The sequence below is a fragment of the Anas platyrhynchos genome, chromosome 1, assembly GCF_047663525.1.
Source record: "Anas platyrhynchos isolate ZD024472 breed Pekin duck chromosome 1, IASCAAS_PekinDuck_T2T, whole genome shotgun sequence".
In the NCBI taxonomy this organism is placed as follows: Eukaryota; Metazoa; Chordata; class Aves; order Anseriformes; family Anatidae; genus Anas; species Anas platyrhynchos.
This window is the reverse complement of record NC_092587.1, coordinates 58,405,137-58,461,573: the sequence shown is the minus strand read 5'-3', so window position 1 is coordinate 58,461,573 and position 56,437 is coordinate 58,405,137. Positions and strand designations below refer to the sequence as shown.

Below are 56,437 nucleotides of genomic sequence, written 5' to 3'. Positions count from 1 at the left end.
AAGATAACCCCCCTCTTCTGGATAACTTCAAAGCAGGGCCCTCCCCCTCTGTTTGAAGGTGTCTGCAAGCCATTCACCCCCGGAGATGGGCTCCTTTGAGGAGAGGCAATTAGCCTGAGTACCATTTATATTTCCTAGTCTGGACTGCCCTACACCGTTTCTCAGATAGCGCTTCCTCCCCATTCTCTCTTATCTCAATGGGGACCCATCTGCATTGGCCATGCCCCCAGAGAATCAAACAGGCTCTTGCCCCACTTCCTAGTCCAATCCAAGTGGTGTCCCCTTTGCACTGACACAATTGTGGGATTGCCAGAAAGATCTATCTGAATCAAAATCAAATCTCATTGCCTACTTCTGAGCTCTTCCTGCCCACAGGCTGACCTGTCCTTCTCTAGCCCCACATAGGCTGAGTGCAGTCTGCCCATTAAGCTGGCATCTTAGCTGGCTTCCCAAGTTATAGCGTGCCCCTGTGAAAGTCATCTTGTAGGCCCAAAAGGAAGGCCAGCCACTGTTTTGTCCTCCCTTCACAAATGGAGCCATTTTCTGTGTGATCCTTAGCTGGTCCTGGATGGGTCTCACACCTCAGTAATGAATTTCTCCTAGCTCCTCCCTGGCCTGGGAAGTTAAATATGACCTGGAGACCATGGCCACACTGCATTTCTCCTTAGCCCATGAGGCCAGGGAAGACCTCAATCCTCCTAGCTATTCCTTGGCCAAGACAGACAAACCCAGGGCAAATTTCAGAGCACCATGCCAGGAAGGCAGGTCTCAGCGTCCTCAGGAACACCCGTCCACCCAGACCTAGGGAACCCTGGGCTCTGCAGGGTGGATGAGTGCCAGCCTGGGAAGCAGGGTCCTCACAGCTGTGCATGGCCCAAGACCAGGTGCCACAGGGCCTGACACTGCCCATGGAACGGGCAAGGCTGAGATCCTGAACCCAGCCAGGCTTCAGGATCTGGCAACTTCGTCTGCCATGGGCTGCCCCCAACCCTACACCCCTGGCCCTGCTTATGTCCCAAAGAGGCATGTCAGAGAGGTCTGTGCAGAGCCCACAGAAGCACCAGGCTTAACTGCATCTGTAAACCAAATAGGATAGGGAAGGTGGGGGGAAGAAAATAGGCTTCGAGGGGGGGGAAATGCTGTTTCCACACCCATGTTACCATAGTAGAGGTGGCAAGGCTGGGCATGAAGGAGCTGATACAAGTCTGACTGTCTGAATCCAGACTGGGCCTTCCCCATGGAAAGTGGGTTCATGCATCCCCACATTCAGGTCACAGGCATGGCACAAACGACAAGTGGCACAAGCTCTATTTTTCCAGCCTGTTCTCTCCTGAGTCTTTGCACTGCAGGTGAAAGCCCTAGGTCTTGAGATGTATGGCTATGGCACTGGTCACAAGCATTAAGAGGGCTGAACCATCAGGCTCTTATGGTTGTCTTAACAACCTAGTGTCAGAGTCCCATTATCTCCATACTTGTACAACATGAAGCAGAATGGTCCTGTGTATATAAATTGAGGTTTCTCAGTAGACCCAGACTGGCGTCATAAGTCACCTTAGACAGTTAGAGCACAATAAACAAAGCTTGCAGTGCAGCTTTGTAGCCCATTGCAGATCCAGCACAGAGAGATGTGGGTCCCAAGTGGTAACATGTCCTTCCCCAGCCAGTGAATGCTCTACTGCCACCTTGGATCCACACTCGGGACAGGCCCAGAAAGGCTCCATACATGGTTTCCTGGTGTAAGTCAGCTTTCCTAGGACATCCCATTGCCAGAGTGTTGGTTTCAGCACTTTTGGGGACCTCTAGGAGTACAGGAGGAGAGGTTTCAGGTTGAATGTTGCAGTTTAAAGGGCTATGCAAGGACAGAAACACAGTGTGTTCCACAGGGACAGGCAGCTTCTCCTTGCAGAAAGTAAGTCTCTCCAACCCCAAAAGCCAGTAGGTTTATCCTCTCCTGTGCCCTGAGAGGGAAGCCATGGCTGATCACCACAGACAAGCTGTCCATTTTTGAACTGTTCCCATATCTCTACCATGTATGAACACAATGCTATTCATATGAGTTGGATGTGGCATTAACATTTATTTTTATTTTTATTTTTATTTAGGTTAATTTAAATGGTTACATTTCAACATTAAAAAAGTTTTCTCTGCCAATTGCCAGCATGGTTTGAAGAGCAGCAAAGTGACAGGCTTTAAAAGAATGAACTCCTGTGCGCTCTTCCTGTGCTTAACCCCTCTTTCAAGATTTTCTGCATCCTTTAAGGAATAAAACATCCCTACTGCAAGGCTGCTGTCAGATCTAGGCATCTTAAGATGCCCAGAGGAGACCACATCCCTATATAACTTCATGCTGATGACTTCCTGCCTCCAACACCATCACTGGCCTTGGCCAAGGTCACTGCAAAGGAAGAGGGCCTCATGAGAGGGTTCTTTGGTTACCTGAAACAAAGCTTGGAGACAAGGACATTAAGAAATGTGAGCGTGGTAAGACAGAACTGAGGAAGTTTACCTAGAAGGTAAGCTTGGGATGGGTTAGTCAGTGTAGCATACAAAGATGTACAGAGTATGCAAAGGTAAAGTAATATGTTGCTGTATATTTCTAGGTAATTACACACATCAAGGGACTTTTTTTTCAAATCTCTGCTTCCTGTTAAAGCTCCATGATCTTGTCAGGATGAGTGAAACTCAGTCACTGCAGGTTAGCCTTTTTTTTAATTGGAGCACACCTCAGATGGTCTTTCTCTCTCCCCTGTGTATTTACTTCTGATTAACTTGGGTGTTTAACTTACCTATAAGATTTATATTGTCCAGATAAATCAAAGAGCATTTTGCTACACACTTTTAATTTTCTTTAGCGTGGAAATAAGAAGTGGCCCATAAAGAAGTATCATTTTAAATGAAATTTACTTTGTATTATTTAAAGCACATTAAAACTGTTATTTTTCTTCAAGAAAATCTATTCTCAGTATATGTCCTCTACTTTTCAAATACTAAGCATTTAACTTTTTCTCATCTCTGAGTCTTTCTGAACAGCTATGTGATGATGCTTTAGCTGAGCTATTGTTCATTTACACCTACATTAATGGACTCAGAATCAGACTTGTGTCATCAATGTTCTTTAACCATTCCACCTGCACATAAAAGACAATCATGAATCCTGTGTTCTTAACATTTCCATCGATTTACCACTGCTATCATGCAGAACAGAAATCAAAAGCAGAGGAGCTTGGAAAGCTGCCTGTGGATTAGTTTGAAAGACTTCACCCTTGGGATGAAATTGTCTTTTTTGGTACAGAGTTACCTTATGGGTCCTATTATATAAAGAGAGAAAAATATGGGTTATTTTCACACTGAAAATACATGCCAAGAACTGAAAATTCTACATAGACCTTGTCATAGGAACAAAAAAAAAAAAAAAAAAAAAAAAAAAAAGAAAGATACAGAGATAAAAAAGCTTACTTCAAAGCACCTAAATGATTCCATTTTGCATAAGTATACTTCTACAGAAAAGGTTTCCAGCTGGTATCCATAGATTAATGTTATTAGCCACCATAAATATAATGGAAACAGCTGTACTTTCTGTCTTCCTAGAGGATGATGCTTAGACTGAAGCTCCACTGATTTTCAATCTATAAATACAAGAGTAGTACAATAGTAGGTACTGAACTTATGAATTTTCAAATCCCCCTTCATCTTTGGATCTTCTAACAGAAATATGACTCTTGAATCATGTTGGTATCATAATGCAGTACTGTTTCAAGGTGGAAATACTGTTCTGCATTTCTTTGGTTGATTCAGTTCCAATATACAAGTGCTGATCTCTTTTCTTCAACTGGGGAGCTACAGGAAGGTATTATACAATGTGGACCAGTCCAAGAGAGCATTTAGCTGTCTTGAATGAAAGTTATTGGAGAAAATACAGAAATAGGCTTCTGAACATCAAAGCTCTTCTATCTCTATGGCTCATCTGGGTTAAACTAGAAACACCCTTGTTTCGATTTTCTGCCTCAGTCAAGCTATACTCCAGGCAGAACAAAAGTGCTTTAACAAAAGGAGATTTAAACTCAGGCGGGGGAAGGGAGGAGACTCCAAAAAGCATAATGATTGAAGATTTGTCTTGAATTATTCTGTCTGTGAATTTGAATACATTCAGATTGGGGACACAGGCTAACCGTGTCTCCTATAGCGTTGGTGGGGACTCTAGCCACAGATACGGTGAATTAGGAATCAGAAGGCTCTGATATCTTCAGCTGCATTAAAAGACACAATTCTCCTTCATTTCCAACAGGAAGGGTATTGTTATCCACCTGGATTATGAGCCCAAAAAGTTTGGAGATACCTTGCAGCGGTGCTGAATAAAGCACCCACTCTCAGGACACATACTGTACAAGGTAACCTTCACACCTCAGCTTTCCTCAGTGAGTAGCTGAATAAGTCAGTTTAGAGAGCTCTCCCCTTTCTGTCAGCTTGTTGAATCAGCTCTAAGACAATTATGTTACACAAGGTTACAGCCATCACAGCTCTAAGATTGGGCTAATAAGGCCTTGATGACATGCTAAAACTTCTGCATTATTTTTTATTTGCACAGAGTATTGGCAAAGTGACCTAGCATCCAACAGCAAAAAGCCACACAGATGTGTCTTTTGGTAACTGTTCTCTGAAAAGGCCTTTTTGTGGGTACTGTACTGAGGCATGGACCCCATGCTCTGGATAAGCAGTCTCAGTGCCTTGCTTAGGGACTCCATTCTGCAAATCAATGACAGAACACAGCATAAAGTATTCTTGACCTACACAGACCTTTTTGGGATTAATCATTGTGCAAATACAGTATATTTGTGTGTGGCAATACATCTTTGTTAATGAAGCTGCAGCATATTTGCTGTTTTTTCTACTAGCATCTATGCTGTTTATCAATGGCAACATCACACTTCTAGAAAAAAAAATATTTCACGATAGAGGTGCTCGTGTAAATGCAGTACAGTTTCACCAAGGGAAGGTCAAACTCTACAGGGCCAAACAGCATGTGTATATTCCCTGAAACATGTAGAGATTAGGATTTCATGGAGAATATGCACAAATGTAAGGGACTGAGGGAAAGATTAATGTGAGAGAAAAAGAGTGGATTAGTCTGTGTTAGGTATTACCATCCAGTCACTGTGCCAAGTGTGGTAATGCAACCCCATGTCTGCAGCAGATTGTAGTTCTGCATGGTGGAGATCTCCTCCTTCTGCCAACCTTTGGCACAAGAGATACAGAGGGTTTCCCTAGATTCCCAGAACTAAGTTGATGTTTATGCTTTAGTCAGAAAAAAAAATGGATTAGTGTCTGAAGGCCAAAAGAGGCAAGGGTCACCTGCAAATGTCTCTTTCTCCTTTGAAGACAGGATGAAGTAGTTGGGGTTGTTCAGCCTGGAGAAGAGAAGGCTCTGGGGAGACCTCACAGCAGCCTTCCAGTGCCTAAAGGGGTCCTGCAGGAAAGCTGGGGAGGAACTCTTTGTCAGGGAGTGTAGTGAAAGGACAGGAGGTAATGGCTTTAAACTAAAAGAAGGTAGGTTTTGATTAGATATAAAGAACTTCTTAACTATGAGCATGGTGAGGCACTGGAACAGGTTGCCCAGAGAAGCTGTAGATGCTCCATCCCTGGAAGTGCTCAAGGACAGGTTGGATGAGGGTTTGAGCAACCTGGTCTAGTGGGAGATGTCCCTGCCCATGGCAGGGGGATTGGAAATAGGTGGTCTTTAAGGCTCATTCCAACCCAAACCATTCTCTGATTCTTTGTCTGATAATCTGTGATAATTAAGATATATGACAAGCATTCAAGCAGTACACAGGAAAATAGACTGAGGCTAAGTGAAGATGGGTATTTGTATATGGCAGCTTCTATACTGTAGCTGATGATTAGTATGAGTTATAGACAATCTTCATTTTATCTTCTGAAGAGCATTGCAAAGGATCCCCATCTCACCTGCAAAGGAAATAATCACAGTAATTAATCCTACAGTTATCCCATTTCTAAAACCCCTGTATATATTCACCATTTATATTCATTCCCTAAAAAAAAAAAAAAAAAAAAAAAAAACAGTTGAGCAAATAAATGCTGGATTGGACACATTTATGAGGGTCATAATGAAGTAGAGGTTTTAAAGTCAGTCCTTCTTCACCTTCATCAGCCATACAAGGTTGGCTTGCAGGAATAGGAATGCTGGCTCTTAGCAGGCTAATCAATATTAAAAATATTCCACATCAGGGAAAAAGCTAGGATGACAAAAGAAAATATGACTAAGCCAAGCTTTCCCTTTACTTCCTTGCTGAAAACAACTAGAACCTCAGGTCAGAATCCATCACCCTCTGGCCTTTCCTAGCACTTCCAGTAAAACTGGAAATTTCAGATGTAACAAACTATAGTCAAGTGGAAGTGCTGTTTGGAAGTTTAGCTAGAATTAGGAAGGAATTTTTGCACCATAAAGGAGATGTTTGATGACTGAACTTGGTCAAGCTCAAAGCACAAAAGGCAACCAGACAAAATCTGCTTTGTGGTTACTATTTCTGATTCAAGCTCTGAGGAATTCAAGCTAACAAATGTGTGGTTCCTTACTGTTGATGGTGTCAGCTAAATTCTTCAGCTGCTTTGCATTGTCCAGGACTTCGATTCTCTGGGTGTAGGGATTGTACCGAACAGAGAAAGGACGAGGGATTGTCTGAGCAAATTTCCTGAGGGAAAATACAAAAACACATGCAAACCTGAAAAGCTCCTATTTTCAGTAACTCTCTTTTTTGGTTGGTATATGCATTTGCTGGTAAGGGTAATAAGAAAATCTGTGAAAGGAAATAACTGAAATTCCTGCTGAGTGAGCTGAAACCTACAGCATTCTGTAACATGCTTGAATGTTCTTTTATCCTTACCACCTTTGTTTTTCCCAAACAGGCCTAATTATGCTATTGGCATGTCAACAGTGCTCCTGATATAGTCCAACTACATAGCTACTAGGATTTGCCAAACTTTAAAACTTCTTTTTCCTTTCAGGAATGCAAAAGATAGGAATCCTGATCCATGTTTACAATTTCTGGGAAATCAAGGACAAGTATCTATGCCATTCTGGCATATCATGGAGCAAGCAGACTCAATTTCTGGCATTGTTAGTAGAGGCACACAGGTCATTGCAAATATAGGAGATAGTCAGTGGAGTGAAGTTGCAGTCTTATTCTCAGCTGCAAAATAGTTAATTCCACAGCAAAAGCAGTAAGAATTCAGTATCTTGGGAAAATACTGATTTGCATAACCACAGAACTGTAGAAAGGAAGACTCTGAGTGGGAAGAGATGGTCAGAGCTATTGTTCCAGACTCCTTGCAGACCCCAGCAGGATACTGGCTTATATATCTGCTTCAGATTACTGAAGTTATTGCTGAAAGAGGAAGGAAAGCACGCAGGAATTGATTATGGAACCCCACTATACGGACTGTGACTCATCATGTTAAATCCCATAGGCCCAGAAGAGTGGAATATGCTGGATGCCACCTCCACTTTGCTCCTTCAGTTTAGTCCTAATTATTATCAGCTAAAACTCTTGTTTCAAACAGATTTCAGTGTGAGCAGGCCACAAGGTGTGACAGTAAAAAAAAATGTAGGTTAGCTATGATGAAAGTGTTTTTCTAAGGGGACAGATCCACTTTAGAAGACAGTCTTCCTAAATCTCAGCTGCAAGTAAGATTCGTATTAGGAAATGAATTTCTTATTAGGAGATGAATATCTCAATATGAAATTTCCAGGTCAGCCTCGGAAGAATTTTTCAGGGAGGTTTTCTGTTACACACACACACAAATGTGCACCCAGGCATAACCCGCCAATACAGGCATTGGACCAACCTGTTCACCTCTTTCAGTTTAATCAGTTCTCCAATTTGATCTTTGAAACAAATAAAGAAGCCCCAAGATCCTTTTTATAGAGCAATGCAACATCTTACGTTTTTTTAAAGGAGCTTGCTTATCAGTTCTTATCAGTTCATTTCAGTGAGAAGAAGTACACAGAGAAAATAGAAAATGTATGCAGAATATTAATAGCATAAACCAGAAGAGAAAGCTATCTTTCTCAATTATTGGCCCAGAGCAAATGGTAGGAGTAGAGGCTGTAGGTTTATGATGACTGAGGAAAAAGCAGAGGAGGTAGCTAGGAAGACCCAGAAGCTGAGGAGCCTAGGAAAGCAAAATGTTTTGGGTCTTGGTATGTGTTCATCTGTGAGAGAGAGAGAGAGAAAGAAGAGATGGCAGGTCTGAAACAAGTCCCTCTATGGCATCTCATGTGAAAGATTTGTTGAGTGTGAACAAGGCTAACCCCCAGTGGCTTGGCTAACATCCAGAAAGAATGTTGTTGTTGTTTTTAAACAAAAATAGAAATATTGCTGTGAGGTGGAACCCAAGCTGAACCACAAATGCAGTCTGAGCCAGTCCTGTTTCAAGAACGAGAACTGAACCTGGGCCATTACTTCAAAGTCTTGTTGAACTGGAACTGAATTTGTGTTTGAGTCACAGATGACTGAAACATTTACTGTGTAGCCCTGTAGGCTCGTAAACACACTGCTGGTAACAAGCTGGAGGCTCTGTATTAAGCTAACAACAGAGGTCTTGGGTTGAAGGTTATTAGGCTGTCTTGGACATTTTTTTTTTTTTAGCTGTAATAGCAATTGTCTAATGACCATGTAGCTATTACCTAATTTGTTTTAGTTTAGCTCAATTCTGAATAATTGTGTGCTATAATGCCTAATGTTAATAATTTCCATATAGGCAGGAATACCGTGTAGTTGTGCTGTATAGAGTGAACTAAGTCTGGCCCTAAAGTATAATCAAACATAAAGAACTACTGTCATGGGCTGATAACAGGCCTTAAAGGATGATGCTGTGGTCCCTGGGCTATCAGGCTATTAGCAACTCTCCAATTCCCCACTGGTCAGTTACTCATAGTAACTTAAGAGCTGAGGAAAAAAAAAAATAAAGACCTAAAATAATATTTATCATACATTTGTAAAGTCAGAAGTAAAACATATTTTCAGAACAATGCAGAAGAAGTAAGATATAAGGAATATTAGAGAACATAAAAATGGCCCTGAACACACTTTGGACTCAGGAGGAAGAAACAAAGCATCAAGAACGTCAACACCTTCCTCCTCCTCACAAAAGAGAGAAAGAAACTATTTTCATTAGTATCACAGCTCTGCCCTGAAGACCTCAACAGATGCTGATTACTTGACAACTCCACCCACCACCACCACCAGACTGAAACCATTGACTTTAGGACACAAAAGAAATTGTAAGGGTGGGCATAAATTCAGTAGAAAAGGAGAATATACTGGGAGATTATTTTTTATAACAAATTTTAACTATAGCAATGTTAAAGAGACTTATATCTGTTAATTAGCTAGCTTTGAACCTATGTGTTACTATCAGTGCAATTGGACTTATAATGTATTTTTATATGTATTTTTGTTATACTGATGAAACTCAATTAGGATAAGCAGAAATTCTTGGCTTCATATAAAAGGCATGTTCCTTTCATTCCCCATAACAAAATTTTTAGTGTAACAACTCCTAAGTCTCTTTGAGCACTGAAGAATTTATTATGAAGCCTCTCAAAACAATACCTGTCAACCCAATACCTGTTATGACAATGAGTTCCACTGTGTTTGCAGAGGTCGAGAAATTGCATCATATATATGGAATGACTGGATTACCTTAGCTTTTCTTTTGCGTCTTTAAAACTTTCAGCAACAAAGTAGACAGGCTGGAACTCAGTAACAGGGTACTTCTGCACAGCAGTCTTCTCCAGGACAAGAGGCTGAATCTCAGGTTTACTTGATAAACAGTACTATGAGCAAAAGGGTAAGAAGTTTGTTTCAGTTTAAAAGTGCTTTAATTTGCTGTGAAAGAAAGATAGAGCTACTGAATACCACCCAGTTTCTCAAAGGGAAAACTTGCTGCTGTGGAATACCAATGACACAGTGACTTACTAGGAAAGAAGCAGCTATGAGCCCTTTGTCTATAAATACACGGACACATCTATTAGGTAGAGCACTTCAGTGAACTATGACATTATATGCTACTTGTGTGCACAAAGTATGAAGGAAAATAAGGGTTTGAACATATCTGGAAGAGAAAATTGAGCAATTATAAAAACCCAGGTATGAACAATGTATCATCTTCAAAATGATTTATAGAACATACCTGTAGCTCCCCAAATGAAGACAGCAGCCCTGCACCATATGCCTTTAGTGAATCACCTTCCTTACATAGTCCAAACTCCACTGTAAACCAATAAACCTAGAAAGAAATTTAGAGAGAAGCATATGATTCCTTGATCAAATGGGCAGGGACGCATCATTGATTTGAATGCATTTAGAATTTGCTTTTCTATTTAAAATATTGCAGTGTGTCAAATATCAACTGCATTAATACAATAAACATCCTCACAGACTGAAATTCTTCTTCTGGAAGGGCCACGGTGCAAATTGAGCTTCCTGACAAATGCAGTTGTGTTTTACTGTGCTTACATTTGTCAGCAGAGCAGAGACAATGAAACTATAGCAATAAAATTTCATTTGGTCTGGCCAACTCAGTTAAGTTTGAACCTTTGATGATATAAGTTTGTTTCCTGTTTTACACAGAGGGCATCTAGCTGCAGCAGCACAGAGGGAATGAGCTGTTATTGCAATAGAAGACATCATTGTGTGGCCTACCTTGACTTTTTGGTCTGCTACTATGTGTTTGAAAGGATATGTGCCCTGCCTCAGAAAAACTACTTCATCTATCAGAAACAGCAAAGATGCTGCAGTACTCTGCCAGGTGAGCTGGCACTGGGGACACTAATCTCATAGGCTAAGGAGATCACTAGTCTCATCTAGATCGTTAGGTCACTAATCTCATCTCTCTTTCTCCTGATTTTCATTTGGAGTCGCAGAGCAGGATTCAGGTAAAGCATTAACTTATCTGCCCAGCAGGGCAGAAGAAAAGGAACACTAGCAGGTAGAACAGCTAAGGAAGCTGTCTCCCGAAATTCACTGGGGGCATGTAGTAACATGTAATCTCCTCTTGCCTAATATGTTTGTGCTGGAGGAAGTCTTGTCTGGCCCTCTGTGTTTAATCACAACTGTCACTTTGAATAAGTGGTGCCAAAATTATTTTTCTTTAATGTAACTGTTTCAGGGTGGGGTTTTCCAATTATGGACTTCACTCTGTTCCCATTCAACTCTATGGGAGTTCTATCAGTGACTTCAGTGGCAGCAGAATTAAACAACACAGGGTGCTTTGGAAAACTGGGCCCTCATTTATTAAATTACCGTAGCAAGTTTCTCGATGAAATCATCTGGAGCTCCCAGAGATGCCAGTCCAATTTCCTGTAACAATAAACCATTATTCTTCAAGCCATTTATTGCAAACATTCTTCCTGTCTTGTCTTATGTAATTTCTCACATTTTAAATGTTACCATCACTTATTACCACACACAAATGTTTACAGGACATATTCCTATCGTGCAACATCAATTTTAAACCAGAACTCTCTCCAGAAATGAACAAAAGGGTCCTGTCTAAATGTCATTTACAAGGCATAGTTCTTTGTGCTTGGTACAAAAGCCATTGAAGTCAAATAAAATTCTCCTTTTGCTTTGACAGACTTTTGATCAAGCCCACAATGCACACCCAAGAGAATGATACAGTCAAAAGAAGATAAATCAATCACATCCATACTGCTTAAATATTTATTTTTGCTTTGATGGGTCCGGATTGCAGGAGGTTTCTTGCAGCCTTGAAAGACATGTTTGTTTATTTGTGTTTTTTTCCTGAATGACAGGGCATGATTTGAAAGAGCTCATTCATACCTTGGGAGGTAATAGAAACTTTCCCAGGAGGCATGCTATAGCTGGATTCAGAAGCTACATGAGACTGTATATAACCAGGTACCTTTCTCACTTTGCTCCAGTGAGGACTGCACAATGTAAAATCAGAGCCCCCGCCCCCAGTACCCTTTCCCAAACCAAAAGCATTAGTGCAGCTATTGTCAAATATGTCAAATCCCAATAAGCCGAAGTGCAGTAGGGGCTATTTTGAAGGAATCCCTGGTCCTGGGGAAATGCAGAGCCTGCAGTCAATACTGAGTGCTAATAGCTACAGCAGGTTAATTTCTGTCTTGTGAGCAGGTTGTTACATAAAGGCTATGTCCCTTTCTTTCCCTTCTTCCGTACTTCCATCTTTCTGTCCTTGACCTCCCATCCTTCTATCCTCAATCCTTCTTTCTGTCTTTATTTCTGTCTCTCTTTGTCTTTCTCTTCCTTCTTTTCTTCCTTCCTTCCTTCCTTCCTTCCTGTCTGTCTGTCTGTTTTTTCTTGTTTTTCTGGTAAGATGCAGCCTAAATTTACTCCTTCCCTGAGGTTTGGCTTCTTTTCCAGAGACATTAACACTAGCAAAGAGAAAGCTCTTCTCCAGCCGTCTCACACATTTGCAGATGGGACAGTTCCTCACTTGACATCCTCTGTGATAGACTTCTCTGTGACTTCAACAGAAAAATAAGTAAATAAATAAATAAAAATTCTTCACTTTCCCGAACGTTTGGGCTACAAGATGGAGCAATAACTCATTTGAATCACGAGCCATTTAACTTTCCCCAGAAGGATCAACATCTACAGAGAAGGTTTTAGATGAATTCTTTACAAAGGATTTGCCTGTAAAAAACAACCCACACAAGATAAACGTTTGGCGTATGGGTACAGAAGTTCACACATGTGATTTGTGTCTAGATTTCAAGCAGTAAATAAATCCTGATTCACAGTCTTCATGACATCAGCTGTTGTCAGAAATGCAGCAATGCTCTCCCCTATGTTCCAGTTTGTTTCTTTACTACTCTTAGGAAGCTACCAACTGCAAACATACATCATTTCAATGGAATAGAAACATTAAGGTTGGAAAAGACTTCCAAGATCATCTGGTCCAACCATCCTCCTACAACCAATGTCACCCACTAAATCATGTCCCTAACCACCAAGTCCAACCTTTCCTTGAACACCCCCAGGGACAGTGACACCACCACTTCTTTGGTTAACCCGTTCCAATGCCTGACTGCTCTTCTGAGAAGAAATGTCTCCTAATTTCCAACCTAAACCTCCCCTGGTGCAACTTGAGGCCATTCCCTGTAGTCCTATCACTAGTTACCCATGAGAACAGGCCAACCCTCAGCCCCCCACACCTTACTTTCAGGTAGTTGTAGAGAGCCATAAGGTCTGCCCTGAGCCTCCTCTTCTCCAGACTAAACAACCCCGGTTCCCTCAGCCACTCCTCACAGGACTCGTGCTCCAGACCCTTCACCAACTTCGTAGCCCTTCTCTGGATATGCTCCAGGGCCTCAGTGTCCTTCTTGTACTGAGGGGCCCAAAGCTGAACACAGTACTCAAGGTGAGGCCTCACCAGAACAGAGTACAGGAGGAAGATCACTTCCCTGGTCCTACTGGCTGCACTATTCCTGATACAAGCCAGGATGCCATTGGCCTTCTTGGCCACCTGGGCACACTGCTGTCTCATGTTCAGGTGAGCATTGACCAACATCCCCAGATCCTTTTCCTTTGCACAGATTTCCAGCCACTCTGGCCCAAGTCTGTAGTGCTGCATAGGTTGTTGTGGCCAAACTGCAGGACCTGGCACTCAGCCATGTTGAACCTCATCCCATTGACCTCTGCCCATCAACCCATCTACTTTAGGTCCCTCTGCAGGTCCTTCCTACCCTCCAGCAGATCAACACTTCCCCACTTCCCCACAGCTTGGTGTTGTCTGCAGATTTATTGAGGGTGCACTCGATTCCCTCATCCAAATCAACAGTAAAGATATTAAAGAGGATGGGCCCCAAAACCGCCCCCTGGGGAACACCAACGGTGACTGGTCACCAGCTGGATTTAACTCCATTCATCACCACTCTCTGGAATACCTATCCATGACAATCTCAGATGACAAAACAGAAAGGAAAATAGTTAATACCATCTGCTATTTGGAAAAGGAGACTCAGTTGACCTCAGTCACTCTTAGACAATAAGCTTAAAGGTGAATTTCCCTCCACACCATCCCATCCCTTGTAGCTATTATTTCATCCTCTGAATTGCCTCAGCTTTGGTGTGTTCAGTTATAAAAATAGCATAACTGCTGAATAACTTACCTGAGAAAACTGAGCAAAACTGGGATCAGCAAAAAGAGGCACATGTCCTAGCAGCTCATGGCAAATATCACTGCAGGAAAACATGACATCTGAATAACTTTAATTTAGGCAAAGTCCAGCCCTAGAGTCCACGTATAGTCAGGAGTGCAGGGCATGCACTCCTATCAGCAAATAATGCTCAGGACTCATAGGCAAACATTTTTGCTCTAACTCGACTCTTGTGAGGTCAAGGTTTGCACTCTCAAGGCTTTTTAGAGGTTTTATCCTCACAGATGCCTCAGAGGAAGGATAGTGTATTATTTGTTTTCCTTTTGGAAGAAAACTGTCCTTTCAACTGTTCAGGAAGATATCATCCCACCAAAGGAAATGTACTTTTCACTCTCAAGGGCAGGAAATAGCTCTAAATGCAGCTCAGGCAACTAAGACAACTCAGCGTAGTGTCAACATACACATCAGGAGCTCAACCCCAGCCCCTGTTCAGGTCCAGAGCCTCACACTAAGAGATGGGAACTCACTTTTCCTGGGGTAGGACTCCTTTCACTACAAGTTGAAGTTGGCAGCTGAACAGGTGTGTTTGGGGAAGAGCTCACCTAGGGACTGCTAGAGTTTTCAAAGACCCAGAAGCAGTTTAGTGAGACAGAAAGGCAAGATGGATGAGACACTCCCAGGAAGGCAAGGTCTGTGGAAGACTTCTATAGGGCAGATTTGAAGAGCAGATATTCTTGAAGAGCAGATTTTCAAGGAGATGTATGCCCAGGAGAACAGCCCAGTCAATAAGAATTAAACTGGGGATTTGAGAGGCAAGGGACTCAGAGGAAAAGATGTAAGCCACACTGTGAAAGATGTTGTTCACTGGACCCTTCTGGAGACAGTGCAAGACTTGCAGGCACTGCATAACAGCAGCAGCAGGGGCTGTAGTAAGGCTTTCCACTCTGCAGTTAGTCCCTATTTGCCTGGGCATTTTGTGAGGAGAGGAGAGGAAGGCAGATTTCAGTGTGGCTTTGTGCAGGATGGGAACAGGGTGAAGAGATGCAAGCAGAAAAATCAGAAGAATAAGGAGTGGAAAAATGGAGGGGAAAGGGAGGATGTGGGAAGAAGTAGAGAGAAAAAAATTATTATGGATGTGGAGGAAGAATTGCAGTAATAAAAAGCAGAGGAAGAAGATAACTTTTTTTTTTTTTTTAACAGCAAGTGGAGAAGGACAGGGACAGGCAGAAATTTTACAATATAAAACTGAAAAAGAGAAGGGGTCACTGATCTGGGCTTCCTCTATCTTGCTGCCAGAAGCTTGCTTGCAACATGTTGAGTCATTCCTGCACTAGATTTCACACCACTGCTTTGGGTGTTAATAGCTAAGTTAAATGCTTTTGTATGCTGCTCTCCCGACTCCCAGCCACCACACAAGCATGTCTTCAGTTAGTAGAACTGTCTGATCAATCCCAGAAGAACTTGCAGAAGAGGATACAGCTTACTAAAAAGACTAGAAATCTTCCAAAAATGTTTTCAGAAGAGTGCAGTCGCTTGGCTGCTTTCCATTAACTGTTCCCAGGAGTGCTCTGGAGTCCCTCATGGTTATTATCAGTTGGCCTGACCCTATTGCTAGTCTGCTATGACTTTATGTACTTTCTGTGCCAAAGTACTTACGGCTCTGGTGTGTACATAGGTTTCGACGCATGGCGAATATACTGTGTAGAGTGAAATACTCGGAATGCCAAACCAGCCAAGAAATCCCGAGAGGAGAGCAAGCCTGCAACAGGACGCAGGCGAAATCCAGTGCAGGCTGAAGAGACAGAAAGGTGGCATGTTAAAAGCAGCTGCTGTACTTGATTTATCCTTGTCTGGACTCCTCACAGTAGAAGAAAGTTAATTGTTTTCTTTGCCCTCACTATGTTTTCTATGCCCTCACTATGTAAATAGAGTTTAGTTGTGAAAGAGCAGGGAATTTTCTACCCATGTGTACCAGCATCATAGTACCTGAACATCCATACCAATGTATTTCTGAAAGTTTTCAAGAGGGACCTGAGGCACAGGCTAAAGAATGTGCCCAAGTGCTCACACAAAGCCTACAATTGAGCAGATACTGCTTGTCCATCTGTGAAAACACCACCCCAGCTGACAGAAGAGGCATGCTTATATATATATATATATATATATATACACACACGTATACATGTGTTTTGTTTGTTGTTGTTTTTTTTATATGCTTCAAACTTACTCTGCAAGAATTTTGAAATATCTTCAAGCTGGGGAATGTTATCCTCCCGGTAGCCACAGTACTTCTCTAGCAGTGGGAACACATGGTTATGTTCATAACAAGCATGAGTTGGATAGAGACTCTTCAGCTCCCTGAAGACAGTGCCCCATGTTTTCTTTTCTTCTTCTGTGTAGGTGACTCGAGGAATAGGTTGGCCACTGAAAACAAATACGGATATTCTCCATAGGAGTGACAGAAAAAGTGTCCTATGCCACTGGCATCATACTCAGGAGCTCTACATGGGCTGGTCAGGAGCTGCTGGTGCAGGAAGGGAGATGCCTTTTCTTTGACATGGAGGTGCAAAAGGAGTCTCACTTGCCCCTAGGCACTGACTGAGAAGAACTCTACCAACCTCAGGTGTGATACCGGCCTTTAGCCTACCCCTTGCATTACTGTGATACAAATAAATTAGTGCTTATTTGTCTTATCAAGACATTCTTCTAAAAATATTCTCTGGCTGATGGTTTCAATTTCTTTCCATTTCTAACCATGGAACAGCTGTTGTATTTCTTGGTCTAATGCACACTATATTAATTGTCTTTGTTACAACAGGGAAACCACCAGCTCCAGAAAAGTCTGTTTCATGGCAGTCAGAGAAATTCTGAGCTGTGCTTTATGCTACAACAGATGCAGACTTCAGCCAGTTTGACTCTTTTTTTTTTTTTTTTTAATTGTAATGAGTAATTTTGTGTCAAATCCCACCCTCAGGCCTCCATGTACTTAGCTCATGTTGAAGCTAGCACGAATTAGACAATCCCAAGCAATGTGTTTTGGCCTCCTGTGAATAGTCAATTTCTTAGCAATAATGATAGGGCCATAGGTGAATCCAACAGCTTTGAAAAATCAAAGGGTTTTAAGTAACTTAATAGGGTTAACATCACTGCTGGAATAATGCCGGAGCTTTCCAAGCCCCAGAGACCCATTGTTAAACTATCGATGACACCCTACCATCTCCCACCCCCTCATTTCCCCCTTGAGCCTCAGGGCAGCTCCTCTGGAGTACCATAATTTTCTGCATCTCTGTATCAGCCCTTCTTTGATTTGTGGAGCTTTAAACATCACATTGAATTACGAGGATTGCTCGGGGATTTTTGTTCCTATAACACTCCTAAGTAATCCTAAGTAATCCTCAGCCACCTTCCATAGCTACAGGGGAAAATTATTGGCTTAAAAACTTTTCAAATTTCAATTAAAAAATTGCAAGAATAAACAGGGCCAGAAGCTAAGGAAGGCAGAAGAAAGAGGCAAGCTAAAGGCGAAGAAGAGACAATTCAGGGAAATGAGGCATTCAACAAAAATGACAGGTAGATGTACCAAGAAAGAAGGCAAAAGAGCAAAGGCAGAGAGGAGCAAAGAAAGCAGAGAGACACAAACAGGAGGACAAAAGAAGTGCAAAAGAGGGGGGACACAGAAGATTAAATTGATAAGGAGAAGTGTGAAAAAACTGACCACAGACCTACCTCACCTTTGTAGCTGACTTCACAAGCTATGCATTTTGCTTTTTCAGATACTTTCCATAATGCCTCATAGTTTTGATTGTCCCTCTCTTCCTGCCCAGTTCTCTGTGCCCCTGTCTCTCCCTTGCAAGAGACACTCCCTTGGCCTCTGCTCTCCTGCTGCAGACCCTGTAAGTCATCTGCCATGTGTAGCACCCAGGGCAAGAACATTACCCATTTGGTTCTTCCTGAATCAGCATCCAAAGTCACTGAATACATGTACTTTCTTTCCACAAGACCCAAAAGCCCAAATGTGGGCTTTCACACTCTGTTCATTACTCTGTTAGTGAAAGACCTTATTGAAAAGTCCAAGAACTTCACAGAGGTCCAAGCCTGTGTAGCCTTCAATGTGTCTGAGGATCTGCATAACAGACTAAATATTAAGTAGTTGTATCTTGGAATATAATGGTTTCATCTTCCTAAGCTGGTTTGCTGGTTTGCTGGTTTCAGGTTGAATACTGGAGGGGGGGGTGGTTTAGAAGATGTGGGTATTATCTTATTTTTGTTTTATTTCTCTAGGATTTAACTAAAGCCTACAAACTAGAGACTAGAATTTGCTATCTGTTAAGCAGGAAAGGTAAATGTTCTATGGGATACATATAAGTGGAAACTAGATCCATTCATATTTGGCCACAAAGCCTTATCCAATTTTTTGAGCCACAAAATGGGCTCCTGACTTTTTTCACCTGACTTTTTTCACTTTGCATCAATCAGACCAATTTTGTCTCATTTTATGAGCATTATGAGCTTTTTGGCTCAGAGACTATCTTTTCATCACAGTCCTGTGCGAAGTGGATCCCTAAATGTACAACATATGTTACCTTATCCTTTGCAATCACAATTTTTACCAGTCTCAGCAAGAGTCAGGCCCAGTATTACTGATGTAAATGTGTGAGTGGCTCTGGGAGCAGAATTTTATCTCCTCCAGATTTGATCACTGAAAGCAATCAAGCAAGCCTGTTCTAAATGAATTTATCATCTCTATTCATTTATTTTTCTTGGGAAATGAGAGCCCAAATTGCTGATTGCAGCTGGGTCAGACATGATAAAAGTAGAGTATCAGGCACTGGATTAGCATCAGAACCATAAGTTATTCATTATTTTAATAGTGCATGCAGCTCCTGCTTTAATGTAAATGATAGGCACTCCTCCCCCAGTCCCAGTTTAATGGGGAGGATACCAGAAGCAGCTTTATTCAATGCTCAGGTCTTTGTAGTAGCAACTGAGTCTGCTGCTCAATTAGACAACAAAGCCAGGGGAAGAGGGGTGTTGTGGGGAAAGAGGGGAGGCGATGTTCTCATCTGAATGTGTGTCTGCAACAATTTACTTTTGTTTTACTGCTATTTGGGGATAAATACATGAACAGGAAGATTTAAACACATGCCAGAGAAAAGCCAGCAGCAGGAGGATGCTTGTGGAAAAACGGGGACTGCCAGCAGGACAAGAGCTCCAGGAGAGAGCAGGAGATATAGGCTAGCTTTTTGCCCACACACTGAGCACTCACTGTCTGTAGTTGTAGGCGATATCTGCAAACTCCTTCCTCCGGGCCCGGTACACAGGATCTTTGAACCCCTAAAGAGAAACAGTGACATTCAGTCCCTGTGTAAGTGCAGGTGGTAAACAGCCTTCCTCCTGCTGAGCACCCTTGGGCATGGCTGGTCCAAGGGAGCAGCAAGCTGCCTGGGGAGCGACAGAAGTGTAGCAGGAGGTGTGGGAAGCTGCCTCCATCCTTCCTGGCTCCCCTACACCCGGCTTGCAAAGGGCACTGCTCCTTCCCTGTCTGCAGGGCAGCTGTTCAGCTGCAGCCTTCCAGCCCTTCTCACCCTCAAGCCCTTTTGTTTTGTCATTTCCAAATGCTACGAAAAAGGGAAACACTCTCCTTTACAACACAGGCAGGGTGCTACCACAAGAGCAATGCACCATATAAACAGCCCTCAGATAAAAACGCCCTTCTGGTTTGTCATGAAACTTGTCGCAGTTGCCAGCACAGCTTGGCTGGTCTAGAGAAGCAGAGCTAAACCATATTAGAAACACACTCATCAGTTCAGGCAGACCTTTTAGGTATTTTTTTCAGCATGAACAATATTTCAAGGTGCTTGTTTTCAAAATGTTAGAAGAATGGTAAGCACCTAGCTAACCAAAAAGCCCTGTTAGTGCTACAAAATCAATCATTTGAAGGGGAAATGATTACTATAGAGAATGTGTAATAGACTTTGTGATGGTCAGTTTGACCTTTGCAGCTAATTATCTGTATTACCAGAGATAAGAAATATAATCTATAAATCTTCTCCTGGAATAACCATTCTCCTGTCCCAATGTGCCATTTATTATAGGTTCCTCAGGGCTAGGAGTGTCTTCACCACCTAAAGTAGAGAAATGTCCTTCCCAGATAGAAGACATTTATGCAAGGCAAATAGCAACAACTCTGTGGGCACTGCTTCAGTTCATGAATGCACCTCAGAGGTGCATGGCACAACAGGACTGATTGGCCACGAAACACAACCAGGTACAGGAGAAAGCTAAAGCACTGTGCAGATCAAAGAGTGCTAGGCAAACAAAGGCAGCCAATAGCCTAAAAAAATGCACTGTCCTGGATTAACCTGGTATTTGTGGTTAAATCCCAACACAGGCTCTTTTAATTTATTTATTTCTGCACACTGTGTGCTGTCTTGCCTATTTACTGCAGCAGTTGGGCTTCTTTTTAAGGTAACCTGGATAAAACTGCTCACAAAATAATTCTAGGAACTGAAGCAGAGATGCTTTATTCCTTTTCATATCTATATATATTATTTTTTTCAAATACAGTCTTGGTCTATTCCCACATGACACACAAGGGGGCCATTGACTCAGTGTATCTCCTTTCATTCTGCCTTTCATACGACTGCACTGAATATCATGAATCATTGTATATGATACATAACACATCTTGAATTAAGCAATAGGTAGTGAATGACTAATCACCTCATCTCAATTAAACTAATAGCAGCAATTTTTGTTGCGCTGCATGTAATTTATTTATAATCATCCTATCTCAATTAAACTAATAGCAGCAATTTCTGTTGCTCTGCGTGGAACTCGGTGTGTTTTGACAAATGAAAATAAGTTGTTGTTTGCTTGGAGAGGGAGTAGAAGCAGCAAGTATTCTTGTATTTGGAAGAGCTGAAAAACCACTGAAGTAATTTTTTTTTATCAACTAGGCCAGCGAACAAAACTATCTGACACTACCATTTAAACCACAAACTTTTTGAAACAATGACTTTTCCTTTTGTTCTTTCTCATCATACAAAAATCATGACAGATTTAACAACCACATAACAATGCACAAGCTCAATCGTGACCAACCACGAAAAAGCACTCTTCCTATCTCCAGGATATAATATGCTGCTCCTGAAGTTTTTGTTACTAGTGATTCACTGAGTCTGAAGTCACCATCAGAGCCATGCGGGAAAACCAGAAGTGTTCCTGTGGTGGCCTTGTGCTCTGTGATGTCTGTGACTCTTCATGTTTACTAGTATTTGTTTAAATTAAAGCAACTTTTGGTCTGCTCAGCTTCATAGCAAGGATTGGGCTGATTCTAACCCTAGAAATGTGGTACCTTTCTTGTCCAAAAGCCTGAGACTTAGTCTGCTATATTTGTCTTAAGGAAGAGCAAGTGTAAATAAGAAAAACATCAATCCCCAAACTAGAAACATGTTAAAAAGCAAAACTCTGTTTCTTACAGGATGGTCAGCATCCAATTCTGCTCCATAGCTTAGAATCTGATTGGCAAATCTGTCCAGCTCCTGGATACTTCTTGGGAACCACGGTACTGCAAAACAGAAAAGAAACAGAGACTGGTATGCTTCTTTGTTACTTGGTTAGGGACCTCCTTTTGGTCTTTCCATTTCTTCATCATAAAAATAAATATGTAGGGGTCTAACTTCTGACAGCATTGGCCTTTCCTTGTAGTAGAAGGCAAGAGCAAACCCTGCAAATTTTCTTGAATTTGTGGCTGTTTTGTGCTGTTGGAATAATACAGAGCATCAGGAATGTCTAGCCCTTGGCACAGAGCTGGTTTGTAATGTTTATGATTTTCTGTTTATTATTCTGCTTTCTTGGCTTACCCAAACAGTATTTTTTCCAGATTATCCTTGCTTTCACAGTAGCTAGAATCAGCCATTTCAAAGGAACAGCAAGAAATCCCACAATAAGATGGATACAAGACTATTTGACCCCCTGAAAATCTCTTTCTAAGACTTAGTTGGTGGGCTCACTTAGGCTAGGATGATGAAATAAAATGATAAATGTCAGCCTGATAACTCAGACTAGCATTGTATTACTGCATTTAAAGCTTGATTATTTCATTTGATGTTAACTAGTTCCTGCACACAGACTTCATTTGTCCTTACCTTCTACAGGACACCTAGGATTTTATAGCTCCCTGTCATTTCCTCCATCTATCATCCTTCAACCTGGCTGACACCTTGCCTATGTATTTCTAGCACAGTTCTTGTATTTCTTGTATTTCTTGCCTGTTCTTGAGCACTCTCATCACTTTTCTACGTACTGCTTCCAGTTCTGCCATACTTTTGCTGAGGAACAGGAACAGGCCCGTTTAAAGTTGCACCCCATGCTCAGACCCTGTAATCATGTTCCATGTGCTCTCTATACCATATAAAAATCAACTCCATGGACCATGAGGCTAATAACACCCAATGCTCTGTTGCTTTAAGCCCAAGGTCTCTCAGAAGTCTATAAATAAAATGTTGGCAATTCATTTAGTGACTTTCTTGTGTGAACAGGGGTGACTTGCTCAGACAGAGCTAGCAAAACTGCTCTTTGCTCTGTGTGGCTCTGCTCAGCTGGGTGCGCTGCCTCTGAGCCCTACCTTCCTCCCCATTTGATTTGTGTTTTGTCCCAGGTGAACCTGATTCCTAGGAAAAGCTTCCCTCTGAGGATGGAGCCCCTGAGCAGTCTGCCAGCAGCTGCTACACAAGCTCCCCACAGTGCTTTGCTGACATGGCTCATCCTGGACGCTGACAGACCACCTATGGGATAAGAGGATAACTCTGCCTCCTGGGCTATTCAGCCTTGCTCTTTCTGCTGCACTTCACAGCACGGAGGGTACTTGTGGTGCTGCGTTTCTGTGAGACACCTGCACCTAGCGGCTGGAGTGGCGCGGGGAGCTCCTTTTGTGGCCACAGCTCAGCCCCACACAGATGGCTTGCTCCCCTGACCTGCTGTCCCACCACCAGCCCGGCTCCAGCCAGCCTGGCTCTATCCAACGCTTCTGCTGCAAGCCGTAAGACTCATTTCCAGCAGGCCGGGCAATGCAGGGGCCTCCCCTAGCTCCTTAGTCCTTTCTGCTGTGCCTCCCCTTCGTCCTCCCAGCAAAAGTGGGCTTTGGTACCTGCTTTCAAGCTGCACAGCCTTCTGCTTTCCCCTGACAGACAGACCAGCACAAGTCACTAGATGGCAGCAGCAGGCCCAGGAAAACCCTCCTCAAGTGACTGCCGAGTTTATTGCTAGCTCTCTAGTTTCTCCACCTTTCTGTTAGTAACCTTCCTGCGCCTCCAGCCCCTCGAGTTAAAACAGTGTGAGGGTGATTAGAAAAAGGGGTGTCTGAGTTCTAGAGAGGAGTCAGTAGAGACATACCTCATGAATGATGAGCCCACCCTACCCTCTTGCCCCTATTTTCTGTACACACAGCAGGGCAGGGGGTTCATCTCCCAGCTCTGGCAGTGGCCTTTACATGAAGGTAGGGGGATTGCTTCGCTGCTTTGTGCTTCAGACTCACCACTGCCAGGGAAGCTGACACCCACTATCATCAGTGAAGCATCCTGATAAATGTTTTGGACACTGGAAAAAAGCTGTCTGAGAGCCCACAGCAAAGCACTTGTCAGTGTTCAAGTGAGGAATCACTATTCTCAGGGAAGCATCATGATCTGAAAGGTCCAGACTGTGCAGACAAACCAGTGGAGGCTGAGGTCTGCAGTGGATTTCAGCAATGATATCTGTAGGGATTTGCTGCCTGGGGTCAAAAAGGTCTAGGTGGGCAGAGTTTGAAATATTCCAGCTTCAGGAAGCCATAGAATAGATGTATAAGAATGAATTGTTTTCATTAAACATAGTTTATTCTTAAGCTTCCCAAAGCACTTGGTGCAGAGGTTGTAATAAACTCTGGGACAGACTGACACACTGTCAGTTTCAGACATGGAGATGGGTGGCTTGCTTTTCCTCTACGTAGGTACAGCAGCCTGTATAGGTACTGGACCTATTTTCAGCAGATTTCTGCCCACCTCCCAGCCCCCCCAGACACTGGTGACAGCTCCAGGAGTGCTGCTCTGAGAGCTGCTCTGGGTGAAAAGGCTCAAGCTGTAAAAGAATCATGAAGATTCTTTGTGCTATTTGCACCAGCATAGCTGGACTTTAGTCCTGAACATTCTCAGCTCTTGTGGCAACAAGAATCAAAGATGCTGAGCATAGCCCTGGCCCAGCCACCAAGCCCATACAACCCTGGCAACAGGCACCAGGGTGCAAAAGAGCTACTGCGTCCTCTGTGTAGCTGTGGTGTGCCGGGAGGCTGACCCCAGCCCCCCCTGCAACTATTGAAAAGATCAAATCAAATTATCCCCTGGCTGAATCTCTCCCATATTTTGTTTGCGACATCCTCCTCCAGCCCCGTTCACCAGACTCGCTGTCTGTCTGCACGGCCATTAATGAATTGCCAGAGCAAGCTGTTGCAACACTGGGCCTCTGTGAAGGTCCGAGGAGCAAACGTGGGCTGATCAGTAATAAATATTGATTTGTCTGTAAGTGAAACGGCAGCATTTATGGGATTGTGCTGGACACCCAAGTGGTGACCAAATTACCATGGGGTCAAATGCTTAGCAGAATGCTAATAAGCCATTTATATGAGGGGCAGCAAAGCAGGGGCAGTGAGGACTTCTGCAGAACTCCTCCATTTGGACCATTGTGAGGAGGGTCAAAGACAGGTCTATGCAATTTATAGCAGTTCAAGGCCCAGGTTTAGCCCTTTTTTAAACAGTCCCAAATGCTTTGGCCAGCCTCAGGGTTTAGCAAACAAGGACCCTACAGAACATCAGCCTCCAGTCTGTCTCAGAAATGCAATAAATTGTCTGCATTTGCCTAATGCTGCAACAGAATAATATTTAATTATTTTTATTCATGGGCTCCAAGTGGTCTGCAGATATCTAGCTTGTTTCCAAAAAGAGCTATGAAGAGATGCACTGTGTTTTCAGAACAAATCTTCCCATCTCTACAAAAGGCTTTTGGCCCAGTGACTGCTAGACCACCTCGAGTTCTGAAATTACCTTTGGATTTATGGCATTTTGCTGGCCTGCTCACAGCTAAAATTATACTGTCAATCCGCCTCCTATTTGTAACTCTTTGGGTTTGTAAAGGAAAACCAAAACTATATTTTGCTTTTGAGAGAGTAAAGACTATTAAAAAAAAAATAATAAAAAAAAAAAAATAAAAAAAAAATAAAAAAAGAGTGTTCAGGTTAAAAAAGAAGGGGGGGTGGGGTGGAGTTTTCATTAACACTTTGGCTGAAAAAGAATACATATGTGTTTAATGCTAAGCTATTCAGGAGGGGAAAGGCCAGTAATTTCCTTTGACTTTCCGCAAAGCACTGCTCCAGGAATGGCACTGTGTGCTTCCTATGGGAAACTGAGTAAAAGAAGAGTTTTTGTTCAAATCATGAGCGTGAGCTAAGTGAATCCCTAACAAGGAAGGACTGAAAGCATCTTTAGGCAGTGGTGAGAGAACTGGTCCCGTGGGACCCCAGACTGGCTCCAAGAGAAAACATTCCCAGCTTTACCTGCCAACCTATCAGAGCATGAAGATATCCCCATGAACCATCTGCCTGAGATTTTGCTCCCTGGAGGTGTATTGCTCTCATTCTGTGCTTTGGGAATAATATTTCACAAAAGCATGTCTGTAGATTACAACCAGATTTGCCAGGAGGATACATTTGAAAGGCAGGCTGACCTAAAAGGCACCATGAGGCCTATTAATTGTTAATGCCATCACAGATAAAGGACAACATCTTACCACTCTTCCTACAGTTCGGTCTGCTCCCATGTCAGTCTGCCCATGTAGCTGCCTCAGCCCAGAATTTGCCACCCACAGTTCATCCCCTAAGCAGTGCTTCTTTGACCTTTCGAATATGGCTCTTTGGGGATTTCAGTTTGACTGGACCCTTACTACCCATGAGAGAAGCTGAAATTGAAAGAAAAAAAGAAAAAGGAAAAGGGTAACAAGAAATATCAATTTTCCTCTCTTTCCTTGGCAGTAAGTTGCTCCCACTTTATGCTATTTCTGAGTTATTGGAACTAACAAACAAACACAAGTTATCCTCTCCAACGGAAGGGGATCAAGTCCCTTTCTGCAGCACTGACAGGATAATCTAACTCAAAAAAATGCTTTGATCAACACAGTAACATGCAGTGAAACTTAATCCTACAGCAGACCATGGGAGTTCTGACTTCTGTGAGGTCAGAATTTCAGTCACTAAACCTTCCTGGCTGATATTTAGAGCTGCATCTCTTTCTGACTCTGGCTTCTGTTTATATATAACTTCAACGTCTTCTTAACAATAACTAGAAAAACAAAATAATGGTAAATCCTGCTAGGCCCTATAGATTTCTCCTGGAAATAAAAAATCCCCAAAGAGAAAACGTCTTTGATTTGACATGATCATAAATCAGCTAATCAACCCTTTGTCCCTCTATCTCATGAATGGAGAGAACTGACTCCAAAGAGTATTTGCCTTCTTCTTTTTCATCTTCAAATGCAATGTCATGGGGAAGACACAAAGGAGATGGTAAAAGGATTACCAGCACTGATCTCACAAAGGTATTAATGTTCTTTCATGTTGTTCCTAGGAAGGAAGAGGAAGATCCAGATCTAAAGTATTTAAAGTCTGAAATCCTATTAAAATCACATCTGTTATCTGAAGAGGCATTTAAGTATGTCTCAGACTGGGTGCTGGGCAGCCACCTCTGTACCAAGCAGCCTCAACTCCATCAAAAATTAGGAGTGTGGACAACTCAGAAAATCTTATTTCCATCCAAAGGCAGGATTACTACTGGTCTCCCCAGGATTTCTTCCAGCAAAGAAGAATTATGGTCCCACTGAAGTGGGTGGCAGAGCCTACCTAATTTCTATAGCAGGAGTGAGGGGGATCCCCAAGCAAAAACAGTGGAGATGTGGACAGTGTTGGACTCGCGTGCAACTGTGCAAAGGAGAGCAGGGGAAGCTGGCCACTGCTGGGGACTTTTCCTCCCCTCTCAACTCAGCCCAGAGGTTCATGGGCCCCAAAAGGAAGGAGCTTCAGAGGCCTGCTGACAGAGCTCATGAGATTGAAATTGGAAAGTAAATCCAGGTGTTCAAAGGGGTGTACCAGCCCCAGAGAGCACAGGAGGGTAAGCCCTCCCCTTGTCCCCAGAGGATGCATGGGACAGGGCTCTTGTTACCTACGCTACACTACAAGGTTTGTGCCATGGTGATTTGTGAGGTCCCAGAGACATTTGTTAAGGGGGAGGCACTGCAACAGTCAGGGATTTTGCTGTCACTTTTTGTTTTGTTATGCTGCCCTTTTTCAGCAGATTCTACCTGAGTAAGGAGAATCTGGAAGGTGGCTGGACTTTGAAGGAAGGTTGCATTGAATAAACAGTTTGTAAAGAGTCAGCAAATGAGCAACGACTGGTGTATCAACCCACTGCAATACAGCAGTCTTTAAGGGACTGGGAGTGGTAGCAGCAAAACAAACAGATTAAAATATAATAGTGTAACAACAGTTGCCAGGAGACCTTGTCAAAATCATGGCCAAAAATGGAGAATGGCAATGTATATTGACAGAAAATCTCCATATGAAAAACCTTACAATATGGACAAAATAGACAGTGGGAGGGAAACTTAACCATACAGGTCCAAAAGTAACTCCTTTGCTAGAAGAAAAAGAAGTAATTTAAGTATGTTACATAAATATTCCTTCTCAATATTATCCTTGCCAGTATATGCTTACCGGTGTCCTTCTTCTTGGTTCGTGAAAGCTCGTGCACCGTTGCACCAATATCATTTCTCAAAGACTTGATGATCTTGTCTAATGCTGGCACATTCTTGCCTTCCAAATTAATGAAGAATTCATATTCATCTTTGTTGAGACGGGAAGGCCGAGACTCAATGTGTGTCAGGTTTATACCTTTTTCCTATGAGAAAGAGAGATCTTGGTTACACAGGGTTTGGGGGAAGAAATATGACATACAGGCTAGCTAAAATTCGTGTCAGTCAACAACCCATACCATACAGTACAAATAGCTCAAAAACAGAGACTTTTCTCGGGTAGCCACTGGACTGAGGATTTTCAGAACAGGGAGAGAGATGAAAAGGAAAACTGAAAAGACTTACCCCTGTGCAGAGCATTAGCATAAGGACCATTTCTACACAAACCTTTGAAAAAGGTGACAGCAGGATACAAGTTGCAAATAGGCTGTGTATTGTAAATGGTGACACCAGTACTGTGAGTAGATATTGGGAACTTGTCTGTGTGGACAAGAACATTTCCACTGGATCAACACAAGAAATAGGAGTTTCACCTTCTTATGAGAAAGTGATTGCTGCATTTATGAGCATCTTTGAAGAAGGTTGGAAAAGCAAGGAGTGGACCATCCTGTGAGCTAAGCTTCTGCCAAGCCACTGCACAGTCACCTGCAAAGCCACCTGCACACACCTGTGAGCAAGTATTGGGCAGAGATCAAGCTAAACAGGGATCTGCACGAAAAAGGTAGCCCATGGTTATAGGAATAAAAACGTGTGTTTTAGGATCACGGAATTATAAAATTGCATAGTCACTGATGGTGGATGGGTCCTCTGGAAATCTTCTAGTCCAAACCTCTGCTCAAGCAGGCTCCATGAAAGCCAGTTGTTTAGGACTGTTTCTAGCTGGGTTTTGAATGTCTCCACAGTTAGAGACTCCACTTCATAGCCTTTCTGGGAAACCTGCTCCAGAATCTGGTCACTCTTAAAGCACACACACACAAAATAAATACCTTTTTTTTTTTTAATCACAGAAAGTCAAATTCTATCTCAACAAAGATCTTCACTGACAAGCAGCAGTGCCTCCTAGCTCTCAAGAAAGGGACTATCAGCAACCATAGCTGTGACAACCATGGCCTGTTGGTACCTGACTTCAGTTGCTGCCATAACAATGAGTAAAGCAATAGGTAACTAAAAATCATATTCACCCAGTCATCTAAGTGCAAGCCCAAGAAAACAGAGCTCAGTTTAGCTAAACTTCTGAGGTTTTCCTGAGCACTGTAATTCGAATATAAAAATATTATTTTTTTTTTCTTTTGCAAAAAACCTTTTAAATAGATTTCAGTCAGTGCTGACCTTTCTTCAGGCTCCCACTGCAGCTGCAGCCTTGGCTGGGTCAGTCCTTCTGTCCCTCGCAAGGAATAGAGTTAACCCCATGAGGAAATTTTGGCCTGAAGAGCAACCCCAGAAGTGCCAGAGGAGCTGACACATGGTGCTCAGCAGCCCTGGAAAAGCTTCTGTTTTGCTGCTTTCAGGCTTAGGAAGACCCTAACCTACATGGGGTGAACTGACAGTCCCCACTGGTGTCAGTGTCAAACCTCTACAGTGGGGTCAGGATTTCATCCATGAAGAAACGCTGCAAGGATCTATTTGTGACCTGCAGGAAAGAAAGAGGGAGCCTTTTTTTTTTTTCTCCCTCTAGCTTGAGCTTCTCAAGCACTTTAAGGTTTTCTTTGCTGCTCTCAGTGCTTGCACAGTGCAGGGGGGCATCTGGCTATCAGCAGCAAAGGCCTTATTCACTCCACCACAAAAGGCAGTTTATTACTTGGTAGGAAACAGCATGCATGTCATTCCTCTGTTTCCTGAGTGTCGCACGCTACAGATGAACTTAAATTGTTTGGCTAGATACCAATACAATAAGTTGAAAAGGTCAAAAGCGCATTCACCACCAACTGCTGCTCTTGAGAGATGCTGTCCTCGTGGGGCTGTCTGCAGGCAGAGAATGGCTGTCACTGTGCTGGGCCCCGAGGACAATTTGTTTTAGGCCTCCAAAGCCCCTTTTCACAAAAGAACTGTGCATTGTACCCTCAGCTTGGTAAGGCACTGGGTGGTGGAGTGGCCGGGAGCTGGAAGCTCAAATGACTCCAAGCTGGAAAGCTTTGGGCAGAGTGCAGGCATGGAGGGGTCCCGGCCCCTTCAGCACAGCCGTGCTGCGGAGATGGGTGCAGCACCACAGAGCTGGCAACCATCCAGTAGAGCCACCCACAGAGGTGGAGAGTGGGCACAAAACGCCCCCCTGAGCAAAGGTTGGGCCAGGCACACCTAAGAGGGGGATTAAAAAAGAACTACCAAAAAAAAAAAAAAAAAAAAAAAAAAAAAAAAAAAAAAAACAGGGAAGAAGGAATTATGTAGAGAGTCACCTCTTTTTTTACACCTGGGATGAGTACGATAGCTTTCCTGCAGGGTGTGAAGCCATTTCAGCTGGTTATTCAGGGAGTGCTTGCAACTCAGCAACATGCAAAACTCTTTATCTCCTTGTGATGAGGCTTCAGGACATAGCAGCAGAGCAGCTGAAGGGAGAACCCTTCTGGTGACTGTTTTTAAAGCAGGAGTTCATCAGCGTACATCCCTTAACTGGTGCTGTCACAGAAGCATGCTCTCATATGCTGCATATTGCTAATAAGCAATACCCAATTTCAAAATATTTACAGTGGCTCTGTTACTAGCGTTGCTTTACAAATCTCAATTTCATTCTAGTCCAACTACTCCATCTAGTGTTTAGTCTTCACAGCTTCACATTATTCAAAACTTTTGTATCCTCAGTATTGCCAAATCCTGCAATTGCATCATATTTCTCAGAGTAGTCAATGTTTTATTTGAAGCTCCAACTTCTGGAGCCAAACGGTTACCATAGAAAGGTGGTGGGGGAATTTTTTAGTTTATTTGCTTGTTTTGACCAGTTTTCAGTCTCTCTGTGTTTTTAGTAGTTTGAAATCTTAACAACATATGTCCTCAAAATACAGATAAGAAGTTTGAATTTATTTATTTGATGAGACTCCATGATTTCTGAGTTCATTTTTGTTGATGAAACCTAACTCCAGGTGTTGGAAGATCTGGCCTGTCACATATTTGGGCTTTGATTTACATCCAAACTGTTAACACTTCTGCCTTTCCTATTTTAGAACTGGTAGAAATCAGCTGAGCCCAAGGCTTGAGATTAGATGTGCCTTTGCTGAATCTGACCTATTTTGTTCATCACACCTGCAAAAAACTTGAAGCAGGTTGGTACTTCCCTGTTTCTACTTAGGTTTATGGACTGCATGAAGGGTGAGTCTCTTGTATCCTGTGATGCAGCCTCATACCTTCTGGAGTGCTTCTGAGCAGGTAGAAGGGTAGTTAGCTGCTCAATTTGTATTTAAGTAATAGTGTGAACATCACAAAACAGATTCTGCTTTGAGAACTGAGGGAATGTTTAGGAGTAACACTTAACCAAGATCACAAGGGTACAGTATTGGCAGACCCCTTGAAGTTATCAGAAGTCACTCCAATTTTCTTGCTTTTTTTTCTTAAAACCTGCACTCCTGAGGGTAACAATTCTCAGCTTCCATTATTTGAATATCCACATTCACTGTGTCTCTTATTACTCCCCATTAGAAAAAAGTCTCAAGACATGCTCTCAGAGCTAAAAAAAAAAAAAAAAAAAAAAAAAAAAGTTGAAATTAAGCCTGTTTTGTGCAAGTCATGATTTTTCAATGACAGGGTTTAGCCATAGGGATGTTGATTCACAGCAGAGGTAATAGAAGACCTTGGGGGAGATTTCCCATTTCCCCGCCTACCATTCCCCACAGCTGGACCTCAGCCTTGGCTCCCTCTCAGAGGCCATGAAGCAACTCCAGCTTCTTCCCCAGATTATGGAGGAAGTGTCTTACATGCAGCAGCAGCCACACAATGGCAGTAGATCCCCACACTACAGATATTATGCTACATCAACAATCTTGTGCAGGTCACTGGCAACAAAAATTGACTACTCCTTCTAAGAGATTAATGGCCTGATTGCTAGACAAGTTCTGTTTTCACAGCTACACTGGGAAACTCTGAGTGGGGACAGGTACTTCCTAAAAATGTTGTGGGCTACTGGTTCCCATGGCATTTTTACATCCTTTTGTTTATGCATTACTAAATGCTCCTGTAAACGGTTGCTGAAACTAAGCAGAGCTGTGAAATGCATCCACAGACTGTTTATGTGAGTATTGTCATTGAGTAAGTTTGGCTTCGTCAGGATACCCACATTATTACCAGATGAATATCAGCAACAGTGCTACAGCGCTGTTAATGAACATTCAGTGAAAACTTGAATGAAATCTCCCAGAACGAAGATTTACTCACATTTCCTGTTACAAGAAATTGATGTCTTGTTTTAACCCTTAACACAGACTAGTTCAGTGCTTCCAGAACAAGACTTTCAGAAGCACTGGTAGAAACTCAGTGCCTAATTTTCATAGATCAAAGAAGTTAGGAAGTCATAGAGGTGCCTTCAGCCACAGTTTCCCAGTAAAGACCAAGACACCCATCATGTTCAGCTTTACTCTCCAAGGAACAGCTTCTCAGCTGAGCATAAAGTTTCCCCCCCATCTTCTCCCTCACATCTGCCATGGTCTTCACTTCATGAACAAGCTTCAGGGGGCAAAGGGACCCAGAGGGGACCCTGCTAACATATGGCTCCAGCAGGCAGCTGGCCCTTAGTATCCATCACTTCTCACTTCTTCTCCAGCCCTAATGTTTGCTATAAGGTGTTCAGCACAATAAAGCCACAAAATGCCTGGAGTGGGACAAACAAAAAAGCAAACAAGAACATGTGGCACTCCACAATCACATAGGAAAAGGGCACTCCTCTCTTTAAAATCTTGTCATATCAACCACTGTACCCAGGATCCCTGCTCCCCTGGCCTAGGAAACAGGAAAGCACAGTGTGAAAACATTGATTTGAAGCACTGAGTTTAGATGTACTAAAGACAGTCGTAGCTGTGGCTTATGCACACTGTGGTGGAGAGGCATGCCTGGCGTGTTCACCTATCAGTGCAGACACCTCCAACACACCCCCTGGCCAAAGTGACTGCCCGCCTCTCCTGATTTGGAAACAAAACACTGCCGAGCCAATACCTACCCAAGGGATGAAGGGATATCTGTCACTTTGGACTTTCTGTTGAATAAAGTAAGCTACAATACAAAAAAAAAAAAAAAAAGGCACAGTCATCTTTGCTGGCTCTGAAAGCTCAGAGTCTTGTTCAGTGCATGTTTTAATCCCAGCCAGTCCTGCCATGGTGTAGTAATTTACTCTGAGAGTAAGAGTTCTACCTGATGCAAATCAGTGGGGCAGCTTGTGAGCTAGAGCCCTACTGACTGGAAGTAACACTGGTGAAGGCTGGACCTTGTACTGAAGTCCTTCTCTTTTCTTGGGAAGGTCATGTCAGTGAAGAGGAGATGGAAGGCTCCTGTGTGATGATGGGTTGAGCAAATATTTAATATTTTCCTACACAATGTTGGACACGTACTACAGCTGAGATGTCTGCTACTACTTGTAAAATAATCATAAAAAAAGACCTCAGAGGAAAATAATGTATTTATAAATTCATGTGGAAAAAAAAATTGACTCAAACTAAGGGCAATCCTTTTTATATATTGAAATGCTTAGTTCTAGGTTTTGTATAATAAATTTAAATTTGGAAATACTGGTCTTTTGGCAGAAGACTTTTTACTTTTTTTTCTTTCAAAATGGACTTTACAAGAAAAAAAGTTATCTCAATTTCAATAAGCTTTTATCACTAGAGAAAATAAATATTCACAACAATTGTAATCTTATCTTTCAATTTTGATAAGAACCCTGGAAGATTTCGGGAGATTTTCAGAAGGGTTCAGGGGCTTACACTCTGTAGCTTTCTTATTTGTCCAGTGAATCAAAAAACATAACTCCACAATGGCTATGATTTGTCTTCCTGATTTTAAGCATGATATTTTTTTTATGTTATGTTCTGTGTCAGACAGATGTTAATTCCAGTTTTGGCTTCCTAGCTACCATCTTCTGTAATACCATAACTCAGACAAACAGTGTATGGCTGCACCAAGCAGTGCCTTAGTTTACAGTCAAATTAAAATAAGGTCAGGGTAAGGACTCTGCTGATGGGTTTATGCTGTCTCTACAGCCACTCTCAAGCCCACAAAGAGGACAGATTTTCCCAAGCAGAACCCATAGGGAAGCCACATCCACACTGTGTTGGATAAAGATTATGTATAAAAAGGCTTTTCAAGTGAAAATAATTGGGTTTAATTATTTAACCAAAAAGCAAATCTTTACCACATGCCAATATACATACAGAATAGCTAGAGTGAAAGGAAAGTCGATTCAGTATTAATGATTTGTTTATTGCTAGACATGACTGAGCTGCTATTACATCTGTTTTTTCTTTTCAGAGGTTATACATAAGTCCAACACTGAAACACAGTAGAGAAAATGAATAAAGAATAAGAGGAATGTAGACATAATAAAAAAGATTTTGGACATAAAGCCAGCAGACATAAAGAGCTCAGTACATGGAAGAGATTCCTGAAGGAAAAAAAAAAAAAAAAAAATCGTTCAATCTACATAGTCCTCACTTTAGCCACAATCTTGAGTGTAAGTGAGACCTCAAAAGAAAGCAAGAGTTTGGGTCTCTGAGCAAAAAGCAGATGTGAGAACAAGTGGCACTCTGTCAGCTGCATGAGCAACATTGAGGGATGTTTGTGCAGGACAAATAATAGATTATTCATCAAAACACAGTGAAATTCCCTTAAGCTTGATGTCACAGTTGTAATTCTGGATGCAAGTCTGTGCCAGGTGCATGTGCTCTGTAGCAACTGGCCTTGTGCCTTCACCTGCCTGCATAGGTGGCTCCCCTACCTTCAGTCCACCCAAAACAGGGGCTTACCCAGATCACTGGGCTGTGTTTGGACATCACTTCCTTCTCTGGGAATTTTGCCTCCTGGTTGAACATGGATTACATCTAGACTGAGGAGCGGCCGTGGTGCTTGATGTGCCACTGGTCCTGGGCCCCATTACCCAGGCCTCCAGGCCCAATTGCAGGGCCGGGCTGTAGAACAGCACAGTTCCCCTCGGGTTCTTGCTCCAGTGGACACCGGGATGGGAGCTGATGCCTGGCCCAGTGCAACCTCAGCATGGAAATGGGGCATGGGCTGGCTGTGAGACTGGTGGTGAGGAGGTACTCCTGCATCCTGGGCAGGGACACACAAGTGACAAGTTCTCCCAGAATAGCAGGAATTTTGCTCCAGCTGGAAAACCAAGATGAGGATGAACCTCCCCATGTCCACATGAAGACTTGCTTTACAGAAAGGCTGCGTGGCTGCTGCTAGCACCATGAGGTCTCCTCTTTGTTGGGTGTCTTCTCAAACCCTCATGTTGCAGTCTGGACCTTGCTTCTATGCCTTCTTTGCTCTCTTCAGAGAGGATTTCTTTTCAACACTTGCATATTTAAAGTTCTTTTAATTCTCTGCATTCCCCCCTCATGGCCCAGAGTAGTTCTGTAGGCTGTCTAGAAAAAAGGCAAAATCCTCAAAGAGGAATCCTCAAAGCGCAGGAGGCACGGCCCTTTAATAATTCCCAAGTGCCAGCTGAGAGGAAGAAAGGGTAGAGCCCTGTTCTCTGCCTACATTCCCACGCCTGAGACATCCCGACAGCCCGGGCAGCCCCAGCTGTGGTCAGGACCAGGGAGGGTCCAAATTCAGCGTGTGCGGCCAGCCCTCAGCCTCGGCACAAATAGCTGTGGAGGTACGTCCCTCTGCAGGGACCAGCATCTGTGGTGCTGCTTCCACTCTGGGGAACAGTCTGATCGTATTTTGTGGCTTTTGTGTTTTGTTTCCTGTTTCATGTGGCTGTGTGAGGCAGCAACAGCCAAAAGAGACACATCTTCTCCCTGTGCCACCCCTCTTAGACTTACTCGCTACATTTCCTCGGGACAACGCCAACGTGGTGGCTGTAACCCAGGGGACAAGGCTGGGGTCTCCCTCTCCAGACAAGCCCACCAACAGCGGGTCCGGACCAGCTCCAGTAGCTAACCTGGTTCTCACAGATGATTTTGTCAAGCAGGGAAGGGATACAAGAAGAAAATCTTCTTGAAGTTTTCCACCTTGTCCCCATTCTTATCTTCCTTTCAGAGCAGAGAGGGCATCACCTGTGTATCACCACCTTCCCCGGCTCTGCTGTAGGTGCCTCAGATCACAAAATCTGCCCCCCTGAGACACCATGGTCATGGCCCAGCCGGGAAAGGGTGGAGGTTGTCTCAGCCATGTAGGCTCATCACTTACACACATGACAAGGTCCATCCATTTCCCAACAAGATTGCCAACAGAATTCAAATCTTGCCCAAGAGCACCTATGCCAGGCCTTTTGCAACCTTTGTGCTGGGGGAGGCTGCAAGTTGGCCCAGGAAGAATTGGCCTCATTGGGATGGGAATCTACCCGCCCAACAATGCAGAGCTCCTAAACCTGAACTTCCATCCCCCCTGTTGCCATCAGAGTTGCAGGGGAAAACCATGATTCACCTTGCCTAGTTTGGGTACCTGCTTTGGGGCAAGAAGAGTCACATCCTAGATACAGCTACTTCTCTCCCTCCTACACCAAATCCCATACAGAAGAGTTGGTAATAATTTGCTTAGTAGATGGCAATCCATTTAACAAGAAATATCAACAGCCTTCCTTAGTTCATTTACACCTACTGCCAACATACAGACATTTTGTGGGACTGTGTTACAGTAGTCAGTTCACGGATTTAGACCAGCTCTGCTATCATTAGCATGAAATCTCCATTATCTTAATGATTCAAATATGGCCTATAACTCATAATTATTTTTTGTTTGTGCTAATAGTGCACAAATCTTTCATTTCCCAGTCAGTTCAGTTTATGAATGGAAAGTATGCAGACCACAACTTATTACACTGTAGTATAGACAGAACTGCTTTCAGGCACAACTGTCACGTGATGATGTTTGTCTTTTTTAAAAAAAAAAGTTGCAAAACCAATATAACAGAGTGTGGGAGCACAGAGTACACAGCTGTGTGTGTTGCAATACAAGCATGCTGAATTACAAGGATTTCGTGCTTTTTAAACAGCATCCATGACATCTGGGAAATATTTCTTCAAGAATAAGTAGGCACACAATGTCCTGAAAGGTAAATGTCTCCTTGTTTCCCCCAAAGCTTTCCAACTCAGCCAGTTCATGAGTTCCTTGGGAGTGAATAAACTGCAAAATGCTGTCATTTTGGTGCTGTTTCAGAGGTACCCTCTGCCCCTTCTGTAGAAATACCAATACTGGAAAGTGGTGAGTTTGTTTATATCAGATGTACTGAGGTGGACAAGACCTATGAGGACAGTTGCTCCCTCCAGTAGAAATGTTTCATGCTCCACAGCTCATGTTCAGGTTATATTTGCCTTTCTATACTATAATATACATATACCTACCCAAATGCCAACCCCAGGTTATGACCTGATTCACTTCTACATCTTATTCTGGCAGTTACAGTGGAATACTTCCTTATTAAATGTAGAAAAATGCAATTTTTTTTTTTCACCCTTGTGTTGGTTAAAGGTGGATGTTTTAAATTAAAAGCTAGAAATCTAACTTTTCACTTAAAAAAGGCAACTTGAGCTCCAGGACTTTAAGTGATTTTAACTTCAGAAAAGATACGGTTCCTATTTACCCCATTATGACAATGAAACAGAATTAGCAATGTGATGATAAACACCCTGAGCAAAAGTTTCTGCAATGGAAAGATTTAAAGACATGGTCGGGTCTCCTGAAAAAAAAAAAAAAAAAAAAAAACATTTACCTCAAATGTGCGCAGAACTTTAGCCAGTGCCCCGACTTCTTCTTTCAAAGAGAAGATCAAAGAAATAACACCATTTTTATTTGAGGGCTCTTCAATGTACATAGATTCCTGAAAGAAAAGGACAAGAAAACTTTTAAGTTCACCCCAGGGGCCAGGTTTGCCTTTCTCCATCATCATTTTGCACTGATTCAGTGATGTAGAGAGGACATACAGATGCTTTCAGTAGGAATCAAGGCAACTGTTGCTTCCAGGGACAGCTCTGGGGCTGCTCTTATTTATCATGGTAGAGGCACAAGACCCATTCTTGGAAACTATGTCCCATGTGTAAGGACAGTATTCAAAAATGGGGGAAAAATAGCCTAACTCCATTTCAGCCCTGCTTCACTTCTCAGGTATATCAAGCTCAGGGAAAACTGGAAACATTTCTGTACTTTGTTTTCAGCTATGGTGAAAGATCTTCAAGCTTCCTTTTCATTAATGCTCAGAATTAAGAAGAGCAAGGTAGATTAGCTCTGTGCAGAGATACAGGCCATGATCTGCATTTCCCTTCAGTTCTGTTTCCATCTTCCAGGTAACATCAGGAGAGGTGGGATTCACAAGAGGGATACGGAAATTGGTTTAAAAACAAAATAAGATATCACCACCACGCCCAAAAAAAAGGAGGGGGAAGAAAATGCTATCACAAATTTTAATTCTTCTGTAAATCCTGCAGTGATTAAAGATTCAGTTAGAACAAGACATGTTTTCATTTATGTTTGTTCCTGACTCTTACTGATTTTCTGCTCTGCAAATTCCAAAACACAATTTCCAGTACTCCCAAGCAGGAGGAATGTTTGTTTTAATTGTTTTCATGTTTTAATATGTCTCTGTACACGTGTTTCACAAAACCTTGGTTATGTACAGAAGAGCTATTTCACCACTTTAGGAACAGGAAACTAAGTCATGGAGTGGGGCCAGTTTTTCAAAATTACCTGAGTACTTGACATGGAAGGTAACAGCCTGATGATTTCCAGAATTTCTTAACTTTTCCACTGTCAGCATAAATGGGCTAAAGTTGTGCTAGAGGAGGTTTAGGTTGGATATTAGGGAGAACTTCTTTACCAAAAGGGTTGTTAGGCATTGGAATGGGCTGCCCAGGGAAGTGGTTGAGTCACCATCGCTGGAGGTCTTTAAAAGATGTTTAGATGTAGAGCTTAGGGATATGGTTTAGTGGAGGACTTGTTAGTGTTAGGCCAGAGGTTGGACTAGGTGATCTTGGAGGTCTCTTCCAACCTAGATGATTCTGTGATTCTGTAAATCTGAAGCACAACCACCACAAACTTTTGGAAGTCACAGTAGGATCTTATTTGTGTGTCTGTGGCCTTGGGCAAATCACCCCTGGATGGCATTTCAAAGATCACACCAGACATCAGCAACACAGAGGGTTGTAACAGGGGCTGATGTAACAAGTCCTAGGTCAAGGCCTGACTAAAAGTATCCACCCTTTCAATTTTTCTTTATTAAGACCTACTTTTTCAGTCAGAGTCCATCCCCGCTTTAGCTATTGCTAAATTTAACATATAAATCAGAGCATAAAGAGTCTCAGTTCCCAAATATTGTCCTTAGAAATAGCAAAAGCAGTCTTTGTAGCAGACAGATTAATAATGAAATCCAGCTGCCCAAAAGCCATAAAACTCTTGGTGGGACTACATTTTCTGAGGCAATGTTATAATGAATTGCCTTTTTTTTTTTTTTTTTTTTTTTTGTAAAATAAATAATTCCTGATTCTTCAGGCTGACTTTTAGGCTGCTGCTAATGTGAACATGGAGTCTGACAACAGATTTTTCTACCTAGTTTTATTTCTAGCAGTCACACAGATTATCTAAATGATTTCCATCTTTACAGGGAAACTCTGGTGGGAACTGTAGTAGAAAGATTGGTCTTATGGAGCAGAGGGAAGATTGTCACCTACTCAACTGTGCTGTGTCTTGGAGTATCTCCCTATTCTCTGTTTTCTCAGCCAACCAGGGAGCTGGCCTTGCTCTTAGCTGGTAGGGACCAAGAGGAAAAGCAGTCAAGAATGGTGCAGCAGCTGGCTAATGAAAGCCATTTGACATCTGAGGCAACCACAAGGGAAAACAGTGACAGGAGTCTGTCAAAAAGCAAACAAAATGTCAGTAGCCTGGAAATTTTATTATAGTTAGCGTAACCAAAACTGTCATCCGAAATTGTGGTCCTGCATGGCTTTGCTGTTACAATTTCTCCATCTCAACAAGTTAAATTCACCCTAAGGACAGAACTGAGTTACGCCAGTGTCTGCTTAGTGGACCAAGAATATGGTTTTCATGTTCTGCTCTAGAAATGTTTTAAAAGACTTGTAGTTACATTTTTTAAATGTTCTTGCCAAGGCATGCCTCATGGAGCAGCTTCTGTTGCAGGTTCTCTTGACTCTGTGTGACAAAGGAAGAACTTGTGTTTTGAACATCGGCAGAGGATATAATACAAGGCTCAAGTCCTACAAGGTAATTTTGATATGAATTAATCTCTTTATACAGTGATAGATTCTCATTGGTCACTAGCCTTGATATGCTGAGATCTGCCACTTTTAGGCTATTCTCACTCATTTTCCCACTCTTGCAAATTGGTTTATGTTGTGCTAACAAGTTGCAGAAGGCAGTAGGCACTAATTTTGTAAACATGGTGACAATTGCTTAACATTTTGCACATCTGCATGTGAATGTAGATCACTGGGATGGTCTTTGTACAAAAGTTAGTACATGCCTAAATCTGTCCAGAGAGGTGGAGGCTTTCAGTGCAAGAGGAAAGAAGACTAAAAGCATTATTTTCCTGACAGGTACCCAGATCTTTTCGATATGTATGGAGGCAATATACATCAATAGACATTGGAGCCAACGCATCAACACAAATGCAGGCACTCACATGTATTGCTGAGCTTTTTGTCATATATATGCATATTTTTTAACTGTTGATCATGGCTAATCTGATATGCGTATGTGACCTATAAGTGTATAAGAACCAGTTGACAAATACAGACAACCATTTCTGGACCTAGCAGTCTCTTACATCAGTGATGTGTAGATGCAGGGACAGTTTGCCTGAGTGCAATGCAAATCTATGTTCTTAATTACCTACTTCATACAGAGATTGATATTTCCTTTCTGACACATGGCAGTTTGGGAGGTCAATAATACAGACCTGTCAGCCTTCAACTCATTTCTGAGTTGTTTAACCCTTCAGTGTGAATTCCAACACTGCTGAAGCTAGAGGAAGTTTTTTTTCTGTAGTTTCAGAGAAAGTGAATAGTATACAAAATAGTATAGAAATAATAGAAATATAGAAAACTTTGAAAAAAAAAAATATTTCAATGGAAATAAGATTCCAAAGTTACTCTTAAAAATTGAACAAGTTTCCAAGCCATTTAGAGTCCATTTCCTAAGGTAGCTAGATGCTCAGCTCCCACAGATCTCACTGGGACCAAACGATTAGGCAACTTGGAGAAACAGCAAGGTGGAACAGTAGCGTATCCCTAGGGGAATTCAACCTCAGCACATGAAGCAGTAGGAAACCAGGCTTCCTTGGCTGCTCTGTACCTAAAAAGACTCGTAGGAAATGAAGCCCGTTTTTTCATATCTTCCACAGCTTGTCCCCAGCTTCAGAGACATTGCACAGGACAGAATTCGGTCCTAATAATTAACCAGGCTGGCCTCAAATTATGTCACTTGCTCCTACATTATCTATAGTGCCTGTAATCGAAAGTCATAGGTTTCAGTACTTTCCTGTATTTTCCAAAATAAAGAGTTCAAAGTAAGTCAATAAACATCCAGGAAAAAAAAAAAAAAAAAAAAAGAGCGGGGAGGGAATATATGTCAGAGTGCTAAAAGTTACCAAATAGCTCCACCAGAAGAGCACATAATTTCCCTAAACTAAAGAAGACAGCTTGTTCTCGTCACACAGGTTTAAGAGACCTCTAATTATTTGCTGGTCTTTTCTGCTGCTTCTTCTATTTGCCATGTACGCAAGGATACATTTACAGAGGTCCCCTGACCCTGATCTGTTGTCTCTCCTTCCTTTCCCCTGTTGGAATGTTTTCATTTTTGCTCTCACCACACATTTGTGAGCACAATTAACTCCAGACAAGCACGCCAGCTGCCAAAGGGAACAACGGTGGCACCCAAACACCAAAAGCTGTTGAGACAGGCGTGTTGTTTCCTCCCATCTTGGGCATCTTAGAGAACGGGAAAAAAGATTTGCAAGCATGGAGGGGCACAGAGGGACTCCCTGCGAACAGCAGGCACACAGGCCCCACTGCTTACCTGGAAAAGTTCGCCGTTCATCTTGCAGTGCTGCGCGTCCATGTTGCGGAGGCAGTGATGCCCACACAGGGAGGCTGCGGGTGAAGCCTTCTGACCTTACCGTGGTGGCCAGAGCTCTGTGCAAAGGTATTTAAAGTGGAGGAAGCGAGGCAAAGCCATCCCCTCCTCCAGCTCCCTCCCCCCAGATGCTGTGCCAAGGGGGCGTTCTCCCTCCACGCCCCCCACCCACCCAGCCCTGGCACATGGACAAGCCAGCCCCTTCGGTCCCCCCCAGCATGTAGCAGTTCTCCAGCATATTGTTTCTATCTCTGCCCAACGTGGACGAACGGCATGCTTTGAATTAGCAGCCTTCCTTCCCCTGATCAATGTCAGCCGCTGCTTTCATTCCTGTACATCAACGCTTTGACTTGGGTTCAGCCTTCCCCCTCGTCTGTTCCTGCGGCTGTGTGTGTGTTTAGCGACTGGTGGGTTTCCCTTCCATGTGATTGGAGATCAGATGTTCTCTAGGAACCTGTCTGCATGCCAGACACGGGGCACAACTCAGCAGCAGCTGGACTGTTTGTCTTTTAGTGAGGCCCTTTGGGCTGCATCCAAGAGGTCAGAGAGCAGGGGACAGCTCTGCACACCAGCCACTGGAGACAACAGAGGCCCAGTATAAAGCATTAAACAGGTGTTAACTTCATGAAACTTGCTCTGGGATATAGAACTCAACATGGAGAAAAGGAAGAAAAGGAGCAGGGAGGAGACAGAAGAAGTGCAGAAGGTGCGCATGTGTTTTTAGGTATGTCAACCATGGAGAGCTACAAGGGGAAGAGGGGAACATGAATGAATTCGGAAATGGTTAGTAAAGGGTTGGTACAAACCAGCCAACACTTGGACTGGAATGAGTCACCAGAGAGACTGAAGGAATGAAGGAAAGTTATAGCCTGATACTAGAGGGCAGGTGAAAATAAAAAAAGAGAATGGTCAAGGTCTATTTTGTTATTTGGAAGGTTGAAGTCTACACTAAGACAGGCTATGTCACAGCAGGTAATCTTGCTGCATTTTTCTGATGAAGATAACTTCTGTGGAACAAAAGAATCAGCCCTTCACAGTTATTTGAGCCTTGAGGGAAATTCTACTGCATGCTCCAGAACAAATTCAGACTGGTAGATTTTAACCAAGACTTGCCATGAATTATTTGTAATTATGAAATCCAGTAGCTGGAAATCTGATCAGTAGGGAGGCACTTGCAAGAATCTTGGTCCAAACCCATGTTCAACCCCATGACTATCAAGTCAGAATCCAGCCCAATGAAATTATGTACTGTATGATGTGCATCTGTAGTAACTCAGAGCTTTAGACACAAAACATACATTTTTCAGAGAACCTTCTTCTTTGTCCATCCTATGGCCATATGCACAGGTAGAAAGTGACTTTCTGAGATGAACTGCAATCCTATGTTATAGGCTAGCAGCAAGGTAGGCAACCAAATATAATATACATGTGCCACCCTGGACATTGCTGTCACCAAAGCATCAGGTTGGGGCAAGGAGAGGTGGTGCAGTATGTGAAGGGCAGGTTGACCTTGCTACCAGTATTAAAACTACTGCTTTTGATCTGTTCATCCAACAGATTCACTATGGGAGGCAGCATTTTGTGTCCTGTGTTTGTGCAGCACCCAGCACAGTTCTGTCGATGCCAGGGGCATTGAAGGCCACCTCACAAAAAAAAAAAAAAAAAAAAAAGTGAGATGAGGATGGTGATAACACTGATTATAGTAGTCCCTGTGTAGGGCAGGACAGCTTCCAGTAACTGTTCTTGTTTGCTTTTTGCTTTGCCCACATGCCGTGCCTCTCTACATGGTATGTTTTTCAACTAGATTTTAAAACAGATACATGTCCTAAGTCTGACCAAAACAGCTATGTCAGCCAAAGTCATAATCTTTTTTTTTTTTCAATCATTTGTGCCTTCCTTTTTCTTTGTTTTTCTCTTTCTACTAACAATTGTTCTTTTTTACCTTCTCTGAGGCTTTCACATGCACTGAGTCTTTTTCCTTTCTTCCATCCCTCTCCTCCCCCTTTCTTATGTTTTGCACTTTCTGTTCACTCTACCTTGACAATAAAGACAAAGTAAAGTGAAATACTAGATACACTAAATATTGCTCGTGCTCAATCCATGTAATTTGTTTGTTGTTTTTTTTTATGACTCCTCCCACACTCTGTTTTTTCTATTTATATTGCAAGCTTATTTCTTATTGCTACATAATCATAATGATATCACTAGCGTGTTGCCACTGGTTCACAGGTTAATCAGCCTGGACCTTCAGAAATTGCCTGGTAGCAAAAGGCATTGGCTGAGGGAAGCAAAGCTCCTTCTTGCTAGGAGGAATTCCCAAATTCTCTTGTTCTGGAGCAAAGTAGTGTGTGAGTTTGTGTGTGCATGCATGCACAAGCTAGCATTTACTCCAATGCCATTGCAGCATGAACACGATTGCATCAGTTCTGGTTACTTTGGACCATTTCTGAATCCAGATTTCCTGAGCACTCTTTGAAGTCGTAGTTCAGCCCCCCAAGTGTAAGTTCATTGCCCTGCCATGATATTGCTAACTGGGATTTCCCACTTGCATTTCAAGTTGTCCCACAGCTCTGGTTCCACAGCCCGTGGGTGAGCACCTGAGCCTTGGGCTCTGCTGGTCCTGCTCTGGGCTCTTGCTGCAGCACCGTGCAACCCCGCTCCTTCCCTTCCAACCATGTGCAGGTAGGCACCAATGTCCTGCATTGCCTTCATCTGAAAGCACCTTCTGTCCCTCAGAAATGCACGCCCCACACACAGCCATTTCTGGCCGTGCTGCTCAGCCACAACTAAAAGGGCTCTTTGCACTGAAACTTGGCTGGTTCCCTGGACGGCATGCTGCAAGTTCAAAGGGCCACAGACTTTGGCTGCTTTTCAGACTGCTTTCTCCCCTTTCTGCCTTTAGGCAGAGTTTGGAGAGCAGCATCTTACCCGGAGCTGAGTTTTTTCTGGCTCAAGAAGGGATGCGAGGACACCGGGACTATCCTTGGCCTGTGGCTCCCTACGGGTTCGGGGTGTCCCCATCGGGCTGAGTGAGCAGTGAGCGATGGAGAGGGGCTTTTCTAGAAGCTGCTGAAAAATTCCCTAATGATGATTGAATGAGGACGTGTGAACAAGGCAGAGGGGTGTCCCCGGTCGAAATTCCCTAAGGATTTCCCAAAGGTCTCCCGGTGCAGTAGCTCCCTTTAGACACCAACCGAGCCTCCTATCCTCCCACCCTCCGGCTGCAAAACCTCCGGGCCATGTTCCCCGCTCCTGGCAAGAGCCGGGCTCGCCGCCCGCTCCTAGAAATGCCTCGGGCTTCCCCCTGCCAGCCCCGCTTTCCCCTGCGGGTGGCCGGGAGGTGGCACTGTGTCCCCGCGACAGCGACCGACGGGTCGGGGACGGGGACTTGGAATGGGGACAGGGAGGCGGCTGCACCCCCATGCCCCCGGGGGGGGGGGTCCGCCTCCCAGGCTGCATGACCCCAACCCCTCTCCATCCCGCGGACTGCCACCTCGGAGGGGACAGCCTGGGGAACCCACCCCTACCGCCCTCCGCTCCTCCGTCCAAAATTTTCCTGTCCAAAAAGTGTGTGTTGGAGGGGTTGGGCGGCGGGCGGGGGGGGGGGGGAGGAGAATGAGGTTGGAGGGGGGGGTCAGCCCGGTGTGATTTATCCCGGCCGTGATGGACGCGGGACGCGTGGCCGCACAATGGGGCCACCGGCGGGCCAGGGGCAGCGCTCGGCGGGCGTGGGGCCGGGGGGCGGCAGCGCCCTGCGGGACCCGCGGAGGGGACATCGGGGACGGGGACGGGCTGGGGTGGGCGGCTGGGGTGGCTGCTGCTTTCCCCCCCCCCCCCCCCCCCCGTTCCTTTTTTTTTTTTTTTTTTCTCGCAGCCCTATATGCAAACTGTCACTTCAGGTTAGCACAAGACCTGATGTAGCTCATTAGCATGAGCTGTATCTAATATGCTTAAAACCTCTAATTATTTATTATGCCCTAATTGGCAGCCCAAGAAATGTCTCCAAAGTGATGAGGGTTCATCCCAAGGCGCCTTTTCGAGAAGAATTCAGCAGTGTCCCTGGTCAAACGTCATTTTTAATTCTTCATCGGTGGTGCAGGCTGTATTCCTCTGGTAGACGATACAACACCAAAAACTCCTGAAACTTGCTGTCCCGGGAAGTAGCTTCCATCCACCCTGGGCAGGACGGGCAATAATTAGTCACCAACACGTTTTAATGCTCAAAGTCCTTCTTTCTTTAAAGGCATGCTTAGAAAGAGACATTTAAGTCTATCAAGTATGCAAAAATGTATGCAGATGCTCCTTGAAAATGGCTTACCCGAAGGAATAGTCACCGGGAAAAATCACTTTCCTGCCTCCTAAAAGTAGGAAAGTTTTGAAAATTATATTCACATAGAAACTGTTTCAAAATAAGTTCGCCACTCTGGGGTCCCCCGCCCCCTCCCCTGCCTCCTAATTGCCTTTTTTTTTTTTCCTTCCAAGTCTGTATTATGTTTCTTTGGGTTGCGCCAACTATTTATTTATCTTTATTCTTTCCCTCTTTCTTTTCATTCATTATTCTCTCTCCCTCTCTTTTTTTTCCTTGTGTGTGTGGCTTCTCGGTCTGATCTGTAGCTTGTTACCACCCACTGCACGCTCTCTCCTGCAGCCGAGGTGTTTCTATACAAACTTCAGCGTCCAGTTGTCATATTAATTATTACACTGAGTAATGACTGAAATAGTCAAAATAAGGGGAGACTCAAGAGAGCTTTTTCTTGCTGCTCAAAGATTCAGCAAAGAAGCCTTGCAACAAAGCACTAATTGGTCCCCAGAAATACTCTGACAAGGCATGGAAGATAGGTTTCATAAAGCCCAGCAATTGTGAAGGGGAAAAGATCCTTGAATAGACCCCACGCTTCTTTTCTAAACTCTCTTGCTGAGCAAAAAATGGACTGCTTCTTGAATACTGGACTGATCTTGAATGCTATACCCAGCAGAGAAAAAAATGCACCATTTATTGTAAGTTTTTTTCCAGCTATTCATGTGTTCTATGTGGAGAATAAGCTGGTTTTGTTTACCATGAAAGACCTTTTACTTTATTTTCACTCTTGGGGGGGAAGCTGGAAGAAGGGGGGGGGGGGGGGGCGAGGGGAGGGAGAGAAACACATGTGCCCAAATCCAGACGAGCTGCCTACTGTAACAAAATGGAGTGTAACAAATCCTACAGAAGTCCCGAATGTATCGATTCTTTGAAGATCTATATAGATTAACGACTTTCGTTCTGCCTTTCCAAGACAGCATTTAATCATAACGTAAATGGCCTTTAAAAAAAGAAAAGGGGTGAAAAAAAGCATACCAAAGTGTGTTTTTTTTTTTTTTTTTTAAAAAAAAAAAAAAGGACTTCAAAAGACTTCATGAGTGTGGCACACAAAATTTAGGCACATAAAAAAGACACTATAAAGTAATGACAATTCAAGATTAAAAAAAGTAGAAGAAAAAAAAAAAGAAAAAAGAAAAAGGGGAAAGTCCAATAAGACCAATGAAAAGGGCAAGAGCTATTTATCATTATGTTAGAATTAAGAATTTCAAGGCGCAGGTGCAGGACTGTGCATACAAGTGGGTGGAGGCTGGGGACCCCGAAACACTATTTATTATCTATAAACCTGGCAGCCCCAGGCCCCTTACTCTGCGAAGTGAGCAGATCAGAAAGATGCCAAGATTGGCATTACCTTAGACAACACGAAGGATGAGCTTGTTCCACTATGGCAGCAACTGGAGAGGGGCATGCTCAGTAAAGGGAGGAAAAGGCTCTTCCCCCATTGCCCCCCAGGCCCAGAGAGCCAGGGGAGAATGGAGCTTTGGAGGTGAAATTACATGCAAGTTATACGTGGTGACCTCTGGGACTCACGCCTTTTGCCTTTTTAAGAGCTCTTGTTCAGAGCCCTCTGAGACTCAAAAAAGGGGGACCCAGAAACTCTGGTCCATTTTGCCATTTGGGGAAAAGGGCAGGAATTTCCATGCCACAGTCTTTTCACACTAGTTCTGGCAGTGGACTACTCCGTAAGTATTACCCTACGTACATATATAGTCTACAAGGCTGCAATTAATTTGGTACTTCATTTTCTGATATCTGTTGCCACTTTCTAATGCCACTGGTGCATTGCTGTTCTCTCGCTCCTGTAACATCACAACGTGAAGCCGATGATGCAACTGCTACTTCCAGTGCAGTGAGGTCAGACAAGGGATGTCCCTGACTGAATCATCCAGAATACTCGGAACTGAGAAGAGAGAGCTTCCTATGCAGAGACAATACTGAATGCTGCATGCCGGTTGTCCTGCCAAAAAGAAAATAAAATCACTTGGTAGATTTGGTGTTTGATGAGACAGCAAGCTAAAAATTAGAAAGATACTCGGTGGCCACTGAGGAGAACCCTGAAATAAACAGCATGACAGAGGTTAGACCAGAAACCGTCTTTTTCATCATGCATCTGCATTAAATGGTGCCATGCTAAATATTGCTAAGTTGGCAGGTGCATATTAATGTTCTGCCACACAGAGTTGCTGCTTATCGCTGTTAAAGCCACGTGCCCAGCAAGGGTCAGGGCTCCACGGGCAGAGGAGGTGATCTTTGCAGCCTCAGCTGCTGTAATTGAGGCCAGCAGCAGAGCAGGGCTTGTTTTTGCACTCATTTCCACTGACACCTGAACAGCTCAGGCTGTGCAGGTCCATTCCTGCCACGTTTTGAGGCTGGTGTGAGCATTGGGCACGACAACCACTTGCCAGGGACTCCCTAGAGCCATATTTCCTCCAGTGGCAAGGTGGTAAGGCAATGGTCCTACTTCTTTTGAGGGTTAGATTGTACGTATCTCTGAGTTTTCAGAGTGCAGAGGTGCTCAGAAAAAGGTGGAGATCATACAGCTGGAGACAGAAAAAGGAGTAACAAGCTTGAACAAACAGGTGGGTATGTGCAAGGCAGGAGGGCGGGGATAGAAAGACGTGCTGGGCTCCTCGCTGCTGCATGCACCAAGACCAGGGCCACCAGCGTGTCCCAGTGCTGAGCCTGGCGGTGTCACCCAGGCCACCCACATTCCCACAGCCGCAAAGGGCGGTGTGACCCCCAAGTCATGCCAGCTCCAAGCTCTCAGCCTCAGTGCTGCTTTTGCACAGTGAGACCTAAGCCTCAAGCAAGACTTTGCCTGGCATCAGGGGGAATTTCCCCCTGCGTAGGGCAGGGCCACCCTGAATCCCCAGTTGCAAACAAATGCCGCTTGCATCGGGCAGCGAGCACACTGTGGCCTGGGGAATGGGCTGTGTGGCCAGGGGAGAGCTGTGTCTGCACATCCACCTGCTCGCCATGCTCAGCACACCCCGACTTTACGGTGCCCCACAAAAGAAACCTCCCGCTGCCGCGCTGACAGCCATAGGACATCCACTCTGGACTCATCCAAGTGCATGCACTTCCTTCTTTCCCTCCAGCCACGCTCACCCCACGGCCCCCCACCTTCCAAAAACCCACCTCGGGACTCCACACACACTCCTTCCCCCACCACCTCCCAGCTCCCCTCCTCCTAACAGCCCACCACCGCGCACCTCCCTCCTCTCTCTTCCCGCACCCCCTCTTCCCCTCCCCAAATCCCCAAATCAAATCCCCTTCACCCCCTAGACGGACCCGGTCCCCCCCCCCCCCCAGGGGCTCCCCATCCCCGCGCATCCCCGTGCGCGCCGCCTCCCGCCCCGTCGGGCCGCGCCCGCCGCCGCCGCCGCCGCCTCCTCCGCGGCCGCCGCCGCCGGCGCCCCGGCGCGGGTGTTTGCTCAGGGCCGGGAGCGCGGCACGCGCCGGGCGCACGCACTTGCAACAACAAAACCCGCCGGGGGTGGGGGCGGCGGGGCGGGGGGGAGGCGGGGGGAGACGGGCACCGAGGGAAAGGGGGGGAGAAAAGGAGGGGGAAAAGGGGGGGGAGAGGCGGGGCCGAGCCGGCGGCCAGCGCGTGTGCGGCGGGGCCCGAGGGCTGCGGGAGAGGGGGGGGGGGCATGTAGAAAAGGGGGGGTGTTAGTGTGTGTGTGTGTGTGTGTGTGTGTGTGTGTGTGTATGTGTGGGTCCCCCCCCCCCCCTCCCCGCGCTGCAAAGGCGGCGGCGCTCGGCAAAGCCCGGGGAGCGTGGAAGGCGCAAGGTGCAGAGCGGGCGTGTGTGCGAGGGGGAGGGCGGGGGGGCAGCGAGTGTGTGTGTGTGTGTGTGTGTGTGTGTGTAGGAGAAGAGGGGGGGTGGGGGGGGGCGAGCCCCGTCCGCCCCTTATAAGAGACACAATCCCCAGCCACTTTTTTGCAAAAGGGGCTTTGCAAAGCAGCCTGCGCACACGCGAGCGCCACGAGCCTCCCCGCGGCCGCCGCACGGAGGGCGAGAGGGAGGGGGGCGGGCAGAGCCGCCCGCGCTCCCCGGCCGCCCGCCCGGCACCGCCGCCCGCTCCCCTTTGTCGCCGCGGCCCCTCTCCCCCTGCCCGCCTTCTCCCGTCTCCTTCGCTAAGCGACCGCCGCCGGCTTTTTCCCCCCTTTTACACACGTCTCTCTTCTCCTTTTTCTTTTCTTTTAATTTTTTTTTTTTCCATCTTTTTGCCGCCGGGGGGCACGGGGAGCGGCCGCCCCCCCGCCTCGCACGACGCCCCCCGCCCCTCGCCCATGGCCAGCGGTAGCCCCGCCGGGATGGCGAGCGGCGCCGGGCAGCCTCCCTTCCTGCAGCCTGCCTGCTTCTTCGCCGCCGCCGTGGCCGCCGCAGCCGCCGCCGCCCCGCCGGGGGCGCCGCCGCCGCAGCTGAGCCCCGCGGGCGGGCAGCCGTCCCCGGGCGGCAAGCCGTCGGCGCCGCGGGCCGCCAAGCGGCAGCGCTCGGCCTCGCCGGAGCTGATGCGCTGCAAGCGGCGGCTGAACTTCAGCGGCTTCGGGTACAGCCTGCCGCAGCAGCAGCCGGCCGCCGTGGCGCGGCGCAACGAGCGGGAGCGCAACCGCGTGAAGCTGGTGAACCTGGGCTTCGCCACGCTGCGGGAGCACGTCCCCAACGGCGCGGCCAACAAGAAGATGAGCAAAGTGGAGACGCTGCGCTCCGCCGTCGAGTACATCCGCGCCCTGCAGCAGCTGCTCGACGAGCACGACGCCGTCAGCGCCGCCTTCCAGGCCGGCGTCCTGTCGCCCACCATCTCGCCCGGCTACTCGCACGACATGAACTCCATGGCGGGCTCCCCCGTCTCCTCCTACTCCTCCGACGAGGGCTCCTACGACCCGCTCAGCCCCGAGGAGCAGGAGCTGCTCGACTTCACCAGCTGGTTCTGAGCGCCCCCCGACGCCCCCCGCGCCCCCCGCGGCAGGTGGGTGCGCGCCCGCGGCCGGCCAGGGGGGCTCGGGGGACGCGCAGCCGTCGGGGACGGGGAGGGGGGCGCGCAGCCGTCGGGGCCCCGCTTGGTCCCCGCGCGGCTCTGACCTCCTCTCTCTTTTCTCCTTACAGGCCGGTTGCAAAAAAAAAAAAAAGAAAGGGAAAAATATCACGCACGCGGGCGCGGAAAGCCGCCGCCAAGCCAGGACCTGTTGCGTTTCGCTCTCCCCCGCCGTCGGAGGGCGGTGCGGGCACGTCTCCCGGCGGGACGCTGCGCCCCCCGCGCACAGCGCTGAGCGCCGCGGGGGCCCCTCGGGGCGGCCGGAGCCCGGCCGGCCCCTGCGCACCGCTCCCGGCCCCGCCAGCACCGAGAGAGCCCGGCGGAGCCGCTGCCCCCCCCCCCCCAAACCCCCCCGGGAACGGCGACCCCGGTCCCCCGCGGCCAGGCGCTGCGCTCCTCGGGGCTCTTCCTCCTGCTGCTTCCCCCCCGCCAGACGGGAGCCCCCCTCCGCACCCCATCCCGGCCGCCTGCAGCCCCGCACAGCCCGGCCTTCCCTGCTCTGTGGACGAAGTTAGTTTGCTGGTGTTCGTGGAGATTTTGAAATTAAGCTATGCTGTACTCAAAGACACCCCCCCCAACCCTCAAATCCCGGCTCTCCCCCTCCCCCCACCTCCGAGCTTTTCCTCTCGTTTTCATCATAGGATGCTTCCAATCTTTTTTTTTTTTTTTCTTTGTGAATTTTTTTATTATAAGAAAATCTATTTGTATCCACCCTGACCAGTTTGGGGATATATTAAGCTATTTTTGTACATAAGAGAGAGATTTATAGAGGTTTTGTACAAATGGTTTAAAATGTGTATATCTTGATACTTTTTTTAATATGTAATGCTTATTACCTCTTCATGTTTAGACGTGTAGTCGACATTACCTTACAACTGCCATTTTTGTATGTGGTTTTGTAAAGGACTTGGATTTCCTCCAGATGTACTTTAGCACCAACGTGTCTTACTTTATAGAAACTTTGTTAATGTATTAATAATGTTATTAAACAATGTTCAAAGTGAACAAAGTTTATGCAGCTATTGTCCAAACGCAAAATGGTAGCCATTTGTTTTTATATGCTGCCTTTTGAAGAAAAAAAAGAAAAAAAGAAAGAAAGAAGCAAAAAGCAAACAACAAAAAAAATCCCTTATGCCACTGCCTTTTCTTACTGTTTTATTACAAACTTACAAAGGTCCTGTATAACCCTGTTTTATACAAACTAGTTTCGTAATAAAACTTTTTTTAATTAAAATGATCAGCTGCCTGCTGCATGTAATTTTTTTTTCTTTCTGCCATTGACAACAATGAATGTAAGGACAAAATGTTAAATGATGTTATGCCAGAGCTGAGTTGCATATGAAGTGTTTGTATCTGATGGATGTAACATATATATCTTTATCTATCTCTATATAAATATGCAAAGATCTCGCGCTATCACCATTGTTTTCTTGCCCTTCTGGGTTACAAACGTGTATCCAAATCAAAAGGCGAGGGGGTGATTAATGATTGCATTGTCCTTCCCGAAATCACTGCACATTAAAGAATTCCCCCAAAAGACCGGGTCCTAAAGAGAGGGCGCCCTGACCCCGTCCTCCGCAGCTCTCCCCTGGCGGGGCACGAAAACACGGGGGAAGGCGCAGCCGCCGCCGCCAATAACACGGGCGACTTTGTTGCCTCCGCGAAGATAGCGGCTGGATAAATAAAACCGTCGGGGGAAGACGGGAAGCGAGCGGCGAGGGGGGAGATGAAATGAAATAAATAAATAAAGTAGTAGAAATGGGTGGCAGCTCGGAGACACTGGTCTTTCTAAGCTTGTTATTCTACCCAAATAGCGTGATCTGCGTGTAAAAGTACCCAATTACCAAGACTCAAAAAGAAATTGGACCCCCCCCCCCCCTTTTTTTTTTTTTTTGGCTAGCCTGCTTGTTGTCAGTTAGCAAGGACGTGACCAGAATTCGCCTCCTCCTTTGCGCCTGGCTCCTGCATCACTTGCAAATTCAGTTTGCGTGCACCAAGCCAAGCGGAAAGCGAAGCGCAAAATGCATCTTACAAAAAAAAAAAAAAAAAAAAAAAAAAAAGGGTGGGGGGGAGAGCCAGTGTGCCGTACGGAGTTACGTGCCTCCGAGCTGCAAGGGATGCGCCGGTTTGGAAAAGAGGAGGGAAAAACTTCGGTGCACCACCCGGGTTTTGGGGCTGTACGCCTGTAAATCAGTGTGCACACACGCGCGTCGTGCGGGCACACAGTGGCACAAACATCCACGCACGGATCAGTGTCCAGGCCTCTCCGCATCGCCCCAAAAGTGTTCTCCCCTTTGCCTCCTCGTCTCCTCCCCCACGGCCCGAAATGATCCATATGGGATTTAACCCGGGGAACCGGGGAAGGGGACTGGGGTCACGGATTCCCTCCTTGGTGCGGCACAAACACTCGTTGTTTTAACCGCTCGTGGAAGTAATGTTTAGTTATGAAAATAATAACCGTTATACGCCGCCGTCCGCTCTCCCTTTACAGCATCTCCTTTTTATTTACCCACTTTTGCAAGTGTGCAGATAAGGTATGCAAAGAAAGTGCAGCGAGTAATTTATAGCTATGAATATAACATTAGGATAATGTTTCATTCTGTTACAAAGGCGAAATTTCTCTTCCTTGTGTAGACAGGTGTTCTTTTTTGCTCACTTCTGAATAGTAAATATCCAGACTCATTAAACTAAAGGCAAAGTTACGCTGTTGTTCGCTACAATGTATAAGGCAGGCTCAGAAATTCACCACCTCCTCCCTCCCTTTTCCCCTCAGCCCCCTCCCCAAAAGAAAGAAAGAAAGAAAACACACACACACAATTTTACTGAAGATAGGGAAAGGGCAAAGCAGGATTGGGGTAAATCTCATTACATCTGCTCTAATCGCTTAGCAACACAAAGCCTTTTCTTGTATTAGTGCGGAGAGCCTTTCAGCGCTGCCTGACAGACAGTATTCAGTTAGCATTAGGAAACTCCATAAATCAGGGACTTCTTTGGGCGCACTATAAGTTTTAGAGCTACGCGGGGCGGGGAGGGGGGGGGGGATGAGGGGAAAGCGAGGAGGGGGGGCTGCAGATGGAGGTTGCGGGGCCGCCTATTTATTGATGCACCTATCTATTGATTTATCCCAATGCCGGAGCGGCGCCCCGTTAACAACCACCTCCCTCCCCCGAGGGGTTTTCCGCCCCCTCCCCAAACCAGCCCTCCCTCGGCTGCCCCCCAGCCCCACTCCCAATTCTGGGGGTCCCCCCGCAGCCCCGCGAAGCATCCGCGCCCTAAGGCGCTCCCGGCGCTCAGGTAGGACCCGGGGGGAGCCACGCCCGACCCTACAACCCCCTCCTCGACCTCTGGGGAGCCTTTTATAAAACTTTATTTTCCCTTTTTTGTTGTTTTTTCCCCCCGGTAAGCGGGCACCTGCCCAAGGGCAGGCGGGCGCTGCAGCGCCGAGGGGACTGGGGGGCTCCATAATGCAGCGCCTGTTACTCAGTGCATTCAGGGATTAGCTCGCCTTGAAGGGCAGGGGGCATTCTCTGCCTCCTCCACCCCTCCACCCCCCCCAACACCTCCGCCCTTTGCAAAGGGGAGCGGGGAGAGCCCCCCGCCCCCGGCCGCCACCCCGCTCCGTCCCAGCGCGCAGCAACTTCTTGCTCCCAAGCGGGCTCGCTTTTAGCGTGTCAGCCCGCACAATGCACAGCTAATTCCTGCTGCAAAAGGCAAGTGGTGAGGAATCAATCGCAGGCTTTATGCAATCAAAAGGGATGATGGGTTTGGGTTTGGGATTTTTTTTTTCTTCTTCTTCTTCCCCCAAGTTCCCTGCCCCAGACTGAATTTTTCCTGCTCCTTACCCGCGTCCTATTAATAATCCCATGCAGGCGATTGCAGACCGAGGTAAACCTATCATTTGTATGCGCCTGAAGATTAATTTCCCCCATGTACCAACTCAACGGCATAGTTATCTCTTTAACAGGGAAAACAGTTTGGCTCCATTGTCGGGTTGCCAAGACCGCCTTTTGAGAAAGGGAGCCCGGCTAGCCTCTGATCAAACTCAAAGGTTAGTTAAAAGACAAAAACAGCTGAAAATCTTCATGAATAATGCTGTTTCCCCGAGCCCAGTGTAGTGCAAGCGCACATTTCAATGCCAGAGCATTTTGTTATGCTGCTCGCCTAAGTCAGAATTTCACAGAAAAGGCAGAGAAGAAAAGCTCCAACAATTAGAGGGGGCCTGTCAGAAAACATTAACGCCTTCCTCGCCCAGCCTGTCAAGCATGCTGGAAATAAAAAACTGGCATAGCGAATCGCACCTCCACCCTCCCGAGCTGCGGGAGGGGAGAGAGAGGGGGGTTAGGGACAGAGAAGTAGGGGGAGAGACAAATGGACGGGCCCAGGCTCTTAGCAGACCCCCTTGGCTTTGCAGTTCAGCTGAAAGCTGGAAAAAGAAGGGAAAAGAACGTGCAGCTGGATACTCCCTTCAGGTATTTCTCCCTGTTTCATGCACCCAAACAGCATTTCAGGACCATAACGCACACTCGTATCATCTCTCAGCATCTTCAGCCCTTCCCTGCATTGCTCCTGCAAAGCACAAGTGAGATGCCCGATGAGACAGCACCACAGCAGAGCCCTCAGCCCCCTTTGCGTTCTGCTGCCCCCACAGTCCCACATCCAGGCTTCCACACTTGTGGCCATGAAGATGCCAGGTGCGGCTGATCTTCAGCTGGACAGCACCAGAGGTATCTTCCCCCTTTTTAGGAAAACGGATTAAAAATGCACACCAGACCCACTAACCACATGCTCAAATCTTTTTCCCTAGTGCAATACTTACAGAGTT

At 45.1% G+C, this 56,437-nt stretch overlaps 2 protein-coding genes and 1 long non-coding RNA gene across 3 annotated transcripts; 2 read left to right on the top strand and 1 right to left on the bottom strand.

The window, feature by feature from the left end:
• Positions 1-2,053: 2,053 nt before the first annotated feature.
• On the bottom strand, positions 2,054-42,317 carry PAH (phenylalanine hydroxylase). The gene is made up of 13 exons (XM_005022554.6): positions 42,161-42,317; positions 37,848-37,955; positions 27,960-28,143; positions 21,649-21,737; positions 19,434-19,501; positions 16,395-16,591; positions 15,824-15,959; positions 14,180-14,249; positions 11,322-11,378; positions 10,210-10,305; positions 9,720-9,853; positions 6,592-6,707; positions 2,054-5,961 (listed from the first exon to the last, which is right to left on the bottom strand). Exons 1-13 carry the CDS (start codon positions 42,200-42,202, stop codon positions 5,918-5,920), a joined length of 1,341 nt encoding a protein of 446 aa, XP_005022611.1. The 5' UTR covers positions 42,203-42,317; the 3' UTR covers positions 2,054-5,917.
• Positions 42,318-42,412: 95 nt separating this feature from the next.
• On the top strand, positions 42,413-48,563 carry LOC113842368 (uncharacterized). Its single transcript, XR_003494771.3, has 2 exons — positions 42,413-44,899; positions 46,206-48,563. It is a non-coding gene; the product is annotated as an uncharacterized lncRNA (long non-coding RNA).
• Positions 48,564-50,003: 1,440 nt separating this feature from the next.
• Positions 50,004-52,852, top strand: ASCL1 (achaete-scute family bHLH transcription factor 1). The gene is made up of 2 exons (XM_038173229.2): positions 50,004-51,549; positions 51,687-52,852. The coding sequence occupies exon 1, from the start codon at positions 50,870-50,872 to the stop codon at positions 51,512-51,514; it is 645 nt and encodes a 214-aa protein (XP_038029157.1). The 5' UTR covers positions 50,004-50,869; the 3' UTR covers positions 51,515-51,549; positions 51,687-52,852.
• Positions 52,853-56,437: the final 3,585 nt, after the last annotated feature.

Excerpts from the sequence above, each read along its gene's own strand:
- PAH (XM_005022554.6), bottom strand. The coding sequence starts at position 42,202 with ATGGACGCGCAGCACTGCAAGATGAACGGCGAACTTTTCCAG. Across the intron at positions 37,956-42,160 it reads TGAACGGCGAACTTTTCCAG|GAATCTATGTACATTGAAGA; the intron begins GTAAGCAGTGGG and ends CTTTTCTTTCAG. Across the intron at positions 5,962-6,591 it reads TTTAGCTGACACCATCAACA|GTGAGATGGGGATCCTTTGC; the intron begins GTAAGGAACCAC and ends TTTCCTTTGCAG.
- ASCL1 (XM_038173229.2), top strand. The coding sequence starts at position 50,870 with ATGGCCAGCGGTAGCCCCGCCGGGATGGCGAGCGGCGCCGGGCAGCCT.